A 72,089-nucleotide genomic window follows, 5' to 3' on the forward strand; every position below is an offset into this window, starting at 1 on the left:
CTCTCTTCTATCCATCACCAGCTAAGACAATTTCTGGCAGGCTTGCCTATGTCTGTATTGTCTCAATTGTGTTTTCCGCATGCCAGATAACTCTAGCTTTTGTCAAGTTGACAAAATCAACCAGCACACCAAGGGAGAAGCCGTTATAGACTGGGTCTCTGCTCTCTGCAAAACCCAAAACGAGACCAAAAAGAAAGCAAGAAGACAGGAAACTCAGGCTTTTGGATGACTTCTGTGAAATTTTACTGTGTGATTTGGGGCAGGTCACATAACATCTCTGTTCCTCAGACCCCACTTACTGAGGGGAATAAACCTCTTGTGTCTACTCAGAGAGCTGACAAAAGGGACATGTTAGATAAGGAAAGACAGAAAACAAAGTATTAGGAATGGCAAGGGCTTTTCTTTGGGTCTCTCTCTCTCTTTCTCTCTCTCTCTCTCTCTCTCTCTCTCTCTCTCTCTCTCTCTCTCTCTGAAATGGTTTAACTTATATCCAGATAAAAGTGATACATGAATTCTCTAAGCCTATGAAGAGATGTCTGTGGCCTGATACTCTGGTTTTTGTGGGTACTTGGGGATTAAATTTCTCCTGCTTTTATGATTGATCTGACCTTGGGGAACTACTTATTATTCACACTTAGCTCTGGTTGCAAAGCATAGAAAGTAAAGGGGAGGTTACGCAAATTGTTGTATGATGTATTTTTTGACACTGAGACTCTTCCCAGGTATTGAAAGAGATTGCATGTGTGGGTAAATATAGTTATCTCTTCAACTCCAGTGACACACAAATGTTCTGTCAATCTTCTGTCTCAAAAAATTGGAAATAGACAAAGGATTTCCTTCTGTGTTTTTCCCTCTTCAACATTCAAGGGACCTCTGTTGCCTTGTCTTGAGTGCTCAGTTTGGGGACACTTGTGCAGCATCAGACTCTCCCTGGTCAGCTAAACCTGAAAGACAGGGGTCTCACATAATCTAACTCCATGTGTAATAACCCAGATTACATCACTGTTTCTACTCTTTCATAGAACCTGCCCATTTCAGATTCTACCAGATCTTGGCAAATTTTCCCTTTGACATCTGTTTGTGTAGATAAGAAAACATACACTCAAAAAGGCCCCTCTTTTCTAGCCCAGGCTGGGAATGGAGAATGTCACTCATTACAACACAGGCAATGTACCAGTGGGTACACCACTGAACAAACCATCCTCTTTAGCAACATTAACTGCCTATAAATCCTCAGGGTGGGCTGTGACTTCCCTGTTATACACATGTAATCAACATTAATTGAACTCATTGAGTAAACCAAACCAAACAAACAAATAAACAAACAAACAACCCATGAAAGTGGACAAGAGGCTAGTTGAAAAAAGGAAGGGGATCAGAGTAGGAGAGGGAGGCAAACAGGAAGGCTAATGGGGGAATGTGATCAAAATGCATTGTGTACATACATGAAAATGTCACATGAAACCCACTATTATGTATTATTAATACAGGTTAATAATGTCTTGTAAAGTTATTGTTTCAAGCCAGAGTCCTCCAACCAGGCTCTAAAGAGCACAGGCAGAAGAATCTTACTATGGATGGCTGAGAGAAGTCATAGAAAAACTGAAAAACCATTACAAATCCAGTAACAAAGATACTATGTTTAATAAATGGTTTGTGTGCTCCATACACACTCTATGAGACACAGGGGATGGAATGTAGACTGTCTTCCACTTAGGATCACTAGACATGGTTTTTAAAGCCTTTCAGTTGTGCAAAAAAAAAATTACATATTCAGCCAAAACTCCACTGTCAATTTTGAGTCTGGCTTTTTCCCAACTATATGCAGTCTGGTTGTCTCTTGGGACCCTAAAAAAGAAAATATGATACAGCTACCAGACAGTCACTCTAGCAAGTGTAAAAGAAAGGATGCTTTAGGTGCCTTGCCATAAAGGTCAACAGATCAAGTGCATCTGAGTCAATTATGACTTGAAATTTCACTACATAATGGGATGTAAATCACAATTTATTCTATTAGAGATTTCAGCTCTCAGGGGTATTAACAGCCTTAAGACCACAGAGAAAGTGTCCCCTGGCAGAGAGGGCCTGCAACACTCCTGGATTGCCTCTCTTCAAGCTTGGCCATGTAAACTCTAGACATTTGTATAGGCATTGTATCAATTATACAAAGTATGTCTGGTATCTTTCCAGTTCCATGGCAAAATTCTTGACAAAGACAACATGAAGAAGGGAAAGTTTGTTTTGGCTCCAGCAGAACAGTTCATCATGGCAGGGAATGCATGGTGGCAGGAACAGTGGGCAGTTTGTTACCCTCAGTTGGCAGATCTCAGCAAAGAAGCAGAAGGGATTTTAAACAAAATCATCAAGGAAAACTATAAGAAAGGGATAAAGGAAGCTTAAAAGACAGAACCAACTCGGTTAAAAGCAGCTGGAGACACTAGGGGAAGGCTTTAAAGAACTGAGTCAGGAAAAATAAAATTGGAAGAGAACACATTTATTACAGAGAGAGTGATATATACAAATCAGGGGATCCAAAACACAGTGTTCACCTTTGTGTGTTTGCATGGAGGCAAGATCAATGTTTGGCACCTTCTTTACTCCCCACTGTAGTTTTTGAGACGTGGTCTCTTCCGGAACCTGGAACTCACCAATGAACTAGACTATCTGACTATGATATATCACCTCACTCTCGCTCACAGTGTTAGGATTACAGGAAGTGACTATTGCTCTGTTTTTCTGTGGATGTGGGTGGGAGGATCAACCCTGGGTCCTCATGCTTAAAGAGCAAGCACCAGTAGAACTACCTTCCCATCACAGATGCAGGATTGCATTTTAACCCCTTTTCAATGATCATACACTCTCTATTGCCTGACATGGAAAGAAAAAAATGGTGTCCCTTTTATCCCTTGTTCAGTATGAAAAGTTAGCAGATTCTGGCACTGTCAGCCTAGCCTAACTGTATAATCTTTCCTATCTTGAATTTCTATCCAATGAGCTCAGCCACATTGATGGATATTGTCTAAATGCATGACCTTTTTTTAAATGTAGTTTTTCTCTTTCTATCATTTCTTATCATTTGGTAGGTATGCTTCTTTTACAAAGATAATAACTTTCCCAAAGCAATTATTTTTGCTGCTGTGAAATGTAATCTATATAGGAAAAAAACAAATGATCCCTCCCATTTGTAATAGACCCTGTCTGAACCTAGGAGACATGACAACCATTTTTTCTTCCTGATGATGTGAGCTCATTCAGGAAGCGTGGCAGGAGGCTTGCTCTAACAGGCCATGTCTTTTCTAAAGAGATTATTAGGATTGCATACTTCGTAACAACCCTCCTTGAATTCACCTCAAACTGCTTTAAGGAAACTCTTTGCCAATGCTTCATCTAAAGAAAGCCTAGAGATTATCTTTGCCAAACAGTCTGGATGGGAACTAAAAGGGAGAACAGTGTGATGTCCCCTTTCATATGGTTGATTAGTTTTAATTGCCTTGAGGGCAGCAAACACTGGAAACATCTTTGGCTATGCTTGGCAGATTTTCACCTGTGCTGGCATTTTTCTATATCTCCTGACATATCTTCTATAATTATTAAAAAAGACGATAATCTTTAAATTTTATCAGGACTAGGAAATGGCTCAGTCTATTAAGGTGCTTGCCCTGTACGCATGAGGACTTGAGTTTGAATGTTCAACACCCATATAAAATGCTAGGTGCTTTATTGCATGTCTGAAACCACAGTTATGAAAAAGCAGAGTCTGCCTAGCTAAGAGTTCTAGTTTTAGAGATCCCCTCCACAAAAGAACAAGGAAGAGGGTGACTGAGGAAAAGGCCCAAAATCAGCCTTGGAATTCTAAATACATATGCCCATACATGACCCTATAAACACACACACACACACACACACACACACACACACACACACACACACACACACACACAGAAAAAAAACACATAAAAATCTTAAACCCTGAGACCATAGAAAAGTACACAATTTCTTCTACCACATTCAGGACTGTCACTACGCTTATCCAGATCTGAGAAGAGATGATATATTCATAGACTCTTTCCACAGATATAAACTTCAAATAATTAACAACTGTCTTTAATTCATCTTACTTACAAAAATACAATGTTCAAAGTGTGCGCATGCAAACTGCATAGTGCAGAAAATTATTTCATAAAAGTTTATTTACGCTAATACCTCACAGGAAAATAGCATCTCCCATTGAGAGACCCTCTACCATTTTCTCTTTCCTTTAACCAAAGGCATGAGTTATTTTGAAAAACAAAACAATATATATTTATTTAAAGTTTTTACTCAGGTTTCAGTTAATTCAAAAGTTAAACGTTGTTTTCAAAAGTCTTAACTAGGGAAATGGCATAGTATTGTACATTGTCTTTCTTTCCCTGTGTGACCTGGTATTTTATATCATCGGTAAAAAGCTGCATTTGGGGATGTGACAGTTCCCTAGATTTAACACTGTTTCCAGGACAACAGCAATTAAACAAAGCTTGCTTCTTCAATATAACACTAGAAATCTTGTGGGTCAATAGATGTTCACTAAAGAGAGTCCTGGTTTCCTAATTATAGGGTCTGATGGTTAATGTCAACTGTCAACTTGTCAGAATATAGAGATAGGCCTCTGGGAAAGCTTGTTGGGGATTAGCTTGCATTACTGGAAGTGAGAACACCTATTTTTACACATGGTGTGGTGGTGATGGTGGTAGTGGTGGTGGTGGTGATGGGAATGGGGGTGGTGATATGTGCCACATGCACATGTGGAGATCAAAAGAGAGCTTTGTGGAGTAATTTTCTTCCTTCTGTCTTTATGTGGGCTTTGGGCATTGAATTTGGGCAACTGGGCTTGTAGCAAGTGTACTTTATCAGATAAATCACTCACTTGGCTAGAAGAATCATCTTAACTGTAAGTGGGATTATTCGCTATGCAGGGGATAGTCAACTGCTTAAAATGGAGAAAGCCAGATAATCACTAACATGTATTTTTCTGTTTCTCAACTGTAAATGTGGTATGACCAGCTGCTCCAAGCTCCTGCTATCTTGATTCCGCCACCATGATGGACTGTATCCTTCATCTGTGAGCCAGGATAGGCCTTTTTTCTCTCTTAGGCTGCTTTGGTCATGAGATTTTTGTCAGAACAGCTGAAAGGGAAATTAAGACATGGAGCAAAACTGGCCCATTTTCATTAGTGTCTTCAATCTAGTTAAAATTCTAACAAGGTTCCTGTTCTGTAAATCCATGGAGACTTTGCCTTAAGCCAATGCAGGTGTTTCAGGTTTTTGGCAACTGTAGGCCTGGATGGAGCATTTCTGCTTCAGCTTCACCTCCCTTTTCATCTGCTCTGGGACCCCATTCTTGTGGTTAGCAGTGCACACTGACTTCAAGAGTTAATCGGTGCACAATATAATTCATTTTCCCAGAAAAAAAGTGGATGGATGTCAGCATCCTTCTCAAATACCCCTTACATAAACCTCCAAGGATTAAAGACCATTTATAATGTGCGGCATTGCCTGAAACACAGTATTGAAAATATATCCAAGTTCTATATCGCAGTCAATTATTTCATAATAGTTCATGGGTGGTAAACTTGAAGTGCTAGTAACTCAAATAAAATTGTAATTTCCCATTGAAAGATTTTCATATTCCTTCATTTCCTGTAACCACATGCAGAATTTATTTAATACTCAACTCCCCACCTACACACACACACACACACACACACACACACACACACACTCCTAAGCTAAATATGTTCTATTGCTGCAAGCATCTGCCTTGGAGACTCCAGAAACCTTCAGGCTCTTCATTCTGCTCACTGCTCAGCCTTTGGGTACTAACTGTAGGGCCAAGAGAGAAGAGCAGCCACAGTGAATAGAAGAAAAAGGGTCTTACTCACAAGCTGTAACAGAACATTTTTTTAAGAACCTTTCTCTTTGTGGATGACATCAACGTTTGAATGTGAAATGTCCTCCAGGCTCACATGTTTGCACACTTGGTGCTCAGCTGCAGGTGCTGTTTGGGAAATTGTGGAACCTTAGGAGGTGGAGCCTCACTAAGAGGAGTGGAGTGCTGGGAGGAGGCATTAAGATTTTGTGACATCACTACACATCCTGTTCACTCTACACATCCAAGAGTGTGTCACGACCTGGACTCCTGCTCCTGTGCCATAATGCCTTCTCTTCTGCAGCCATCTCATCCCCACTATGATGTACCTTATTCAACTGTAAGTCAAAATAAGACCTTTCTCTCTTAAGTTGTTTTGCATCAGGTAACTGGTCCCAGCAATGAGAAAAGAAGCGATATACATTCCACACAAGTCTGGGACAATGGGCCTGACCCATACTAGATGTGTCTATGAGAGCAACATGACCCAAGCTCACACTCCAAATGTTGATCCATTAGAGGCAGTATCTCTAGTTCATAACAGTCTCCCAAACATTGCAGCACATATGCCAACTTAGAACATAGCAAGCCGGGGACGTCTCAACCTATTCTCACCATGTAAGAGATGAAATGAAGAGAGAGACATGGCCAAATGTAGGTTTGGATTGGACCTTGTGTATATACTGCAAGCCCTCTGGAGAGCTGAAAACTCTAGCTTTAAAAGTGCCGTGTATTTTAAATTCTAGCCTCTTCTACTCTCTCTGCCCTGTCTTCACTTCTATCCTGAAATGACGAATAAAAGATATAACCACTTTTAACTCCTGTTTTTTGTACAAAATGCCAAAATTTGAACAAAAGACTAATAAAAGTTATCTCTGTGTGATAACATTGTTTTATATGTTTATGTGTGTGCTTCTGTGTATATGTGTCTGTATGTGTAGCTGAGAACATGAGTGCAGGTATCCAGAGAGGCCAGAAGAGGGCATCAGAGGCCCTGGAAATAGAGGCATTTGTGAATTTTGTGATATTAATACTGAGAACTAAACTCAGAAACTCAGGTCCTCATGATTAAGCAACCAGTGCTCTTTCCAATTGTCAGTTGTCTCTGCAATTCCTTCATGATGAAGTTATGAACATTTATGGTCCATAAGGTATTTTAGGCAACCACTTTCAGTGTAAGGGGTCCTAATGATGCTCTTTTGTGGTACTTCATATTGTTTGAGAGGTGGCATCAGTGGATACTAGTAACAGGTTTATAGTAAAAGTAGCAAAAAAAACTAATTTAAGCTTTTTTTTTAAATTCAGCTACACAACTAAAGCTCTAGAAGTCATTCCTTAACATGAGTTCATGTGACATTATACCTGAGTATACACATTGAGATCTTCTCCACTGACAATGAATACTCATAAGGGACAATCCAGAACAGGTCAATTCTTCCTCATTCAAAGTGCTCACAACAAGCAGGGTTTCTAATTCGGTGATCATACTTTATATTTACATGTATATATAGAGACAGATCAGGTATAACCTAGATATCGCTAGACTAACTATGAGATACCTCTAAATTTTGTAACCACTACCTGTATGTTGTATACTCACTTGACCCACAAATCCAAAAGAGGCTTTCATAAAAAATTTTTAAAATAACTTTATATATGAAACAAAGTCTCAAAATATGGACTTCTCAGCCCACGTCCTGTTGTTCGCCCATGTCTTATTGTCCACCTGCCTTCTGTTGCCTGCTTGTGTCCTGTTCTCCTCCCGTATCCTGTTCATGCTCAGAACTTTCAGATTTCACAATATCTCATAGTTTACATCTCTAGGTTAGGGAGAATAGACCTATATATTATACACAATAACAATATTATTCTTTTTTTCACATGTATGGGTATGCATGCATATGTGTATGCTCATGTGTGTGGCACACATATATGTGCATGTATGGAGACACAAAATTGAAATTGAAGTCTTTCTCAACAGCCCTTCATCTTATATGTAGCAAGAGATCTTGATGAACCCACAGCTTGCTGCTTTGGCTAGTCTGGATGGCCATCTTGCTCTGGGACTCCTGTCTCTACCTCCCATCATTGGATTTACATGCCATGCCATCAGCTTCAGGTCCCATAGATACAACTATATCCTCATACTAGCAGGTCAAGTGCTTTATCTACTGGACAATATTCCCAGCTCAATATTGTTTATTTTATTTTGGAAATGTTAGAAATTAATAAAAAATAAAACAATTCTACATTTGCAACTTTCTAGACCAAATATAAGATAGCAGGAGGTCACATCTCCTTGACCTCCTAGTAATTCTGTTTCTAAGCCCAAAATGATAAAGCCTATGTATCAGAGAGCTACCTAAAGATGTTGAAATCAGGGGTGGGGGATGAAATGAGACAAAGAAGGAGGAAAACATTACACAAGGGCAAGTTATAGATTTAACCACAGCCTTAACGTAAAATAGTCCCAGTGCTTAGTCACATGGCCATGGTTCAGCAGGTAGAGGAACAACATTTATCCATCCATCAGCTCTTCCATGTGCACCAGTCAGACTGGTCCAAGCTCCTCTCTGATACTGATAAGAATATAGACAAAGAATATTTTCTTGGAAGTTCAGTCCATTGTATCCTACAGAAGACTTGGCTAAGCCAATGTAAGATTTATAAACTCAACCTAGTACATGAGCATCAATATAACAAAGGAAGGGTTATTGAAATGGCTCCACAGGCTAAGGCTTGTGCCAAGCCTAATGACTAGAGTTCAATCTCTAGAAGCTGAATGCTAGAAGAAGAAAGTTGACATTTGGGGATTGCTGTGGGACATCTACATGTACTGTGACACATGTGTGTATACATGCACACACACAAAATACATAAATAAATGTATATAAATAGAAACAGAAAGGGATGAGTGATTATTAATAGGGAAATAATAAAATATATTACAGTGTTCCCTTACTTTAAATAGATATAAAATGAATTACTTATGTAATACCTTATAAGTAAGATATTATAGAAGTATATTTATAAATATATCCATGACTTGTTGAACTAAAATTAACTGTAGTTATATATACTACTTCAAAATTTAAAAAAATCTCTACAAGGCTGAGTATATTATATGTATGTGACATGTATAGAAAAATGGTCGGTGAGACATACATCAAAATATTAGCTGTGGGCTAGAGAGATCACTCAATTGGTCAGAGCCCTTAAATAATTTTTCCAGAGGACTTGAGTTCAGTTTCAAGTACCCAGCACAGGGGTCTGACAACAGCCTATGACTCTAGATCCAAAGGATCCAACAATTCTGGCACCCTGGATGCCAGCACGCACACACACACACACACACACACACACACACACACACACACACACACACAGAGAGAGAGAGAGAGAGAGAGAGAGAGAGAGAGAATTTAGATAATAATAGATAATTTTCACATGTTAGCCGCTACATCTAAAGGGCATGGGAAAACTTCTGAAAGGGATTTTTGCATTATTTTCTAATCATTCCTGAATAATTAAATATTTTAAATCCATACATCATCGAAAAGGAGAAGAAAGTTGGATGCGATGGCTTGTGCCTGTAATCCCAGAATTTGAAAGGAAAGACAAGAATATTGGGAGTACGAAGTTATCCTTAGATATATATATAGTAAGTTTTTGCCCAACCTTACTTACTCAAGCGGGGCGGGGGGGAGGTGGATGGGGAGGGGAACACCCTTATAGAAGAAGGGGAGGGGGAAGGATTAGGGGACTTATGGACAGGAAACTGGGAAAGGAAATAACATTTGAAATGTAAATAAAGAAATATCTAATTGAATAAAAGAGTAAGAAAAGGAAGGAAGCTGGAGCACAGATCACCATCTTGATTGAACAGCCATCACCTGAGTCTGTTCTGGCCATCGCAACAGAGTCTTAGACTGAGCGACATCAACTGTAAAAATGTATTTCTCAGTGTTCTGGACATGGAAAGTCCAAGATAGAGAAGCACAATCAGGTCCAGTGTGTAGTGATCCACTTCTGAAATATTTTGTGAAGTATCCACCAGAAAGGTCTGCTTAGACATGGGTTCAAGTAGACAAAAAGTCTACATTAGCTGGTGAGAGACTATAGTGGGGGTTCACGACCCATGATGGAGTCCTGAGACTTTCCTGAGCTTTAAAGCACAGAAACCACATCCTGGGTTGGCACAGCTCAGTTTGTGAAAACCACCAGGAGAGCTACAGAAACCATAAGTCGGGTTAGTACATTTAGGGACTTTCTCCAGTAGATTTTAGTAGATTAGGTCATCGTTCCCATTTTGGCAGGTGCTGTTGCTTGCGTGCTGGATTCTAAGGCCTAAATGATACTTTCATCATAACGTCAGTCATGCTCAGATTTGGGGTCTGTTACAAATTCCTTGACTTTGATATGCCTTTATGTGATAGAAGGACTGAGAGGCCTCTCTGGGCTTTCCTTTATAAAGTCCCTAATCGCATTAATGAAGGTTCAACTCTTTTAACCTAGCCATCTTCTATATGGCCTACCATGTTTTAATATCACCACTCTGGGGTTAGAATTTTAGCATTCAAACAGGAAGGAAAGGTACATTTTCTGACAATAGCGAAGATCTCTGAATCCTAGTGGGAGGACATCACAAGTTGCCTACTAGATGACGTCTGTGAGGATATTTCCAGACAGACACGTTTAGCTGAGGGTTAGAGAAGACTCAGTCTGAATACAGGTGGAACTATCTCATAGTCTGGGGGCAGATAGTCTGGGAGCAGGGCCAGATTGAATGAAAAAGAGAAAGCAAGGTGAGCAGCAGCATTCATCTCTCTCTGCTCCCTGACTGTGGATGCCATGTGAGCAGCTGCTCTATAATCCCGCTGCCATGCCTCTGCTGCAATGACAGACCCCAAATAAGAGAATACTACAGGTAATAAACCTGGAGTGAGCTTTCACAGCTCAACCCTTTTCATTTACATTAAAGGCATAGAAACTCAATGACCAGACCTAGTTTGATCAGAAACTTCCTTATGAAGAAAACTCCATAGGGATAAACACACCACAGTGGGGATTTCCAAGCACGTACCTCTTGGATAAAGATTAGAATCCATGTGGTACACCCCTGGAAAATCTACTGGATAGGAGAGAGATGACGTACCAAGAAAGTACCCAAAGTGAGGGAATACCCAAACGTGGGTTAGCAAGACTACATCTCACTTACACAGTGGACTATCAGTGCTTTCCCAAGGGCTTCTGCTCTCCACTCAGTGATCACTTCGGTGATCAGAACAAGGAAATTATGACTGATCACCAGATTTGCTGGGAGCTGTGAGATGCTTCAGTAATGAATCCAGCTCCAGTCTGAGTGGGAACCTTATCACCTCACTCAACAGGATCTACTTTGATTGGTATTCTGAATTCTATCCACCCTCAAAGAAATACAACCGAGACATGGCCCCAACTCTGAGCTAAGTATTCTTAGAACTGATGCTACAGGCATTGTAACCAGTAAATATGTGGGAAAATGTTTGTCCTCATTAGCTACCAGTGAATTGCAAATCAAATTTACACTGAAATTCTATCTCACCTTAACAACAAAGACTCTCGTCAAGAAAATAAACAAGTACAACTTCAGACACGATAGATAGACAAAACAACATTCCTGTACACTGTTAGTAGAAACGCAAATTGGTGTAGCCACTGTGAAAATCAGAAAACAAATTCCCCAATGGGTAGATAGATAAACAAAATGTGATGGATATGCACACTGCAGTATTACTCATTTCTAAAGAATAACTTAATGATGTCATTTACAGGAAAATTGATGTAACTAGAGATCACAATGTTAAGTAAAATAAGCCAGACTCAGACAAACACTCAATGTGTTCTGTCATATTCATAACCAGAAGGGGAAGACATTATAGTAGAAGGGGGATATTGGTGACGAAAAAAGGGATATGGCAAGAAGAAGAGGACAAACTAGTAGTGGACAGTAATTATAAACAAAGTATGTTGTATTCACTATGTATGCCACAATGAATCATGTTATTTTACTCAATTAATATATGATTTAAAGAGTTTTAAGAAATAAAATTTTATAATGAACCAAGACTGTAATGAATTATTAGATCATGTGAGAAGATATCACAGAACATGATAGGAGGAAGCCATAGGAAAGGTTAGAGGCAGCTAGAGATGTGAGCTTTGCTATTAGAGAATCTAAAAGCAAACAAGCCATATCATGTGCCTAATAATTTGGTCATATAAAGTACATATGCGCATTTTGAATTATATGATATCACCTGCACCACTGGGAAGTCAATTTTCTCACTCAAAGAAGTCCGCAGCTGTCATCCTCAGTCATTTAATGCAGACTGGCATCCTTATTAATGGCTTAATCCTGTGTTCTAAGAATGAGTCAAACTTTTTTAATTGTCTCCTTGTGGTCGGACATTAAAACTTCTTTCTTTGCCAATATCACAAACCAGTATATAATTATCACTGAGTAATATGTGTGCTTCCACTTTGTGTGTTTTTACTTACTTTAAGACTATTCCCCCAAACCCCTTGGGAGAGAGAGCTCACTGCCCGGACAGGTGGGACTTCTGAGACTGCAGAGACCACCAATACTGCCCACCCCTGCCCACATCCCTGGCCCAAGAGGAAACTGTATAGGGCCTCTGGGAACCAGAAAATAGGGGCACTTGAGCGGCAGGTCCCCTGCATTCCAGACACCGCCTGGACCTGAAGGGACCGGATCAACAGTTCTCTGCACCCAAATCCTGTGGGAGGGAGAGCTAAACCTTCAGAGAGGCAGACACGCCTGGGAAACCAGAAGAGACTACACTCTGCCCACATTTCTGACTCCAGAGGAAAACACCTAATGCCATCTGGGACCCTGGTGCACGGAGGCCCCAGGAAAAGGCAGCACAGGCCCTCCTGGTTGCCGCCCTCACGGAGAGCTCAACAGCAGCCCCCCACAAGCAGCTTGAGCCTCGGGACCACAGGTAAGACCAACTTTTCTGCTCCGAGTAACCTGACTGGTGGACTCAGGACACAGGCCCACAGGAACAGCTGAAGACCAATAGACAGGAAAGACTACACGCCCGAAAGCAGAACACTCTCCTCCCACAACTGGCTGAAAGAAAACAGGAAAACAGGTCTACAGCACTCCTGACACACAGGCCTATAGGACGTCTAGCCACTGTCAGAAATAGCAGAACAAGGCAACACCAGAAAATCAACAGATACAGAAAGATAGAAATAATCCCATGAGACCTATCAGACCACCACGGGCTAAAGCTGGTCTTCAATAACAATAAGGGAAGAATGCCCACATATATGTTGGGAGGGGTACATGCTGAGTACAGACGCTTTCATAGGCCAGAAAGTTTATTGGATGCCCTGGAACTGGACTTACCAGCCAATGTGAGCCACCCAGTGTGGATGCTAGAAACTGAACTCAGCCCCTTCACAAGATCAATCCGAACTCCTAACTACTGAGCCATTTCTCCAGCCCCCACCTTATTGTTTTATAAATAGCTAGAATTTTGAATGCATCTTAATGTATATTGTCCATTTGCACTTAACTTATTGAGAATTATCTACTCATGTGTTTTGTATGTGTTGTTCCCCTAGGGATATTAATCATTTCTCAATGCTTTATCATTTTATAAAACGTTTTAGAAATCTTAATCATCACCACACGCAGATGCTGGCCCCACTGTTCCTTTCTTTAAACTTGATTTCATGGCATCTTCTCCCCATGAAAGTTTAACATTTTTAAGCTGTCGTGTCTGTCATTCTTTTTTATATATGGCCTCTACTGTGAACTGAAGTTCCAAGAAGAAGGGAAAGGAGGGGAGGGGGAGAAGGGGGAGCAAGAGGAGGGAGGGGAGATGCATGTGTGTTGGAGATTTTACAAAGCCAAATGGCTGAATGAGGAGATGCTGGGACGCTAAGCATCTGTTTCATACCAGAGCTAAGTTATCGCAAGCTAATTTTAGTCATGTTGAAAGCCATCCATTACCAATGCCTGTGTCTGACTTAACATCCTGTGGCTATCACAACCTTAAAATGTATTCTTGGTGGACCGATAACTTTCATCAACTAAAGCTAAGAACGCCAATAGTATCTGAAACCCATAACAGAGTTTTCTCCACTTTGCTGTAACCCACTTACCAAGGACCCCACTGCTCTATTTGCTAAACAATTTGTAACCACTTCCAAAGAGCAACCTGGTTATTGGTGTAATCTAAATCTGTTTCTGGGCCAAGGTCACTTGTATTTGGCTCCATAATAAACTGCTTCTTATTCCCTTTGAGATGAGAACTCCACTTTTGTGTCAATACTTCCTAGGGAGTTATGTTGTAAAGTACCTTTCTCAGCCCCCAAATGACCACAACATTTCACACAGTAATTATATGAGTTAATTTTTATATTTATCTACTGATCTTTCTAGAATCATCTCAATACCTGTCTTAGTTTGGGTTTTACTGTTGTGAACAGACACCATGACCAAGACAACTCTTACAAGAACAACATTTATTTGGGGCTGACTTACAGGTTCAGAGGTTCAGTTCACTATCATCAAAGCAGGAGCATGGCAGCATTCAGGCAGGCATGATACAGGAGGAGCTTAGGGTTCTATTCTATATTTTGTTCTGGAGGCAAAGAGAAGACCGGCTTCTAGGCAGTTAGGATGAGGGTCTTAAAACCAACACATACAGTGACACACTTACTTCAACTAGGCCACACCTACTTCAACAAGGGTACACGTCCCAATGTGCCATTCCCTGGGACAAGCATATTCAACCCACCACATTCCACTCCCTGGCCTCCACAGGCTTGTTCGAACACATGAGTCTATAGGGGTCATACCTAGACTAGAATAGTGCAAAATACATTTAATCCAACTTCAAAGTCCTCATAGTCTATAGCAGTCTCAACAATGTTAAAAGTCCAAAGTTTAAATTCTCTTCTGATATGCAGTCTCTTAACTGTAATCCCAAATAAAATCAAAAATATTGGACAAAAGCAAAACAGAAAACCAGCTGGACAAACTCTATACTCCACATCCTCATGACTGATGTCAAAGTGCTCTTCACATCTCTAACCACTCCCTTCCTTCTTTACTGCTATTGGCAGATCTGGCATTTAGCAGCAACAAACTTTATTCTCTTGGGTTGGGTCTATTCCCTATTAGCAGCTTTTCTCAGAAGATATCCTCTAGGTTTGGCATCTCAAACATCGTGGGATCTTCAAGCCAACCTCAATATCACAGCTTCTTGCTAAGATCTTTTGGGATCTTCCAAAGGGGTCTGCCCTATGTAGCACTCTAGGCCCTGATTGACTCCACTCCACGGCTGCTGCTGTTCTTGGTACTGGTCTCCCCAATACACTGAGGTCTTCTGCTGCAAGTCGGCTTCACCAATAACCTCTCATAGGCTCTCTTCATGGTGCCAAGCCTCAACTTCTTTGCGTGACCTCTTTAGTCCTGGGCCATCAACTGCAACTGAGGCTGCACCTTCACCAATGGTCTTCCATGGCCTCTCATAGTGCCAAACTTCAGCTATTCTTCATGACCCCTTTATACCATTAAAGCCAGTAGCACCTGAGTGATTCTTACACATTACCAAGTCCAGCTGCAGCACAAGGTACAACCTTGGCTATCTCTGGAATACAGCCTCTTAGTGCTCTCAGAAACACTTCCAAGATTTCACCTCAGTAATGCTGTTCTCTTCTTAATCACTGTTGATTTCTTAGGTTCAGCTAACCATCATCAGTTGTCCCAGTAATCCCTTCTATTTTTGATGATAAAGCCAGAGCCACACGGCTAAAGGTCTGCTGCTTGCTGGAGCTGGAATACGGTTCCCTTGTTTTACAATATTATCACCAGCTTTCTGTTTTCCAACTCCTTCACTCCCTATGCTTGGCTGTCCCAGAAATTGCTCTGTAGATAGACCTTGAAATTAAGAGATCTGCACTGCTGTGTCTCCTGAATGCTAGGATCAAAGCATGTATCACCATGCCTGGACTTAAACATTTCTCTACTTAAAACTTGCTCTATACCAGGCTGGCCTTGAACTTATTTATCTGCTTGCCTCTGTCTCCTGGGATTAAAGATGTGTGTACTACCATGCTTGGACCTAATCTTAGCTGGGTAGGACCTTGCCCCAAAGTCACCACTCCCTTAATCTGTTAACCTCCTTGAACATAAGATTCAGATCCACTTCACTTCCTGGTGCCCCTTTATTACTTGAACCATACATTTTATATTTTCTTTTCTCAGCCTGATCCTTTTAATTAAAATGCTTTTCATAAGAGTGAACTTTAGTAACCACACAACAGAATTTATACCAGGCTATTTTGGGGCTTCCTTTGTCAGAGCAATTACTCTAAATCTCTTCACCTTAGCCTCAGGCAGACTCTTTGGACAATAGCAAAAAGTAGCCACCTTTTTTCATCAAAATACCACAAAATAGTCTCTAGGCCACATACTGAAATATTCTTCCACTGAAACCTCTTGGGCCAGGTCCACACAATTCAAATCACTCTCAGTAACAAAGTCTTCCATATTCCTACTACGACAGCCCATTAAGCCTCACTTACAGCATTCCACTGCTTTTCCAATCCAAAGTCCCCAAATCCACATTCTTCCAAATGAAATCATGGTCAGGCCTACATCAGCGATCCCCCCTGCCCCCAGTTCCTGTATCAACTTCTGTCTTAGTCTGGATTTTACTGCTGTAAACAGACACTATGACCAAGGCAACTCTTACAAGAACATTTAATTGGGGCTGACTTGCCCCAATCCATTGTCATCAAGGTGGGAACATGGCATCGTCCAGACAGGAATGGTGCAGGAGGAGCTGAGGGCTCTTTATCTTGTTCTGAAGGTAAACAGGAGAAGACTTTCTTCCATGTAGTTAGGATGAGGGACTTAAAGCCCATGCCCACTGTGACATACGTATTCCAACTAAGCCACACCTACCCCAACAAGAGCAACATCCTAGTAGTGCCCCTCCCTGGACCAAGAATATTCAATTCATCACAATATCATCACAGTTTCTTAGCCTCTAGATACCATAATGCTATAATTCAATAAGTCTATCATTTCTCCACTGAGAACATTGTATTCTTGCTATTCTTGGAAGATTTTCTAAATGCTGTTTGATTTTACCTCCTTGTTCACACTTCTCTCAGTTCACATGTGTTTTATAGCAATTTCATCCTAATTGAAACATTGCTATGTCAAAGGGATTTGCATTTTCTCCTTTGTGCCTCTATCAGGTAACTAAAATAGGATGAGAAGCTAATTTGTACCCTACTGTTACTGTCAAAGAAGGAAAGCATCCATTTTTATGTGTTTTATTCCAATTGGAAAGGAAGTAGGAGGCTCTGACGACTGGAGAAATAAATGGATTTTACAGATTCATAAGACCCACACCCATTTATACAAGCAATATACAGTTACTGGAAAGAAGAGTTTCCAAAAAGCTGAGGTGCCTATCAATCATGCAGGGAGCTCCAGAAATGCAGGGTCCATGAATCAATACCCATGTCTAAATGGGACTAAATGTGTCATTTAAGTCTCTGTGATGGACAACAACAAACTCCCAGTTCACTAGCTAGCAGAATAAGCCTTTGTTCTGTCATTGGTGTCCTATCTGAGTGAACAAACGTTTGTTCACTTCTACCCTGAGCAAGTCACACACTCGGCAGTATGTGCCAAATAAACATCACTATCGAATGAAAAATATCCAAGAAAAAAAATCTACGTAAGACTCAGAGATGTGAGAAAAACCCAGGAGAGTGAGAAATAGTTGGGTGGTATTGAAAATATCCAAGCAAAACCAGAGTTCTACAGCACTGACAAAACCATGGTGTATGACTTGCTTGCCCAAACCATGGTGTATGACTTGCTTGCCCAGTTAATTGGGGGAAAATTACAGAAGATGTTTGGAAACTAATCCATGCAGACAGTCTATGCATTTCTTTCACTCTTGGGTAATCAGGATTAAGACTGGGAAATCATGACAATCCCTCTACAGGTTTAGTGTTATACTTAGATTTTTTTCCATAGGCTTATACTAAGCTCTCCTTTTCAGAATATTCATATTTTGTTTCTCAAATACTTCATCTAGAGAAACTTTTCCTAAACCTGTTACATGAGATAACTTTTCTCTTACCTTCTTCAGAGTCTAAGTACCTGGCATCTATGAAATAGTTCTCAGAAATTTTGTAGATCCAGACATTCTATTTTTAGAAGGCAATTCTAGCCCACATGTTTTGTATTGAATGAGAAGCACAAGCCATTGGAAAAGGTACCAGCTGTCCCAGAAGTAGAAACACACATGAGAGGCATTTGGGGAGACAAGTGGAGGTTACTTCAGTCTTAAGGAAAAAGTAGATAGCAGAGCCCAGGAAAATGGGCTTTGGACTTGAAAAAAGTAAAAGAAAAGCACAGATATTTTTACCACTTTCTGTTCTATATTTCCTGTCAGTTCTGTGGTAAAACCCTCTGACTAAAAGCAACTTGAAGGAGAATGGGTTTATCTAGCTCATATTTTCAGGTTGCAACTCACTACTCAAGGAAGTTCAGATAGAGACTCAAGGCAAGAAGCTGAAAAAAAAAATCCATGGAAGAACTCTGCTTGCTAACTCACGCTCTACCTAATGCTTAGCCGGTCTTCCTATACAGGCCATGCCCACCTATCTAGGGATGGTCTAGTCCACAGCAAGCTGGGCCCTCCCACATCAATTAACAATAAGGACAATCCTCCACAGACATACTCAGGCTGAACTCATCTAGGAAATTCTTCAAAAGAGACTTTTCTTCTCACATGCCTCATGGCTATGACAAAGCACTAGATGCTAAATAATGATGGGGAAATATTAAATTTAGGTGTCTTCATTACTCTTCCATTGCTGTGGCAAAACACTATTACCTAGGCAACTTATAGAGATAGCATTTAATTGGGGACTCATGGTTCCAGAGGGATAGAGTTTATGATCATCAGCAGGCAGGCTACACTAGAAAAGTATCTGAGACCTTATATTATGATAATCCACAAGCATGAGGCAGAAAGAGGGGGAAGGGATGAGAATTAACTTGAAATGATATGGACCTTTTCTTTCCTCTAACACACCTCCTCCAACAAGGCCACATCTTTTAATCCTTCCCAAGACATTTCAACCAACTAGGGACCAACTGATCAAACTATAATCCTATAGGTCCATTTTCATCCAAACTACATCAGTGGGTGTGTCTGCATTTCATGTGAGTGCGGAAACTAATACTTACCCATGTTTGAGCTTCTGAGTATTTTAACTAATATAGAACATTCCTCTATGAACCTAGGAAAGGGCCCTGAACTACAATGTGAAGCTTTGAAATAATGCCCACAGTGGTGCCCTACACATGAACTAACTGATATCTTAGTTCATATCATTAAAAAGAAGCAAATGCTATGCATTCTGATGATCTCAAAAAATCTTCCCATCATCCTCATTTATTTCATAATTAGCCCCTCTGTATTAAATACAAATGCTTCCCACTTCTGAGTTGAGATGAGCAAGCAAAAGAAAACACTACAGTAGAATGTATGAAGAAGAGTAGACTGCATTGTATTCAAGTAGTGAAAACTATTTCTGCATTTCAAAGAGAAATTGCAAGCTATTTATTCATTCACTCATTCAGTTAAAAAAATGGAAACAATAAAGTACCAGGTGGCTTCTAGGAAATGGGCACAGAGTAGCAGATAAGTCAAGTCAGGTGCTTGCTTTATGGTAGCGAATAGCCTGTAGGGGACACATGGCAGAGAACATCAGAGAAGAGAGAATGGAAAGAATATAGGAAATAGATCATGGGAGGAAAGTATTGACACACTGGGTATGATTATGTCTGTGGCACTAATAATCCCATAGCATGTGTGATTACTGCATATGTCTGCACTTCAGGTCATAAACATTAATAAATGGAGAAGGGGTTCAAAAGACACGATCAAGGGAACTAATGGCACTTGAGGGCTACTAGAGAAGAGGAAGTCACTGTCTTCTGTGATGTAGCCACAACTGAGTTACCTAAGGTCCAATGAACAACTACACACCTATCTTCATGAGGGTTGCCTTGGGTAAACCCATAGTCACAAAGCAAAATCAAAGCAAACAGACAAGAAAGGAGCTGGAAACTTGATGGGAAGAAGGGGTATCACTGAGAATGGGAAGAGGCTAGAAAAGGGTTAAGAAGACAAGTGAAACCATAACATATTATTTATTAAAAATGAACCTAAAAGGTCAGCAAAATAATTGATCAAGAAGTACATCAAATATTTTAAAGTTCTATGAAGGGCTGTAGATTTAAAAAAAATAAACCCAGGATACCAAAAACTATCCTCATCAATAAAAGAACTTCTAGGAGAATCACCATCCCTGAATTCAAGCTGTATTACAGAGCAATAGTGATAAAAAAACTGTATGGTATTGGTATAGAAACAGGCAGGTAGATCAGTGGAATAGAATTTAAATCCGAAATGAACCCACACACCTATGAACATTTGATCTTTGACAAAGGCATTAAAACCATCCAATAAAAAAAATCCAAAAACAAATGGTGCTGGTTCAATTGGAGGTCAGAATGTAAAAGAATGCAAATTGATCCATTCTTATCACCCTGTACAAAGTTCAAGTCAAAGTGGATCAATGACTACCAAATAAAACCAGATACACTCAAACTAATAGAAGAAAAAGTGGGGAAGAGGCTTGAACGCATGGGCACTGGGGAAAATTTCCTGAACAGAAATACCAATGGCTTATGCTTTAAGATCAAGAATTGACAAATGAGACTTCATAAAATTGCACAGCTTCTGTAAGGCAAAGGACACTGTCATTAAGACAAAACATCAACCAACAGGTTGGAAAAAGATCTTTACCAAGCCTACATTTGATAGAGGGCTAATATTCAATATATACAAAGAACTCAAAAGTTAGACTCCAGAGAATCAAATAACCCTATTAAAAAATGGGGTACAGAGCTAAACAAAACATTCTCAGCTAAGGAATATCAAATGGCTGAAAAGCACCTAAAGAAATGTTCAACATCTTTTGTCACCAGGAAAATGCAAATCAAAATAACTCTGAGATTTCACCTCATACCAGTCAGAATGGCTAAGAGAAAAATCTCAGGTGACAACAGATGCTGTCAAGGATGTGGAGAAAGAAGAATACTCCTCCATTATGGGTGATATTGTAAGCTGATACAACCACTCCAGAAATCAGTCTGGAGGCTCCTCAGAAAATTGGACATAGTACTAACTGAGGACCCAGCTATACCATTCCTAGGCATATACCCAAAAGATGCTCCAAAATATAACAAGGACATATGCTCTACTCTGTTCATAGCAGCCTTATTTATAATATCCAGAAGCTAGGAAGAACCCAGATGTCCTTCAACAGAGGAATGGATGCAGAAAATGTGGTACATCTACACAACGGAGTACTACTCAGCTATTAAAATCAATCACTTTATGAAATTCATAGGCAAATGGATGGAACTAGAACATATCATCCTGAGTGTGGCAACCCAATTACAAAAATACCACACATGGTATGCACTCACTGATAAGTGGATATTAGCCCAAAAGCTCAGATTATTCAAGATACAATCCATAGACTACATGAAGCTCAAGAAGAGAATGACCAAAATGTGGATGCTTCAGTCCTTCTTAGAAGGGAGAGCAAAAATATTCATAGGACAAAATACAGAGACAAAATTTAGAGCAGAGACTGAAGAAAAGGCCATCCAGAGACTGCCCCATCTGGGGATCCAGCCCATATACAACCACCAAATCCAGACAATATTGCTGATTCCAAGAAACGCATGCTGACAGGAGCCTGATATAGTTGTTTCCTGAGAAGCTCTGCCAGAGCATGACAAAGAGGCGGATGTTTGCAGCCAACCATTGAACTAAGAACAGGGTCTACATTGGAGGAGTTTGAGAAAGGATTGAAGGAGCTGAAGGGGTTTGCAATCCCATAAGAATAACAATACCAACCAACCGGAGCTCTCAGGGACTAAACCACCATCCAAAGAGTACACTTGGACAGACCCATGGCTCCAGCTGCATATGTAGCAGAGGATGGCCTTGTTGGGCACCAATGGGAGGAGAAGCCCTTGATCTTGCCAAGGCTCAATCCCCCAGTGTTGGGCCATGTCAGGGTGGGAGGTGGGAAGGAGTGGGTGGTTGAGTGGGGGAACATGCTCATAGAAGAAGGGGGAAGTAGGGTGGGATGGTGGTTTATGGACGGGAAACCGGGAAAGGGGATAACATTTGAAATGTAAATAAAAATATCCAATAAAAATAAAATATAATAAAAAAATTTAAAAAGAGAAGATGAGCCTTAAAGTTAAACCACAGAAAAGCAGGAGCATTTCAGGGAGAGACAGGTTGTCTAGAATGGACCATGGCAGCCATGTTTCAAGACAGCCAGAAGGAGGAGGAATAGGATAGTCAGAAAGTAAGAGAGGCCTTACAAGATGAAAGGAGATACATTTGAAAATCATTGTTGTGCAACTGTGTAGAGAGCTGCGACTTGCCGCACCTCAAAGATGGTGCTGGTTTCTGCCTTCCACCCTCCCAACGGTGAGCACTCCTTGCAGTAAACAAGTCCTTATTTGGCTATGTCTGCCTGGCCTGCTAGCTTCCGCATAGTGACAGCCTATCTACATGACCCACGTGGCTTGCTAGGACTGGCCAGTGCTAGCTATTTAAGTGTGGTGCAGGGCATTCCCCGGGGAGAGAGAGAGTCAGAAGAGATAGAGGTCAGAAGATTGTATCAAGGTTCCTGAGTAAAACTGCTTGAAGAAGATCTCCTGTGGTCCTGTCTTCCTTGCTGGTCGAGGTTGGGCGTGGCACAACGGCTTTATTGTTGTAATGCTAAAATCAAGACATATGCTATATATCTTTATTGTTGTTGTTGTTGCTGCTGCTGCTGCTGCTGCTGCTGCTGCTGCTGCTGCTGCTGCTGCTGCTGTTAAAAATAAGAGCAGTGTTAGAATCTAGGAATCTCTTAGAAAAGAAACCAGGCATGATTTTTAAATATTTACAGTACCAACGGAGTGAATCACATTTTACTTTTACCTTGGAAATGGGCACACAGAAGTAGGTAAGTCAAGCACAAAGAATAAGTTAAACATAAAAACAACCAACAGATGCCTGCAAACAATTACTAGCCTTCAGTGTTTTGACTGGCGCTCTCGACTCTCCTTTGTTCTAACAGGAGTTTGTTTAGAAAGGCATGCATTTATTTTCTAAACCAAGAAGAAACCAACAGAATAAGAAGACAGGTTCTGGGGCTGGGGATTTAGCTCAGTGGTAGAGCGCTTACCTAGGAAGCGCAAGGCCCTGGGTTCGGTCCCCAGCTCCGAAAAAAAAGAACCAAAAAAAAAAAAAAAAAAAAAAAGAAGACAGGTTCTACACCCCCCATTGAGTGTTTTGATTATTGTCCTGAGAAATGATTTCAAAAGAACTACACCAAGATCGTTTCTTTGGTGACTAAGGAAGAAGACCATGGTGTCCAGGAATTTGTCATAGAAGATGGGTTCCCCAGAAGTGAACGAAATGATGGAGTAAACCAAATGCAGACTGATGGACAGGATTAGGTTCTGAACTCTGGGCCTTGCTCTGTAAAAGTCATTTGACGTGGCCCCTAAATCAGGGATTGATTGTCACTAGCTTAAAAGTCGCATGTCTGCTAGTGATGCACCTGGGCAGGGTCAGGGGTTTGCCACCAAGCCTGATGACTTGAGCTCAATTCCCACCCACCCTGTCCCACATGGTAGAGAGAGTTGATTCCTAAAAGTTACCTTTTGATCCTCACATGTGTACACACATATACACACAAAATCAATACAATGAAGAATTTAATAATAATTATCACTGTATATTATTTTGCAATATTGTAATAGCTGTATATTATTCTGAAAATCTTAATGGATCTTAGCAACAATGTATTTACTCAATAGTTAACTGCCCAACAAATCCTTTCATTTTTCCTAAGAGTGAAACCAACCATTTTGGATAATTAATTCCAAAGGTATTTCTCATTCCAAACATGTAAATTTGGCACTATGCACAAGTTCTTGGTTCTTGAGAGAAAAAAAATCAGTAAAACAGCACATCTTTTCTTTTTGAAGTGTTTCTCCCTACAAAAAGATGTAGGCATATCCATAATAAATTATGTTCTACTACCACTGATGCAGAAAATGCAAAAAGCACATGAAGTCTGCACCTCTGTTAGGTTTTCTTTTGAGAATGCTATGTGCTTTGGGGGAACTGACTGAAAGTTCTTTTCAAAGATAATGGCTTTTTTTTTAATTCATCTCAGTACAAAAATTCCCTAAGAATAAACATTCAGTTGAATACATGCACACACACAAACAGTAATTAATCAAACTAATGAAACCCCTTAGAAAGTGACACTGTGTAGTATGCTAATAAATTCCAGATCTGAGTTTGATATTATTTTTATTTACTTGAAGGAAAGTACAGCATATCCAAAGGAAAGCTGGAATGTTCCCATATTTCAGAACACTGAACACCGAAGTTGATTCCTGGTGACTTATCTATGGCCCCTGCTTTGTGCATGGATGCCCTTATGATGGGCAATAAAAGCATATCATCCCATTTTTAAAAAGAAGGAATGGGAAAAGGCACAAGCCAGGATCACTGGGTGGCAGTTAGAAAGCCAGACTTACACAGTCATGCATATATAAGCACATGGGGAGGTACAGAAATGGAAGCCTGTGGGTAAACTGTTTCCCTTGTAAACAGAAGGACCTCAGTTCCACCCCCCAGGAACCCATGTAAGAAACCCTGCAGCTGGTGGCACATACATGGAACCCTGGCTCTGGAAGAAAGAGACAGGGAGATGCTTGGAGCTCAGTGGTCAATGAGAGAACGTGAGTGGCTCAAGTTCAATGAGAGAACCTATCGCAAAAAATTAAGGGGAGACCAGGTTAACAAGAAACAATATCAGTCATCATTCCAACAGGCAGTGTTAACTGAATTCTATAGGTTCCACTTCAAACGAAGAGAGGACATGAAATGGGGAGCTGACAATTTGGGTTTGCCTCAGAGGAAGGGGAGAAAGGAGCTAGGGGAGGATATGATTAAAATACATTATTTGCATGTGAAATTGTTAATGAATAAATAAAAGACACCCTATTTAAAAACATAAGGAGCCAAGCAATTAAGGAAGATACCCAACAGCAACGTCTGACCTGTTTATACCACCTGCACAAGCAGTATGCGTACACACACACACACACACACACAAAGAGAGAGAGAGAGAGAGAGAGAGAGAGAGAGAGAGAGAGAGAGAGAGGCCAGCCTGATGGAACTTCACCCCACTCCACAGTGTTCTCTAAGAATGGAAATTCTTGACTGGCCTCCTGTTTAAAAAAAAATTACCCTAATAAATTTATGCCATGGCAAAACCATCTGAGCTCAGCTAAAACGGTTTTATGGATACAGTTAGAGGGCATTATTTTAGAATTATGCTGGAGGCAAATGACAGCAGAGAAGGCCGAGCATACAAGAAATTATGTCCCGGTCTCCTTGCAACCATAGCAGCCTCGGGTCTTTTTTCTTTTTTCTTTGCACGATCACAACCAGATACTAAATCCGTTTGCAACTACTTCATTAAGAAAAGAACAGAATCCCATCTTGTGTGTATATTTTTTTTCTTTTGAGTGTTCTACACCCCCCCCCCGAAAAGGCAGTAATATTGTAAAATATTTATTCCATTAGTTTTAGGTAATTGAAACACCAAGCACTCCACACTTAATCTCTGCCGGCAGGGAGAGCTGCCTGCTGTCGCTTTTTATTAAGTCTTTTTTTTTTTTTGGCTACTTTTTGCATAGTCAATAACAGCATCTCAACCCAAGAAAAGATATAAAGTAATATTTAAAATGCAGCCTATGATAAGGTGATGTTTGCGTTCAGGATAATATGAAAATGCCCCCTCTACAGGGGCAGAGATTTTTCTCCACGTTAACTAATTAAAAGGTTTATGAGTGACATTCGTTATTCTGACAGGCCTAGAGGTTTCTAAACATCCTTAACTTCTTAAGCACCATATCCCTAAGGGCCTGGCATCTGCCGGAATCTTCCGTATTTGATATTCACGTTTTCATGTCTAGCACAGGACTGAAGTCACGGCAGAAAGTCTATCCTGCACAACCCTGGGCACTGCCAGGGCCTCTGCTGACTTCCACACCATTTCCCCCCTAAGACAATGTTTGACCTGAGACTCACTGTATAGTCAAGGATGACCTTGAACTCTGACCTTCTATTTCCCAAGTTCTAAGACTGGAGATGTGCCACCATGCTCGGTTTGCATGGTACATGGAAAGGAATCCAGGACTTTTGGCATACTGGGTAAGTGTTCTACCAGCTGAGGCATGTCCCCATGCTTGGACTCATGGATTTACAGCACCACCCACAACCAAGACTGCTCAGTGCAATCTTCCCAGGGGACCCCAAACCAGTGACTTATCACCAAGATAACCAGGAAGCAAACAAATCTGTATTTAGTTGGACTAACTGGGGAAAGGAAGGTATTTCTGTCACCTGGGTCATGAGCAAGGATGCAGATCAAATGCCCTCCTTAGTATTTGATACTGCACATGGTGGGTGTTGATCCTCAGTAATAGACTGTATACCATGAATTAGAAGACTTAGTATTGTCATTATATTATTATTGTTGTGGTTTTATTTTGTGTTTGTGAGACAGACAGACAGACAGATTGCACATGTTAGTGATGATGTGCATACAGAATTCAGAGGAAAACTTTAGGGAGTCAGTTCTCACCTTCCACCTAATTTGAGGCACAGTCTCTCTTGTTCCTGTAGTGCTATATGTTCCAAGCTAAATGGTCATCATCTGCAGAGGTGTCTCCTGTGTCTGCCTCACATCTTGCTATGTGAACTCTGGGATTACAGGTATGCACTTTAGCATCTAGCTTTGTAGGGGGGCTCCAGGGATCTGAATCCCAGTCATCAGACCTGGGCAGCAAGTACTTTTATCCACGGAAGCATCTTCCCAGCCTAGACTTCATGTCTTTACATTATACATGACTTTTGATTGGTTGTGTGTGTATGTGTGTTGTATATGTACACACATATACCATTCATTCTCTGCTCCTTCATCACTGTGATGTTTGATGCAAATTTGACAGAATCTAGGCACATGTGAAAGGCAGGCTTCTGGTCAGATCTTAGAGGAAATTGTCTAGATTGGCCAAGGTGAAGCAGAAAATCTCCATCTAATATGAACAGCACCATCTCCTGCACTGAGATTTCTCCCTGCTTCCTGACTGTGGACATGATGTTACTAGCTGCTTCCAGCTCCTACCACCATGACCACCATTCATCACCATGATGTTCTGTACCCTTAAACCATGACCCAGAATGAATAACTCCATTCCCTGAGATACCAATACCAAGGATTTTGCCACAACAATGAGAAAAATAATCCATATTGCTCTTGCTCGCTTCCATATTCCCCCAAGTGACAGGTTGAGTGGTGAATGTAGAGACAGTAGAGGAACCTGCCTACCTGAGGCCCTTCCCATGTCTCAATCTCTTTGCAGTAAAACATGTATCTCTTTGCTCTGAGAGAAAAGGGCAACCCTCGTGGTCCAGGAAACTCTGCACCACTCTAGAAGTTGCTTTTAGACATACCCATCAGTCCTTCCACTCTCTGTTTCTGTCTTAGAAGACTGCCCACAAACAGAACCTGAGATAAATCTACTGTTAAGGAAGGGGAAGGGGAAGAGAGAGGGGCAACAGGATAGCTATTCCCATTGCTTCCTCCCAGGCAATCAATCACAGGATCAGTCTTTGCCCTGTATTTCAGGAGAAAATGAGATTCAGTTTCCAACTTCTGGGACACTGAACAAGGCTCTTTGAAAAATGAACAAGCAAGGAGTAAAGGCAGGTTGACTGTAAAGTTATGTGTGAAAATAAAAGATCTAGAAGGGTCTAAACTATTTTTGAAAGAGAGAACAAACTTCAGGAACTCCTACTACTTGGTTCCAGTATTTATTACAGACAAAGTTGTCACAAGAGCGTGCTATTGATGCTAAGTATGTGTACACATGCTAGTATGCTAAGGATGTGCATACAGACCAACATAACAGTCCACCAGAAAACAGCCTCCTATAAATATGATAGTTGACTTGGCTGCTGGTTGTTGTTATTGGTGTTGTTGTTGACGATGGTAGTGGTGGGGTTTTGTTTTACAAGGTCTCATGCATCACACACTAGTCTCCAGCTCAAGTAGTGGAGGAAGTCCTTGAAATGCTAATACTCTGCCTCCACCTCCCCAGTGCTGCGGTTGCAGGTATGCCCCCACCACAACTGTTTTACACAGTGCTAGGATTCAAGTTCATGACTTTCTGCTTGGTGACTAAGCACGATGCCAACAGAATTCCATCCTCAACCCTGGAAAATTGATTTAGTATAAAGCATGCCTGTAGGTTTATATATTTTAAAACCTACTTTTAATAAGGGTTCTTAAATGCCTTCACTTTTGTTTTAGCCAACATCCACCAGAGGTAGTGGTAAGTAAAGGTTAACAGGGCAAAGGAGAATGTGGACTTGTTTAGAAAAAGGTTTTTTTGGCACAAATTTAATATGTTCTGTCAGGTTATCATCAGTTTAGTTTACACAAATCAGCAGCAGCAGCAGCTAAATCCACTTACAAACACCATTTATAAATTAGCAATGGCAGTTTGATCAAGAAGAAAACACGAGGCTCTGACAATCTGTCCAAGTCCACAGAAGTGGCAATAGGCCACAGGAACACCACCAGAAGTTTTGTTGTTCTTGTTGTTGTGTTGCTGTCCTTGATGTTGTTTTCGTTGTTGTCCTTGATGCTCTTGTTGCTGTTGTTGCTATTGTTAATGAAGTCATGACAAATGATGACCAGCAAAGAATGGTAAGGTGAAGAAACACCACAAGGCATTGTCAGCAAAGAATGGCAAGGTGAACCAATACCATACAGTGTTTTACATTGTCTTTGTGTTATATTTATACAGTTTCCAAACATTACATGTTCTTTCAAACATCTGCTCTAGCAAAGGCTGCTTTAAGAAAAGCACCACATGCCTGTTCTCAGCAAAACATTTTCTCCGTATCTACTTCAGCAAAAATATCCTCTCATAAGACAGTTTTCAAGAAGCCCTTGGTCCTGCCAAGGTTGGACCCCCAGTGCAAGGGAATATCAGGGGAGTGGTAAAGGGGGTAGATGGGGATGGGAACATCCTTATAGAAGAAGGAGGGGATAGGGGACTTATGGACAGGAAACCAGAAAAGGGAATAGCATTTGAAATGTAAATAAAGAAATATCCAATTGAAAAGAAAAAGACAGTTTTCAGAAAAACATCACATGACACAACTGAGACTCCAAAGAAACCAGAAATTTCTACTTCATAAGCCAATAAAGAGAGATCATCTTTCCAAAAAATAGTATTATCACACATGGAACATCCAAATTAATGAAGAAAGATCTACAACAAAATAGAGAACCACTTCTTACCCTGAGTCAAACAAAGATTTATTAAATAGGATACACACCTACCACATGAAATAAGGCTAGCCCTGGAGAACTCAGAAAACACTAGAAATCAGATTTTCTTGTTTTTTTTTATTCCCCTGGAAAGCTAGTTATTATTTATCAACACACTGCCAATCTCTTGGCTTTTTATCATGCTACTTTTACTAGGAAAATGTTCAGTGGCCTTAGGCTTCCCACTTTGCTGGGTCTCTGTGGCTTAATGTGTCTTGGTTCACTGATGGGAGCTGTTTTGGGTGCAAAACATATCCATAAAGCAAGACTTCAATCCAGAAAGATCAGCAAAGGTCTTACCATAAATGTAAAAGAAAGTTGGTGTCAGAAAAAATACTAGTGTGGGATGCTGTATCATAACAAGCCACCACCTACCTTCTGAGTGATAACAAAGAGATATAGAGCCCTAGTCCAAAAGGTAAATCTTTGCTGACTGTACAGACATAGTTAGATATGGCTACTTAGCCCCTAACAAGCTTTATGATCTCAGTGTTCAGTGACTCTGACTTTCCCTGAATTCCTCTACAAATCTTTCTACACAGTCCATGTTTACAAGTAAAAGTCAAGACTGGAGAATATCTCCTAATATTCATCATTTACACTTCATGAGGTAAACAGTATGTGTTGCTTTTAAACATAATCAAGGGCTTCAGAGATGACACCATGGATTAAAGCCACTGCTGTGCAACCATGGAGATGTGTTCAGATCTCCAGAATCCATGCCAAAGCTAGACACACAGTAATAAGAATCTGCCATCCCAGAATTCAATGAGGAAATGGGCATTACAGACAGGATTATCTCTAAAGCTTGTGAAACTGTTAGCCTAGGATATTTATGCAGCAGAAAAACAAGAAGACCACCCTAAATATGGTGAAAGTTAAGAACTGGCAACTAAGGCTGACATCTGACCTCCAGTTGAATATCATGCACAAGTGCACCTGTAAACACATACACAAAGAAATTAAAGTAATTTCAACCTTCCCAGACTGCTGTCACTGAATTTCTAATTGTGTTGTGTAAGATACTTGTACTAAGAGAACAGTGGAAAAGTGTTGGGAACAGATAAAATCCTGAGTGTGTATTATTGACATGAACCGTCTTATGTCAAAACTACAATGCCTCAGACCCATGGGAATTGTAAGCCCTCCCCAGAATCAGATGTAGAGGACTGGCAAACTCTTCCCCTGGTCCAAGTACAAGTGGGTTGAATGATTGACCATTAGCTAAAATTGTTCTGTACAGAAACTATCAAAGGCATCTTTCTCCTTCAGGATGACTTCATACTGAGACTGCTCCCCTACAGAGGCCCCTACCAAGACTATCTAGCCTGTTTCCTCCTCCTTCAGATACACACAACAAATATACCTCCTCACTCAGCAGCCTCTAAACATTTCTGAGTTTCTGGTACATCATCAGAGTATATGACCCACCTGATCCCAGCTATTCTGGTACATATATCTGTGTGTCTGTCTTTTCTTTAGTCCTTTGTCACCCTAGATAAGTCCAAAGCTGTGTAGCTTATAGAAGGAAAGAACTTTTTGAATGAAAAAATTCTCTTGGAGGAGATCCTAAAATATAGTGGTTAAATCTACCACCTCAAGGAAGCAGAAATGCTTTAGACTCATTCTCTGAAATAGGATACGCTTCAAGCAGCTAGATCCTATGTCTCAAAACTTGGCAAAAAAATACCCAAATATACTTCCTACATAGAAATTTTCTTTCATTTGAGTTAGTTTATGGGACTAAGACACCAGAAAATCAATACAAACTAGCAGCTTCCTGATAAAGCCCAGATCTAGACTTCTTTCATCCATAAGACAATCCTAGAATTTAGTTTGCAATAAATGAATTGTTTTTTATTTTAAAATTATTTTTAAAATTATCAGCAAAAATTGTTTATAAATCCATCAGAAAGGATAGATCTTTCCATTCGCAGTTAACCTAGTCAAGATAATTGCTCACAGACGTGACCAGAGACTAACCTCATCTAAAGAATCTCTCGGGTATGGCTGGAGGATTGATGTCTCCTAGGGATTCCAGGTCCTGTCGAGCTGACAGTCAACATTAACCATCAACACTCAACAAACAGCTCATCGAGAGGAAAATGAAGCATGAGACAGGTTGCTTTCAGTCATGGCTTAGAAGAGCTGGTCAGCACTGGGACAGTGTAAAGAAATCACAACTCCCTTCCACCTATCAGGCAACACCCTCCACAAACACAATCAGTGAGTTCCTGCCATGAACTGAGAAACATGGAGCACTGTATTCCGAAGCAAAGCTTCACCTGGAATGATTACTTCTAAGATCAGGACTCCCTCTAATAAAAGTGACACCAGTTCTCATAACTTCGAGTGCCCAGGTAAATTTGGAGTCACAAAAGTGAGGATCACCTGACATTAGCATGAGAACAACTCACCTGAGGAACTGAGAGGATACTTACCACTTCTGAGAGAGCAAGGAGAGAACCACCATTCCATCCAAAACACCACCCCTCAGCTAAGCAAGAACAAAGTAAGTCATAAAGGAGAACTTTAATTCTTCTTGACTTTTAATTCACAAGGGCAAATACATTTGATCTCTGATGTTAATTCCTTTGCACTTGAACATCCAAAGCAATTTAATTTTTGGACAATTTCTCCCTAGGAATTAGATAATGAGAGGGTGCTTGTATCCAGTTTGGGGCATCTCTGTGTTCTTGACATTTTATTATTGAATGTATCTTAATGTTGTCATTTAATTTTATTGTAGTATCTCTGGTGGGCTATATCGGAAAATATGGCTAGACATAATCTGCAATGGGAAATAGAAGCAGGCATGAATGTTCATCCTTGGGCAGACAATGGTCTCTGAGTTAATTTTTATTAATGTACATTTCAACATCATCAGGGGAAAATTTTGTTCCTGGAGCTCCTAACAGATAACTCAAAGCACAGTGTTTAGGAGTGGGGCGATGCCTTTGAAGTCACATCCTCAGGAAAGATGGTCTATGACCCTGTTCTTCTCATTCCACAGGGATATAAACAACAAGACCTCATATCACTTTTTCTTTTCACCACCCTTTCATGTCTTTTGTAGCTGTGACAGAGCAGGTGACCACAGAGATGCTCCTTTTCTGCACCTGTAAGAACAGGTGATACCCCTCAGCCAAGCCCTCAACTGAGATGTTTAAGAGGAAAGAGTTAGAAATCCAACTAAACGCTGCTCCTCTCGCAGGATGGAGAGCCAACAGGTCACATGGCATTCACAGTCAGAAAAAGGAAGGAGAGGGTATGCCAGTGCCTAGATGACTTGCCCCTTCATATCGAGTCTAAGACTCCATCCAGGGAAGACTGCTACACATGGGGAGGTGGGTCTCTCCTCAGTGAACCTAATCTACATAATCCCTTATCATAGACATGCCCAGAGGATGATGTTCTAGATGGTTCTAGAGCTTATCAAGTTAATAATCAGCACTAAACATCACACACAGCAAACATCTCACAGAGAGTACCTGGATCCTCCACCAGTATAAATCGTTTTGACTGGATGATAAGAACTGAGATAGACAAATCTCACCCAAGACAGCATGGCTTCCAAGTGAAAGCAATTCTTTACTGCACATAATCACATGCATAAAGCTAGCTCCTATGTGTGGAGGGGTTCAGTTTGCTTTCTTAAAGAAAGGGCCTTTTTCTATTCTAGGCAAGCTGGATGACCTATGTTTAATCCCAGAACCCAAGGTAAAAGGAGATAAATGAGTCCTGAAAGTTGTCCTCTGATTTCTACATGCATGGTGTGGCATTCTCCCACATATACATCACCCGCACAATAACAGTAAATTGAATAAAATTTGAAAACAGATTGTTTAAAAAACAGAGAAAAAAGGCTTGAGGTATAAATGCTGACTGAAGCTCTGCTGCTGGGTCAAAGCTGTCAGAAGAGAGGACTGTGTGGGCTGACAAACAGCTGCAGTGTGCAAGAGGAGTCCCCAAGCAATTACTTTAACATTCCCACTAATACAATGAGTTACCATTTATCATAGAGTTATTGGAAAACCAAAATGATAAAACAATAACAGCAATCGGTGGCCTAAGGGCTGGAGAGATGGCACAGGGATTAAGAGCATTCAGCTCTTCTAGAAGCCCTGAGTTCAATTCCCAGTAACCACAGGGCAGCTCACACCCATCCATAATGTACCTCAGGTTCCAGGACATCTAACAGCCTCCTCTGGCTTCCTTAGGCACAAGGTACACATGTGTGCACAGACATAAATGCAGATAAAATCCCTATACATATTTTTTGAAATTAAGACCTGGGTATGGTGATTCATAGCATTAACCCCAGCATATGAATCAGAGACAGGCATATCTCAGAGTTTGGGTCCAGGTTGGTCTGCACACTGATTTCCAGTATAGCCAGAGCAGCATGGATAGACCCTGTCTCAAAAATAGAAAATTCATGGTTTGAGGCTTATACCATTATCAAGAACCATAGCTAATATTTTAGTATATATCTTTGCAATTTTATCTTTTTAGTTAAATTCATATAATTATATTCATAGAATTTTTTACCCAAGTAGAATTATAAATTTTCTTTTATTTGTCCTTTGGTGAGATGTACTGTCAAGTTTTACATAGCAATGAATGAGTGACTACATAATGCACTTTGAAATGGCTGTAAAGATCACATGATCTAAATGTATAAATAATGTCTCCCATCTGTCATCAATTTTGGCATGTAGCTATTGATGATTTTTCTCACTTACAAACAAAACCACAAAACATATACTTGTGCATATTCTACACATACTGATTTGGGGAGTTGATTAACTTTTCCTGAGATGAATGGTTTGCCATCTGCCTGGTGAAATTCAGAATTTTCTCAGTAATTATCTGTACACTAGCACTTCATTGAATATTTTGGAGACATAGTCTTATTTGAGTCTCATAAAGGCCTATAAAGCCCTGAGATACGATGCTCTCAGCTTTATAGGAAAGGATGTAGGCTTTCGATCCTTAACTGGTCACATAACTAGCAAGAGAAAGACATCGGTTTAGAAATTAAAACAACATGAAATAAAAGGCATGAAGTTTAGAAATTATATAGTAAGTTTATTGTTTGTAGGTGATACAGTGATATGTGAGTGGATGCCTAGACAAGTTGAATTTGGGTATTAGGAATGATGTTCAAAGAGGTCTCCAAGATTGCTTTACTAAACATAAAAATAGTCATTGATTATAGAACAAAATGGAAAATAAATTACTTGCTCTAGTTTCCTTTCTGTTCCTGACACACACACACACACACACACACACACACACACACACAAACACACACACAAGAGAGGGAGTGGCTTTCAAGTTAAGTTTTAACTAGTCTAACAATGATGAAAAGTTAAAGAATCCAGTAAGTGTTCAATCCACAAGGCTACAAGGCTGGATGTCTCAGCTGATCTTCAGTATGTGCCAGAATCCTCAAGCGGTAAGCTCTGCTACAAAGAAAAAAAAAGGAAGGAATGGACTTTCTAGCCAGGGTGAGGACAAGTATTCAAGAAGAAAGCATGTCCTAAATATAGGCTACTACCAGAGGATGTGGCCCAAATTTAAGGTAGATTTTTCCACACCAAAATATCTAAATTTATGTTTCCTGCCCAAATGATCCAACCCAGAAAAATCCCTCACAGGTGTACCCAGCTGCTTGTGTTTTAGTTAGTTCCAGAAATAGTCAAATTGGCAACCAAGAACAGTCGTCACAGTCTCCAGCAGCCTGCAGTAGCCCTGCCTCTCCAGTTTGTCTGCCTTTAACAGTGACTGTCTCTCTCTCTCTGACCAGCTCCATAAGTGGCATGCAGCTTTCCGTGACAGATGTCCTGTGACGCTTGCGTCCTCAGACTCCTGGGTTTTCCACTGCAGTTTCTATTTTACCCCCTCAGCTTCACACAGTGGCTTCTCAGAGCCTCTCTCCTGTAAACCTAACCCTGATACACATTGCCTGACCTCCTCAGTTTTTTTTTTTTAACATTAGTGAAAGCTTCCACTCCTAGATAGTTTGTGCCTGCAAAACTATCAGTGGAACAAGCTGTCAAGTTCTGCTGGAAGCTAGAGACACATTCCTTCTATCACAGTAGATGTCTCTGGTAAGTCCTGATGACTAACCTGAGGGAAATGTTCAGTGATGAACATTTTTTTTAATCAGGGAACCCATTCATCAACATTGTTAGTTCATGCTTTCTCCTTCAAATTACTATTTTACAAGGTAGAACCTTTTAAGGTAACTATCCTGTCACCTGTGTGAGAAGTATGAGCTTTCCATTCAATGTCATTAATCTCTGTAGCAGCTAAAGTTGCTTTCTACCTGAGAGCATTATCTGCAACCTTAAAGTCCCCTTTCCTCACCAGTCTGCAAACTGTTCACAGTTTTCTCCTCTCACTATATGCATGACTAAAACAAGCGAACCATAACCATGCCACAGCCTAGATTTAGCCCTGTCTTGAAATTTACTTCACCCAAAACCAGTCCACTTCTTTTTAATTCAGCCTCACTCAAGTTTTTACAGAATAGGCAGATGCAACCAGTTGATTTTGCAAGTAACACAAATAGGTCCTTACCCTATTTCCAATAGAGACCTGTTCCCCTATGGATCGCTGGAAGCCCAGCCCTTCACAGTCTACTTTCCTTGAGCATTATGGTCTAGAATGGCTTATTAACTTGTGTTTATGGACCCTAAGGCTTCTCTAGCATGTAGTGCAAAACTCCTTCAATACATTCCCTCTTCAAGCAGCTTCAAAAGCCCAAGATTAACACTTATCAGAACCAATTTTTGTAGTGTATGCATTTTTTATTACTGTGACAGAACAAAATTTTTTAAAAGGCAATTTAAAGAGAAAGAGGATGCATTTTGGCTCAGGTTATTTTAAAGGATATATTATTTCAATTGAGGGAAGGCACTGTGGTGAGAGTGTGGGGTCACTGGTCACACTCTGTCCACAGTCAGGAAGCAGTCTTCTCCTGACTTTCTCAGTTGCAGTCAGCTCATGATCCCAGTCTATAGGATAAGTCAACCCACATTCAAGGCAGACATTCCTCAGTTAAGCCACTCTGGAAATACTCTTGCAACTTCACCCAGAAGTGTGTTCATCTAAGTGACTATAAACCTAGTTAGGTTGACAATAGAGGTTAACTATCACAAAGAGTAAAGTGATCCTTTTATTTTTATTTTGTTAACTTGTATTTTTCAATTGATACAATACACTTTTGAAAACCATGAAAACAGTGTTTTCCTCTTTAACCTTTTAATGCCATGAGTTATAATAATAAATTTTAATGTACTACCCTGCTCATTTAACTAGAATAAATCCTACTTAGTCACGGTGAATTATTAGTTGAGTGTATTGCTGTATTTGAGTTTCTAGCATGTTATTAAGGTTTTGGTTTTATATATCAACAATATTCCAATTACTTACAAAAATTTCTGTTCCAGAATTTTCAAGTTGTGGCCAACAGTCTTACACTACCCATATAAAAACAAATAATTATTTCAAGCCACTTCCTTTAGTATGCTCTGTAAAGTTGAAAAGCATTCTTTATCTATTCCTTGAAAGACTATCAAAAGTATCTAGGCTGATAGTTTTCTTGGATCTAACTCTTCAGACAATCTTTTGATTTATTTTAAAGTTATTGATACATTCATGCTCCCTAACTCATTATAGACCAACTTTGGTAATTTGCCAAAATATGCACATATTCACAGTGTGCGTTACATATACATATATCTATATTTATATATGCTGTAATTATACTTTCAAGTTAATTTGCCTAGCCTTTTATGAACTATTTTTATATAATTGATTTAATTTGCATATGTTTGTCAGTACTAATTTATATGCCTTCTAATCTAATTAAATTACTTGATATTTTGTCTTTATTATTTGTCACAAAATAAGCTCTTGAAATTAAGTACAAATCTCACTCTGAATCATAGTTTAGGTTTTAATCCTCTTCAGATATAGATATAGATATATAGATGATATATAGATAGATGATATATAGATAGATGATATATAGATATATAGATATATAGATATATAGATATATTTACTGTTCCTTTTCCTTGACTTTACCTGGATCTCTTATGTGGTAATTTTTCCTCTTAAAGTAGTTTTTGCTTTTTAAAAGAAAAACATGTATGAGTATCATATTCCTGAGCCATGCATCCCTTTTTTATTGTTTTCAAATGATTGACACTTTGACTAGGGAGAGAATTGGGGCATCACCTTTCCCATCAAACTGCTGCAATCATTGTCTCATTATGTTCTGACATCTAACATTTCAAAGTGTTCTGAGATCCTCCAGGTTATCTTTTTCCTTTTAGACGTTTATTTTATTATTGGCAGATAAACTGTTGTCATTGTTTTAACACGAAGACACCTTGAGAATTCCTTCCTTATCCTTGACATTTAGCAGTCTCATTTTTCATTAAGCTCCTCATTCAGCCCTAAACTTTCCACACAGCCTATCCATCATTTTCCATGAGTTGGTCATTGGCACTTTTCTCCCTCCAAGGATGGAGACAAAAGCCATTTTCTGAGTACTAGCCAGGTGTTATTCTGTGACTACCCTGGGCCACCAGCCAGCTGGTCTGCCCCAAGCAAGAACATTACCCCCTGGCTGGCTTCCCTCCAAGCATTGAAGAAAACTGTGTTGTACTGAGCCATGGAGATACAGGGGACAAGGTGAGGTTTAATCTCAGTCCAGTCAGAATGGAGATAATGGTTTGAGGACAGATTTGCCAGAATGATACTGACAGTGTTACATGCATTGTTATTAACCACCACATATCAGTTCTTCTGAAGACTCAAATAAGAGTTTCAGTGTGGGCTAAGCATGGAGAATTTGACATGACTCCTAACAAACTTAACAACTTTGGTGATGAGAGGTAAAATATCCTGATAACAGGTGCTTTTCATAGATGTCTGCGAAACAAAGGTCTTCTTGAGGATTGGAGGCATCACATGGGAACACCACTGTTTTCAAGAGTTAGTTAGCTGCTGCTCACCATGGCCCTACCAAAATTCACTTCAAATATATGTATGAGGAAACACTTCCTAACTTACCTCCTAGAAATACTCCCACCCTTTTCTTATATGAGTAACCTCAAGAACTAATAATTTAGACAGTTGTTGAAAGAGTTGCATATGCTCTTAAGATTTTTGCATCACTATGAAGCATAATTGGACATGGGCTCTGAGAAGGAAAGGCCATGAGAAGTTATGGAAGGCTGAAAAACAAAAATAACCTTGACCAGTTCTGCACTGTGCTGCTACTTGGCATAGAGTCTCTCTGAACCTTTGTTTCAATTCTATCACACAGGTGGGAACTAGTGTTCATCGAAACTGCCACCAGGCACATAGTAACAGCAGATGTTGTCCTCTCTAAAAGCAGCCCACAGACAAATAGCAACAAAAGGAGTTATCCTCTCTTTAATATACTATGAGCATAATTTCTTTCTTAAGAAAAAGAGACTAAGACCTCAGATTTAAGAAGTTCATTTACACAGCTATTGGAGTTAAATTGAAAAATAAAACTGTAGGCTCGAAAATCAATTTCACAAATGCTGTCTTCTGAACACAATGTGCCCAATGCCCTCATGAACTCACCACAGCTCTACTTTACCTGGCCAAGGTCTTCCCAGGACCAGACCAGCCAAGCTGCCACCATAGATAGAGGAGACGCTCTCCTGGACCAAGCTCTTACTGAAGCATTAGTGTGTGTGTGTGTGTGTGTGTGTGTGTGTGTGTGTGTGTGTGTGTGTGTGTAATAGCTGCTGGTGGCCCCACAACCGGTACACATGTGAGCAATAATAATCAGACTTGGTGAGCTATAGATAGATAGATAGATAGATAGATAGATAGATAGATAGATAGATAGATAGATAGAGATAAATGATAAATAGAAAGAAGGAAAGAAAAAAGAAAGAAAGAGAGAGAGATAGACAGACAGACAACAATAGGACAGTTCCTATTTTCATGGTGGAAAAGAATAACATTCTCAATAAGAAAAATTATTTACAAAATATCACCTTCATAAGTTCAATGTTGTCAGTACATTAATTCAATGTCATAAATACACATCTCCTGCAGTCCAAGCTGGTCTCAAACTTGCTAGGTAGTTTGAAATATCTATTCTCCTGCCTCTACCTCCAAACTGCTGGGATTATATTCATGTGCTGCTATAGCCAATTTCATTCATTCAACTTATTCAGAAGTCCTTAAAACGTTGACATTTAAGAATTTCAAGATCCCAGCTAGCATCATCTAAGCACGCACCCACATATGAGTGCTTCTACATTTAATAAAGAAAGGCATGGGACTCACAGGTGTGACACTCTGCAGCTTTTCCTTTCAGCAACTGATGGTCTTTGTGCACTGTTCTGGCAGGACCCCCACACTTCACTTAGTTACCATCAAGCACAGACATGATAATTCTTGCTTTAAATAGAGGTTTCTTGCTTTCTGAAGTCCCTATCCTGACAGTATTTCTCCGTAAAACACCCAGTTTTGTTCTTTTAGCCTTTGAGTGTAGTCAGCCTCTTTGGATAGAGAGCAAATCTATGGCTTTTCCAAAACTCTAGGCTTGGGGCTTGAGCAGAAGCCATAAATGAACTACTTTTGTCTTCTTTATTTTTACTTATCTGTTTTATTTTTGAAGATCAAGTCCTTCTCAACCGGGCCAGAGAGACAGGTCTATTGGTAAATTCCTTTCCCTGTGCAAGCATGAGGACCTGGGTTTAATTATGGAAAACCCACACTTTAAAAAAATACATTGAAAAGCCCTACTACTTGTCTGCCAGGATAAGGCATGGGTGAGGGAGAGATTCCCCCACCCCTTACCACCCAGGCAGGCAGGAGAGCTGGCCCCAAGGTCACGAAAGTCACAATATTTCTCTGTCCCTCACTAGCTGCAACACTCAGAAGAGTGGACTCTGCACCTTGCCTCGGAGGCAAGGTAGATCTGGCCCAGGTTGCAGGGTTTGCAGCTGAGCCAAACTTGAGGTATGAGAACAAGAGAGCTGTCTGAGCCTCTCACAAGCTGCAGCACTAAGGAGAGTGGGTGCTGCACCTCACCTGGGTAGCACAGTAGAACTAGCCTTGGTGGCATGTCACAGGTGAGCCAGCCCTGAGGGCATGAGAGCAGGATAGCTGGCTCTACTCCTTGTTAGTTGTGGCATTGAATGGGCCAGCTTGAGCAGGGCAGGAGAGTTCACCCTGGTGGATGGAGCATGAGAAAGCTGGCAGGGTAACCAGCTCAGATACCTCTCAGGCCCAGATCCGGGACTTTGAGTTGGCCTGTCCCAACATCTACCCTATTGATGAACTACTGGAGTGTGTGAAGAGGCCAGTCCTACAGATCCAAAACTACAGGATCTCCATGACGCATGGCAACAACAAAATATCTTAGAGGTCCCAGTACTGATAGTATAGCAGAAGCCAGAAATCTTAAACCAGACCAACAACTCATTGCAGTGAATATTTGCAGGCAAAGAAGTGTGGTGACACACTACGGCTTCCACACAAGATGTGTTGTTTCTTTTTCTCTTTTGAGGTAGAGGTTGCAAGGGTGGAGGCTGGGTACAGAGGAATGATAGGGAGATGAGTGGGATTGGGTGCAGGATGTGAAATTCACAAAGACCCAATAAAAAGTTAAAAGAAAAGTCAAGAGCCATGTGCTATGTGATCCCATCACTGACAAGGCAGAGATGAGTAGATCCTGGCCAGCTAGTCTAGCCAAAGTAGACTTATCCAGTCATAAGCAAGAGATGGGTTCCCATAAAAGTAAGATTGGAGGTAACTAAAGAAGACATAGATATCATTCTCTGGCCTCCAGACAAAAGGTCATATAAACACACACACACACACACACACACACACACACACACACACACACACACACACAAACATTCATTCACCTTTTCTGTTTCTAAATGACTGTCTGTCTTCTTTCTATACAGTTCTTATAACTGTTATCACCCCAGAGTTTGAGTATCCATGTCTATAGACCATTCTCACCAGAAGCAATTTAAAAGACTGGTTTCCAATACTTCCTTTTCATTTCCAAGGTAGCATACTCCATTTTGGTAGAAAATTAAAGAACCAAATCATCTTTGCATTTTGGTCACTGGAGCTGCTTAGAAAGGATAGTAATTAGAAATCTCATTTCAATGTGGTAAATACTAGCAACGGACTTTTAAAAAGTAAGCTGGGAGGGATGTTCATGGATAACTTTGGTAAAGAGCTGGTAGCAATTAAGTAGCCATGCTATTGGGAGTGGACAATAATGATGAGCATTTGCTCCTCTTGAAGAAGACTGGAATTTGGTTCCTACATCCAAATCAGGAAGCTCATAACTTCCTGAAACTCCAGCTCCCAGGAATCTGCTAGCCACTTTCTCTTTGTTAGCACCTGCGACCATGTGTACTTGCTGACGCCCGACAGACACACTCATAATTAAGAGGACAAATTATAAAGGTCTCAGCTTTATAGAAATGACTTTGGTTTGGTTGTCAACTTGGCCTTCACTTCCTTTCATCAGTTGGTGTCTCAAAGCATTTTGGGGTTTGGGTTCAGGGTGGTTTCTGAAGCCAGGGAAAGATGGCCATAGAATAGAAAAGGGGTGAATGCACTCACTAGCAAAGAGCAAAGGCAGTCCATGGGAAAGCCTTGCTGTTTCTCTCAACTGTCTTTATATTTTGTCAGTCTGGTGTGCTACTCCCAAGAAAGGTCTTCTCCCCTCAATTAATCCTGAAAATAACCTTTATAGCTTTGCCCCAAAGCATGTCTTCTAGTCAATTCCAGTTCCAATAAAATTGACAACCGAGATTAACCCTCACATACCAATAAGAAAAGGGCTTATTGACTCACACAACAACACATTAGTCTCTATACGCCTCCTAGTATCTGTTGCTCAATACGCAGACACCATGTTGGGACATGGGATTTTCCCTGTAAAGTGTAGCAAGGAGTAGCCAATTTACACATGTAAAATGATTTTCCTTTCTGGAGCTTATATTCTAGTGGAGGAGTTACAGTAAGCAAATTATCATACAATCTAATACAAATCTGCAATTCTGAAAGGTGTGGCCATTAAAAATGAAGATAATAATTTAAAACTTATCCAAAAGGGAGGGGGAGATTCTTCATAATCTAATGTTAAGTGGGAAGAATCTATAAATGCAAACGTAGAAAAAGAAACCATCAATGCTGTGGACATTTTGCAAGGAGAAATGACTGGAAGGAAGCAGGCAGCTCTTTAACAGTGACTGTCATCTTGTGGTAATTCTCCAGGTCATTGTTGTGTATGTGCCTCTGTACACAGAAAGCATCTTCTAAGACAGAAAAGAGGGAGATGGTTTGTCCCATAAAGGACTCCCTGTGTCATCATGGGACCCATGCTCCATCCGCAGCACACACATGGAATTGTGTGGTGACATATGAAGACTGGTATTGGCTCTCCCGTGCCTTGCTTGTTAGCTATCCTAGCCAAATCTGTGATGTCCAGACCGGTGAGAGACCCTGTCTCATTAAATAAAGAGGGTTGTGAAGGCAATGTGGCTCATCCTGGAAAGGCGCCCACAAACAAACCTGAGAACTTTGGTAGAAGGAGAGAACCAACTCCTGCAAGCTGCCCGCTGGCCCCAGCATCCATCTCCTCCTCACAAATAAGTGAATATGATTTTTAATGATAGTAATTATATATTTAATTATATTTCTGTATAAATTGTGTGTGTGTGTGTGTGTGTGTGTGTGTGTGTGTGTGTACTTTTCCTATCATCAGATATGACTACACACAGTTTCTCCCACAATAACTAACCCTCTATCAGCAGTACTGGTCTCTCTCACTTCCTGTCATCAAATCAGTGCTTATGGAGAATAATGTGTGAATTTCTCTGGGGAAGTATGCCCGCGTTTATTCATCCCACGGATAAAACAAAGACATAAATTTATATTGTTATTCACAGGAGCATGAGTGGGGGTGGGGCCGTGAATGATGGGTTACTTACAGGAGCGTGAACAAAAGGTTAGTCACAATAGTATGAATGAGGAGTACCTTGATTATTTTCTACTGCTGTGACAAACACCGTGAGCAAAAGCAATCTGAGGAAGAAAAGGTGTGTTTGGCTAAGCTGAACTGACTACAATTGATCATGGAGGAATGATATGGTAGGAGCTCAGGGCAGGAAGCTGGAGGCAGAAACGAATGAAGAGTCGTGGAAGAACACGGCTTTTTGCCCCCATAGCTCGCTTAGCCTGATTTTGCCACACCCAGCTATTTCACAACCTGGCACCCTTGCCAAGGAGTGGCATCACCCACAGTGGGCAGGGAACCTCCCACATCAATAATTAATGGAGAAAATGCCACCTCAGACTTGCCTACAGGCCAATTTGATAAGGGAAATTTTAGAATTGAGGTTCCCTTGTCTCAGATGACTGTAGATTATGTCAAGTTAACAAAACCCAAACCGGTACAAGGAGTCATTTCAGAAGAATAAATGAGTGGTGATTTACAGGAGTAGGGGTAGGAGCAACTCACAGGAAGGTGGATAATTTGTGAGTAACTACACTAAAGAATGTGGGCTTTTTCCTAGTAATCATAAATTATCTATATTTCGGGGAAGGGGGAAGGTCTAGTGAGCCCTCACTCTCCCTACATTCTAAGAAATTAAGGACCCGATCTTCATGGGTCTTTTGAGAGAGTTTTCAACTCTTCTGTGAGTTGAAGAAGGCAATGATCATGTCATGTCCAGAGGGCTTGCAGACACTGCTTCCCATCTGTGAGTTTAGAGTCGTCCCCATTAGAAAGAGTTGGTACCAGATGTCAGTGCCACTTGAAACATTCAGAGACAGTCAGACAGACAGACCGACAGAGTTGGTGATTGTGGTGGGGGTGGGGGTGGAGGAGGAGGAGAAGAGTTGACCCAGGTCTATCTGACTCCCAGAAACATGCTATGTTCATAACTAAACTTCTATGTAAAATTTCTAAAATAGGACCCAAAGTTACTATCATCTCTTGGCATATCTTCTGTAAGCCCTACCTCTCAGGTTTGAGAACCCATGATTAGGACGGCACATCTCTCCGCGACAATGTTGCATTATATGACCATGAGTTTTTCAGGAATAATTAGTCTTTAAACTTGAGTTAATCCAAAGGTGATTACTCTGTGATTACTTGGATGGAGTAGAATCATTTCTAAAGTCAGACAGATAGCCAGCTAGCCACTGTGGGAGTTGGCAGTGTATAGCTGTAAGGAATTGAATTCTCCCAACAAGCAGTGAATCTGGAAGAACTAGGCTAAGATGGGATTGAGCAGCATCAGTAAATATTGCCAGTCGGTTGAGATGCTGAGCAGAGGATCAAGCTAATCCATGTTCAGAATCTCACATGTGATAATAATATGGGCTATTTTCAGTTGGCCCCTTTGTACGGCATGGAGTCAGAGAAAGCCACGACAGACACATCACTCTTTCTCTGCCACTGGTCTGAGCTTATCTTTTAGTCAAATAGTGATCCAAGTTTCTAGCAGTACCACCTAGTTAAGGCAAGTGTATGGTAAGAACTGAAATCCTCACTCTTGAAAGAGAACACAGAAGCATCAAGGCAAGTTGTTAGTGGCAAGAACTAAATCATCATTCAGAGATTCCAGGCATGCGCCACCATGCCCAGCTCCTGATAGATTGAGTGATATAAAATTCTTATCAGCGAGCTGTCGATGCTGACCAAAACTTTCAAGTTCAAAGGAAATATATATAAGCAGCACATTATCTAATATCATACAAGAAATCCAGTGCCAGGTCATAACAGAGGAATAAAGATGGATTTCCTTCACTGAGTCTTGGCATGAGGCAACTCATGGTAGAGAGATAAGGAGGCTGTTCCGTTCCAAATGGCAGCCGCTTCAAATGAGAAGGCTTTTATACTCTCAGGGGTTTGATTATCCAGGCAGATAAGAGCAAGAGGGAAGGGGAAATCAAAGAGAAATAAGACTCCAGAGATTGCCGGAGAAACCAGGTTATTTGGGGAAAGCGGTCATTCTATCAGTTGTTTTAAATCCTCAAAGCCAGGATTTCCAAGCCGGTGTTATTTGGATCCTTTACAACAAGAGGGAAATTTAAGAACAGAAGTACCAGACTAAACCCTTTTTGAAAAGATCTGAATTGACTCCAGTGACAGAGAGTGAATTAATGTGTTTACAGATTGTTTTGTGGGGAATCATGCACACCAACGGGAAGAGGTACAGCTAGTCCACCTACTGATGTACCTGAGTTATAGGTAAGGAATCAGCAGCAGGATCATTGAGAGGGTAACCTTAAGAACTAAAGAATTGGAAGACATACAGACATAGATATAGGTAAACTCGGATTAGGTACAGAAATAGAGATGGGACTTGATAAATATGTGAATATATTATATGTATATACTTATATAAATATGCATGTATATATGCAAGTGTGTATATATGTGTAGACATTATACACATATACATATATATACATATGTATATATACATATATATACATACATACACACACACACACACACACACACACACACATATATATTTCAGGTTGTGTCCACTTTCAGTGCCTTTCCACTTCAGGAGTTTTTACCAACAATTAATACATATACAGCTGATGATAAAATAAATGCGATGAAGAAGACAGTTGTTTCTTTTTAACTAAGTAACATTAGCATATTCCACTGAACCTTATGCACCATAGTCACACATGCATGTGCACATGTGCATACACATATGTGAATATCATGTGAATATCCAGAAGGCAAAGAGGAAACATATATGGTGAGAGAGAGAGAGAGAGAGAGAGAGAGAGAGAGAGAGAGAGAGAGAGAGAGAGAAATACTGATAATTGGGAAGATGCTGTTACTCTGGGATTTCTTGCTGGTATGTGACTCAAATCCAGGCATTTATAGACGGGCCTTATGTCGTGTCACACCATGATTGAAATTGACAGCTGCCGGATGAACCTACCTTTTTAGAAAAACTGTTCTTCATTGCCTGGTTGGCAAAATAAACCTCAAGAGTAACTGAAGCCATTCTTCATTTCATTTTCCAGCACACGCCGTGTTCATAGCTGGCCCAATCTATAAATGTAAGTCATCCAGCCTCTAACTCAAGGGAAGAAAGTGGGGAAGCCAAGGGATTCGGCAGGTTCAATTCATCACCCAGGAAATAAACAGGGCTGTGCTACCAGCGTGGTGGGATGATAGCAGCTGGGTTATAACTAAGTGCCCAGCCAGAGTTGTTGAGTGGGACTCAACCAATAAAGCTTGACCTTGGAGAACAAAGGGAATTGGAAGACAGATGACCCAGCCCACAGAGATGAGTTTTCTCCTCTGTAAAATGTAAGCAGGTGGTACAGTTCCCCATATTTCTCTGGTTCATCACGTACAGAGCACATTAACAGATGCATTCTCCTGTGATCCTCGACATCTCGTTAGGCAGACAGGCTTGTCGGCCCAGCCCAGAGGACTTCAAGACTATGCAACTGGAGTCTGTCGCTCTGTCATTGTACAGGAGCCCCGCACTCACATTCACTTCCTGAATCCAAGCTTCTTTTCAATGCTTCCCCTCTCTGTAGTGAAGTTTTGTTATGAAAGCTCACAGTGCTGAAGGGCAAATGTCCTTGAAAAAGAAGTATGAGAGCAAGAACATAGCAGCATAGGAAGCACGACCTCGAGCTTCTAAACACTGATGCTTTTTAACTCCTGTTTCTAACCAGCTGAGACCAATCAGCATAGCTCTCGGTGTCACCTGCCTGCCTGGAGGGGGTCCTGTGGTTCCCGTTATCTCCAGAATGCTTTCCCTGGGTATATATGCAGCACTAGGTCAGGGGGCTCCCAAGAAAATCAAACTTTGGTCTTTATTGTCACACCTAGCTTTGAGACAAAAGCTTCCTCACTAATGACACAGTTCATCCACTCAAGGGAATGTCACTAGTTCAATGCATCTACAGAAAGAAAAGATTTGTCCAGTAAAGTACTTGTTTCGCAAGTATTGAGGATTCATGATTTTAAAAAAGTCTGGTTTTTATGACTTGGAGACAGAATGATCCTTGAGTCTGAGTGGCCAGACATTCTCACTGACTTAATGAGGTGCAGGTCAGTGAAAGACCCTGTCTCAACAGACAACGTGAAAGCAGGTGTGGGATACCATACCTTTAACCCTAGCACTTGGGAGGCTGAGACAGAGGCATCTCTGTACATTCAAGGCCATTCTGCTCCATATAGTGAGATCCAGGTCAGCCATAGAAACAGTGAGGCCCAGTTCCAAAGAAAAACAAAACAAGGGAGAACCTGTCTAAGGAAAAACAGCCAAGGTTGTTTTCTGGCCTACACACACACACACACACACACACACACACACACACACACACACACACACACAGCATCACTTCTGAAGACACTAAAGAACATGAAGATAACACAGCAAAGTTCAACAAAGAAGCTTCTATATACTTATACACTGTAGCCCAATGTTCCCTTACAGAAGGAAGATACCCACTTGCTCTTTTTATCTCCACTAAGTGGTGTCACATGAGCTGAGACCATGAGGGTCAAGAGAGCTGCATAATCACTCCAGTACCCTTGCCAAAAGGGTCCTGCTTGGCTTAATGTTCTACTCTTCTCATCAAGAACTTTCATATTCTCTCTCTCTCTCTCTCTCTCTCTCTCTCTCTCTCTCTCTCTCCCTCCCTCCCTCCCTCCCTCCCTCCCTCCCTCACCCCACCCTGTATGTGTGTGAGAGTGAGTGTGTGTGCATGATCACTCGAGCATGTGTGCTTGCCTGCCTTACAGGCCTGAGGTCACTGTCCAGTGTGTTCCATAATCGCTGTTCATCTTCCTTCTTGAGGTAAAGTCTCTCATTGAACCTAGAACTCTCTAATTTAGCTAGACTAGCTGACTAGTGAGCCCCAAGGAGTCTCCTGCCTCCACCTCCCCAGTGCTAGAACTACAGATGCACTACTATGTCTGGTACTGTTTTTCACATGCCTGCTGAGAGGAAAATCAGATCTTCATGTTCCCACTACAATTATCTTCCTGGTCCGTCCATCTTCATCCTTACCCTCTCATATCTGCATTTTCATTTTAAGATGAGTCCTACGGCTCAGGTAGCCCCATTACCCAATAATCACTTCCTGGACTGAGATAAGCCAGGGCAATTCTGGAATCTACTTGTAAAAAAACAAAAAAGAAAGGAAAGACAAAGGCCAATTCTTACCAACATTTGGGTAACTGCAAACATTGTATGAACACACTAGGTTATGCTACCTGTGGCTTGAGGCTTTGACATCATGCTTATATAGAATAAACCGCACAGAGTAGGCCCTCAAAACTGGACTTTTAAATTATTTTCACTATTATTTGTAAGCAGCTGGGCAGGGTTTGGGCTATCAAAGAAAAACATGCAGAATGTGTGTCCTTAGTAATTCTCCATGATAAACATGGAAAAAAAATCAGTGGCTACAATTTCTATAGTTTCAGTCACTCCAAAGCATAACATGTTTGTATGTCTGACCTCTGCATTTGTGACATCATTGTAACTTAAAATAAGGTTAATGAGATAAAATGGTTTTAAACCTAAAAAGCATTGCAATGAGTTATGTCATCATATCCAACTTAAGTCATGTTTTATTGCTTTTTATTGTCCTGATTAATGCACAATTTAGAAAGTTTTATTCTATATAACTATTTTTTGTAATACTCTTACAGTCTTCAACAAATTCTGTCTCATAGTGACCATCAGTCCTTGTCCAGAATAAAAATCTGGAAATTTTTTTAAAAAAGCACATTTTTCTGAAACAAGTTACTTTTTTTATTTGTTTGGTGAACACTCTGGAAGCCTCTCAGGGTTCATGTTCAAGACGGCTCCTTTCATGCCATGCCCATCTCTCTGCCAAGAGCTAGGCTTGAGGAGCTATTAGCGGTACCATGGCTTCTCACTGTTCTCTTCTTGGTTTGCTGAGTGGTTTCTGTGGTTACTGGAGCCACATTTCTTGAGTCAATAAAAAGGATATCTCAGAACCCCTGAAGGAAGGAAGGAAAATAGCCAAGTAAAATAATGCTAAGAAGACAGAAGGACTTAGCGAGCCATTGTGTTAAGGAGGCTATGATGTGGAACTCTTCTCTAATCCCAGAAGAACCCTCAGTAACATGTCTAGACCTCACAGATGGTTACTGGACACAGCAGAGATATACCAAAGATACATGAGGAGCCGAGATGAACCAATGCCTGCGGTGTTTATTGTGTCTCCATGGAAACATAGGAAAGGCTATGGCATTGGCTATTTTTTTTTACAAAAATGTAATCAAATAGGAGTATAAGCATGTTCTATTTAGAACAAGAAGAGTGTTTGTAGTGTCTTTTCTTCCTATGGTATTTTTGTATAATTTTTTCTGTACATCAGACAAAATGGGAGTCAATAGAAAAGTTTGACAACCAGGAAAAATCAAAATGATAACTAGCATTGAGGACCACTGTCCTCTGGGTATGACATGGCCATAGAACTCATGACCTCTGTGCATCTGTGATTTCCTGTAGGAAATTGCACAGAATTAACATTCTGTCCTAGACAGAAGAAGGAGTTCCCATGGCTCCATCTTGTCCCTAAGGCTCTAGAGATGATTGACACTTGCTAGATGAGAGATGGATTTTGTCTTTGGTTGTGTTGCCACCAAAATTTCCCAGGCCCAGTAGGCTATCTTAGTTAATCTCATTGTTTTACCAAGCTAGACCTGAGTGGGATCCTTTGTCTCTGTGGCTGGTGTTTCTCAGAAGAAAAGCTCACACAACTAGACGACATGATGTCAGTTAGGACTTGTCCATAGTAGCCAGGCTCAACTACTCATTAAACAAAATCAACACTGAAGAAGAGAAGGCTGACAACTACATCTCCGTTCCGAGACTTCTTCGCAGAGGAATGCGAATGATCTTGGACTCTGGGAAGGGTGAAACAACTTACCAGGTTTGGAGGGCATGCAGTAGAGGCTGGCACCATTCCCAGACATCAGCAGCAGGTGAGACAGTAGTGTCTGTACCCCACTGTCCTCTTTATGTCTTTATGCTTCTCTTGGTGACAGAAGCTATGGCCATCATAGAAGTAGGTCACAGCCAACACAATGGCTTGTAGATTGCTGCTACCAGAGCTGTTTTGAGAGATTGTCTAAGAATCTAGTTTCCTGAAGAACATTCTACTCTGCCCAAGCATTTTACTTGCATTTTCTCTCACAGAATCTGGACGGATATGGTGTCACAGTGGCCTAACCACATCAACAACCGCATTAACCAAACAGCCAATGGCTTTCCTTGCAGTCTCAAAATTTTTCTACAGAAGGAAGAAAAGTGACTTTGTCTCACTGCCTTTAATTTAGAGTCTATTAATATTTAGAAAACTCACAATAGGTGGTGGCACCACTTATTTAATTTATGAAAAACTTTACCACCATGAGGTATGCAGTTTTGCATGTTAAATCACGTTATCACCATCAATAACAGAAGCCATTGAAAGAATCAAGCCAAATAGAGCTTCCTTACAAAGCATCCTAAATGAGCTTGGGACAGAGACCATGAGGTCAGCTGCAGACTTTCTTTTTTATTGGTTCTTTTATTTATTTACATTTCAAATGTTGTCCCCCTTCATGGTTTCCCCTCCACAAACCTCCAATCCCATCCTCCTCCCCCTGCCACTATAAGGGTGCTCCTCCATACACCCATACACCCACTCCTGCATTACCACCCTAGTAGCCCTCTAGGATGGGGACATCGAGCCTCCACAGAACCAAGGGTCTCCCTTCCCACTGATGCCAAATAAGGCAATCCTCTACTACTTGTGCAGCTGGAGCCATGGGTCCCTCTGTGACTCTTTTATTGGTGGTTTAGTGCCTGGGTGTTCTTGGGGGGGGCAGTTAGTTGATAGTGTTGTTCTTCCTATTGGGTTGCAATCCCCTTCAGCTCTTTCAGTCCTTTCAAATGTTCTTCCACTGGGGTCCCCATGCTCAGTCATATGGTGGGCTGTGAGCATCCGCATCTGTATTGGTCAGGCACTGGCAGAGCCTCTCAGGGAACAGCCATATCAGACTCCTGTCAGCAAGCTCTCCTAGGCATAAGCCATAGTGTCTGGGTTTGGAGGAATTCTAAGAAAAGCAGAGTAACTAAGTTTTTCTACCCAGCCTTAAGCAAGGAATAACTTGGGAGTGTCACTTTTTCTATTCCTCTTCTCCCACCTTTTATCCTTTTTCCCTCCACCTTGTTCAACTGCCCAAAGTTCTAAAACACTTAGCACCCAAGGTGAAGTCATTCCCACTCTGGGGACATATTTCTCTGACCCACTTGCAAGCAGGTGTTACTGTATAATCCTCATGCACATTCAGTTCCCCATCCTTCTTGATTTTTTATTTCTCTTTCTTTTCTCTTTTTCTTTTATTGTGCATATAGAAACACTAGATTTCCATCTATCTAGCTATAAGCTGAGATGTTAAATGCTGACTAGTACGGAGAGAGGTGAGGGATGGGGAAGACAGAGGGTTTAGGAGAGTAAGAGAGACTACTACTTCATCTTCAACCTTTAAGATTTGATATTTAATAGACTTTCAATAAATATTTAAGGGAGAAATAAGTTGTTACCAACACATATTGTTCTAACAAAAATCTGTGAATCTGGGCTGAGGAAGATGGCTCACTTAGTAATGTGATTCCCTTGAAGGCATGAAGACATGAATTTCATGCCCAGACTCCACATGTAAAGGGCTAGACAGAGTGAATGTGCTTTTAGTCAAAGAACTAGGGAAGTAGAGATGGGATAGGAGTTCTCTGGGGCTCCTTAACCTACAACAAGTCACAAGCCAGAAAGAGATTCTGTCACAGAAATCAAGATAGATGGTACCTGAGGAACAATAACTGGCTTTGTTCTCAGGCCTCCACAAATTCATGTTACATGCACAACACATGTACCCCTCTGTATATAAACATTCATACATACAAGTTCATAACTCCTAAAGACAGTACAGAATTATTTCAGCATTAATTTCCCTGCCCGCTTGCATCCTGGAATGTCTATGCATCTAGTGTTTTCCAGCAGAACATAGACAGAAACAATTGGGGTCTTTTTTCGAGGTGGAATTTTCAAAGAAAATCCATTATCCTTCCAATGGCTGATCATAAAGAAAGCACAGCCATAGACAAAAGAAGCCTATGTACCCAAGTTACCATATGGAGGTGGAGGTGGGGAAACCCTATACTAGATGACTTTACGTAAGTGACAGAAATGCATGCTATTACCCACATGAAGGTATGATGCATGTGACTGTTTGTAACATCTAGGAACTATAAAGAAAACAAATACCAAGTCAAAATGTTCATTAACTTGTACATGGGCAAACATGCATGCCACATGTGTACACAAGAGTAGTATTCAGCCATTAGGAGAAAGAATATTCTGGTGATATACACAAGAACGTGAACAAATCTTCAAAAGCATTATGCTAAATTAAATAGAGAAAACAAGAAAAAACTATAAAAACCATGCCCTGAATGGTCCCATTAGTACCCTGGGAAAGGCAAAACCACAGGGACAGAGATCTAAGGAATAGCCATTAAGTTCTAAGGGTGGGAAAAAGAAGCTAGCAAAGGCTGGCCACCATGGAACTTTGGGGGTAACAGACATGTTCAACAAGTTTATTGTTGAGGTGAGTTCTTAGCTGATAATTATCTTCAAGGCTCATTGGATTGTTAACTTGAAGATTTGAAATTGAGCTGGTGAGATGGAGGAGGGGAGGATGGCTCAGTCAGGAAAATTCTTGCTTTTCAAGCATGTGGACCTGAGTTCAACCCATAAAGTCACATTTTTAAAGCAAAAGCAAACAAGGTGGTACATGTCTGACATTCCAGCACTGGAGAATCTGAGGCAAGCTGATCCCTAAGACTCATTGGCCAGCCAACCTACAAGGTGAGATGTAGGTCACTGAGGGACCCTGTCTCAGAAGAAACAAGGCAAGCATTGTTAACTAAGATTGACATCTGGTCTCTGCATGCATATGCACACACACACACACACATACACACACATGCATATGCACATATATATTCAGATGAAAAGAGTGTATTATTTACAATGTACACTTTATTTCTCAAAGAAGACTGATTTTTTTCCTTATTAAAATTCATTTTTTAGATAAAAAGGTTTTCAAAAATAGGTAAATAAAATAGTTCCCTCTTTTTAGAGGTTGTGGTCCTCCACAGGTTGACTGTGCTCTGGTAAATGTCTTCATATGCATACATACATGGGTAGAACTGATTGTTTTTTGTTTTCTTAAGGACATGAAGTTGTCAGGGAATGTGCATAAACGGCTGTGAATACAGGAGGAGTTGGAAGGAATGAAGGATGAATATGATCATACGTGTACACATAAATATAATTCCCAAAGAAGTGAAAAAATACAAAACTATTTTATTTATTACCGATTATTTATTTATTATTTATTTATCTACATCCCAAATGCTGTCCCCCTTCCCAATCCCCCTCACAGAGTCCCTCCTCCAGTCCCCTATACCCTTTCCCTCTGAGAGGGTGGGGCCCATTGGGTATCCCCTGACCCTGGTGCATCAAGTCCTGGAGGATTAGGCACATCCTTTCCCACTGAGGCAGGACAAGGCAGCCCTCTGCGACATTTGTGTTCAGTCCAGTCCATAAGAAATTTTAATATTTTAAAGTATTGATGGAATTTCATTTTCTTGCTTAAAACATAAAGATTGCATTAATTCTCTGAGAATTCCACACAATGTGTTTTGATTACATTCACTGCTGTCCTTAACTCCTCCAAGATCTCTCCACCTCTCTACCCAACCCCGACCAACCTTATGTCCTGTTTAAGTTTAATAACCCATCAAATCCATTTTGTGCTATGTACTTTTTGGTGTGGGCCTAGCCACTGGAGTGTGGTGGGACTACCAGGGGTCAGAGCATTATAGAACAATGACTGTCCACTTCCCCAAGCCATCAGCTGGCCAACCGACCCTCAGCTAGGGGTGGGGACCCAGGAACCTCATTCCCACTCCTTGTTAGGACACTGTGCAGACAGCCACAATGGCTATGAGCTAGTGAGTGGGGAGGTCCTGTCAGGTACAGAAGATATTGTTTAGCTGTGGTCCTTCTCGACCTCTGGCTCTTAGCATCTTCCCAGTCCTCCTTCCATGGCATCCCTGAGCTTTAGTAGGGAGTATGACAGAGTCATCCCATTTGTGGCTGAATAATGTTCAGTCACTTACTCCCTACACTTTAACCATTTCTGGATTTCTTCATTAGCCAACATCCATTGCACAGAGAAGTTTCTCTGGTGCAGTCTGAGGGCTGCACTAAACCATGGGTAGAATGTTGGGAAAAAATTTTTTAATTATGTTTATGAAATAGAGGGATATTTGTTTCTCTCTATAAAAACATTTAACTTGAATTACCTAACACAGGGGATTGTGCTCATCCCAGAAGCTAGAAGCACTAAAAAACTTTGCACTAGGGGTAAGACATGTCCCTGAAGGATGCTGGCTGAGGCATCCTGGAAATGCCCCCCAAACAACCCAGTCTTTTGCCGTTGCTCTTAGTTATCTACCTGAACTCGATGATAAGATCCTCCCACTGCAGACACTAGATGCATTGCTCAAAGGACATGGAGAAATCAATCTGTCCCTGAACAGGCAGCATCCTCCCTCATGCTAGCTAGCTCTTATAGTACCCATGAATGTTTTGCAAGCTGCTGTGGTAGTGGTGGTGGCATCAGCGTTGGCGGCTGTGGTAGGCTAGCAGTAGTTTTACCTAGCTATGAGTAACATGGCAGGAGATGTTTATGGGTGCAGTGGTGATGATGATGTTATGTGAGTCACTGACTTCGTTCTTATTGACTAGACCTTGGGCCCACCCCCACAGGAGGAAGTACACTCCTAGTACTGCAAATCTGGCCAAAAACCAATGATCAGAATGATCACAATGCCCAGGGGGACCTTATTTCTATTATCTTACTAAATGGACATAGTAACAACCTGGTCTTTAAATTTTTAAAGTATTGTATGAAAACATTGGAATATAAATAGTAGTGTCATTCCAGCTAATACATGAGGAGGGAAGGCACTCGCTTGCACCAGAGGCAGTTTTTACATGCTCTGAGAGGCCCTGCATGGTGTCAAGCTTATAATAAGTGTTCAGGGGGAAAACTGTGTTGAAGTAAGTTTAATTCCTCTCTCACTATTTTTTATATTCTGTAGTTTGCCTACGATCATTTATATATTCATTCATCCATTTCCCCCTATCACCGCACACCATAAAACAGAGGCTGCCAGGCTCGAAACTCCGTGAACACGTTTTTCAAATACTTCCCATGCAAGCAATCAGCCGTCGGTCTGTTTTATTCATAAGGCAATTTTTCTTTCTAGCTGCTGGAGCCACTTAAACATTTAATATCCATAAAACTGCTTTAATTTTTTAAGGACACAAATGGGGATTCCATCCCACTGAATAGGGAATCATTGGATGTCATGGCAACAGGCCTCATGGATGGCCCAGCCTTCACTTGAGAAAGGTAGCTCTCCCACAAATGGTCTGATTGGCTTGGTCCTGACTCTAACTCTCACGTGCAGAATCTTAGACTTCCAGTAATCAGAGTTTGCCCTTCCTCTCCACTTCACAGTGGTCCTTTTCCATTTTGTGAGGAGTTAATGCTCCTCACGTGTCACTAGACCTATTTCCCAGAAAATAGCACAGAAAAAATGAAAGTACATCGGAAAGAAATAATTTAGGAAGAAAAAGAAGTATATTCTGGTAGGGGGTAGAAACAAAATAAACACTGCCTTTCTCCACCACTATTTTTTTTCCTTTGAGGAAAGATCTCTCGCTCAACCTGGAGCTTGATGGTTGGGCTGAGCTCCCTCACCAGAGAGCTGCAGCCAAGGATTCTCCTATTTCAGACCCTCTGGGGTGGAAGGCAGGTGCACACTGCAGTGCCATAGGTCCTCATGCTTGTCCAATAAGCAACTTATAGCCTGAACCAAGTCCTGGCCTCCAGAAAGTAGATTCTTGTTAGTTTCTGAATTGCATTCCCCCAAGAAGATACTAACTTGGAATGTTAGTTTGGGGAAAAGGTGGTTTGAAATCAGTTGAAATTTACACTTGGATCCCCTTACCCTTTCTAATTGTTTCCTTGGCACATTGTGTGATTCAATCTCTCAGAACCTCAATGTTCTCATTCATAATAAGACGATAAGATACACCTATTGTCAACAAGGAATTACATACACCATCTATGATCCCTCCCAAGAGCTTTTGTGCTGGTAAGACTGACTTGAGTATAAAATGCAGTAGGTTGGTCTTGCATCTCAGATCTAAGAACTTTCTAGAAGTAAGACAACTATCAATTTTGAGATAATTTTCAGTATTGTAAGGTGATACATAAACAAAAACTGAGACATTGTACTCATAATGTCAGGAGCTCTGTCAATGTACTTTATAATGGTAGCCATTGATGTGAGTAGGTGACTGAAGTCACCGAATGTTGAATAAAACATGAATTCTGGTATTTGCCTTCAGGAAATACTACCTGGAGCTTGAAAATAGTTCCATGGATAAAACCATGCAAGTATGAGGATGTGAGTTTAAGGCTCCAGAATTCACCTAAAAGCTGAGTGCAGTGGTGCACACATCTGTAACCCCAACACTCCGGCTTTGAGACGGAAAGTGGAAACAGAAGGATCCCCAGAAACTGGCAGGCCAGTAACCCGGTATACACAATGGTGAACAAGGGCTCCTGTCCCAAAGTGGAAGGTGAGGACAGACATCAGAGACTGTCCTCTGACCTCAATGTTCCCTGTGGTACATGTGCACTCACACCTACTCATATGAATGAACGTGTGTACATATCAAACACATGCACACATTTTAAAAGTAGGTTATCCTAAATGACTCTTCTAGTCGTGAAAGGCAATCATTTATAGTCCCTGAAAGTGAACAGGGGCTTAAGTGGCCATCTGGTTTAATTTTGTCCCTACTGGCTCTGATTTCATCCTAGCAGGAGGTCACTTAAGCCTGTGACAGATTGTCACCCATCATCTTGATGAAATAGATGTAAATGCCGTCCCATGGTATGCCTGTGTCTCCTCATATAGACCACTAATAATCCCCTACCTAAAAGACAGGGCAGCTCCTACTCGCTGAAATGTCAAAAATGACATACCAAGATTACAGTCCTCAGAATGGAGTCCAGCACCAGAGAAAGAACAATCTGTATTCTGGGGTCCACTGAGGCCTTCTGCACAATGCCTTGACATTATCAGAGGCTTCTAGATGTAAAATCTGTCTCTGAGGACACATTTTTACTCTGGTCACACAATTAATGAGTGAGACTATTAAAGCTAGTCTATGGTTGTTAGCATTTAAAAAGAGAGCTCCTTGGGAAAATGGGCTAAGAAAGAAGAGATTAAGACAGAGGTATCAGGACTGGCTGAGCAGGTAAAAGCACATGCTACTCTTGCAGAGGACCCGAGTTCTAATCCTAGCCATCATATTGGGGAGCTTTAACTTCGGCTCCAGGAAACAGAGCGCCCTCTTCTGGTCTCCATGGGCACTTGCACATCGTCACATACACACATCATTAAAAACAAAATCTTTAAAAACTAAATGCCCTGAGTTAAGTGATTGGGTGCTTCATAGCTCTGGATAGATGATAGGCAGATAATGGGAGTGGATGACGGATTAATCTATAAGGTGGGCCAATGGCAGAGATAGGAGAGCTGTATTCTGTTGGATGGGTGACCTTCCAGGAGACTTTGCCCAGCTCAGAGGAGCAGAATGGCTCTGTGGATTAATTAACTACTCAGTCACTGTTCGGATGAGAGGAATATAATTTGTGGTTTTGGAAAAGTTTTTAGTGTTAAGTAAATAAAAGGTGCCCTCCTCACCTTCCCCCATAATGAAATTTCTTCCTTAAGTCCTGATGACAGAGAGGTTAATGGAAAGCTGGGGGGAAATTGCTAAACTTTGACAATTGAATGATAGCAGGGGAGTTTGTATAGCTTAGGTGGTGAAATGGGAGGGGAGGACAAACAGAAGCAATGAGTACCAGGGAGAGCAGGGCAGTCTATGCAATTCTATAAACAACTCCATCCGTACACAGCAAAACTCCACAGTTAACTCCTATCAAACTGAGTGTCTGTTTTAGGCCTAGGCTTTGGGCCTCTGGTGTCCCTTTACCTACTTTATGATCTGGTATTCTTATATCTTACAGCCTTCTGTCTCAATACAAGAGTCCCTTCATATTGGGACATTAGAAGCAGAGAGAGAGGACAAACCATAGCTGTATACCATTAGAAAACTATTCAAACCAAGATTCCCTGAAGTCATCAAACTAAGATGTTCGCTCCTGGATTCAGCTGCATTTTCACCCAGGATCCTGAGATCTACGTTCTACTGGGAATGCTAGAAATTAAATCATTCCATGATAATATGAGAAATTCAAAGGAATAGGCTGGGAAGATTGCTTAGTAGGTAGTGTTTCCTTGTAATCATGAGTTCCTCAGTTAAATTTCCAGAAACACGTTCAGAAAGCTGAGCATGACAACATGCACTTGTAATCCCACACCAAGGAAGCAGAAATGGGGGTCCCTGAGGCTAGAAAGTGAGGCCATCTAGATTACTGAGTAATTCCCAGGTCAATAAGAAGCCATATCTTTAAAAGACAGACAGACAGAGAGACAGACAGACAGAAAGAAAGGAAAAAAGGAAGGGGAAAAATCAATCTATTATCTATTCTAATTTCATTTCTGTTGGTGTGATAAAACACACTGACAAAAGAAATTTTGGAAAGAAGGGTTTATTTGGTTTACAATGCCAGGATCCATTATTGGGAGGAAGTGAAGACAGAAACTTGAACAGTTAGTCACATCAACAAGGAAAAGAGCAAAGACAAGCACCCGCATGGTGCCTGCCTACATCTCCTGTTCAGCTAGTTTTCCTCAGTCTTAAGACAGTTCAGAGCATAACCTCTGACATCGTGCCCACAGAGGGCCAACTCAATTTCTTGGCTCATGGTCATCTGGAACTCTAGTTCTAGGAAATTCAACACCCTCTTCTGGCCTCCAAAAGTGCTCATGTAGTACTCGGATATACATACAGAGAGAATCCCCATACACATTAAGTAAGTAAATAAATAAATCAGGTTCTAAAAAAATTAACCATCACAATGTTTCTTTAGGAACAATATCTGAGGTTTTCTTCTGCCCAACACCCCCATATATATGTATGTATGTGTGTGTGTGTGTGTGTATACACAACCCACCATATATATGTATATGTATATATATATACAACCCCCATATATTTGTATATATACACACAAACAAGTACACATGTGCATAAATACACACACACACACAAACACAAATACACCTAACACAAATACACTTATGCAATTAAATGCAATGTCCTGCAAACAGAGAAAGAAAGGCTTGTTGGAAAGAAACATTTCAGTAGGAGGGGAAAGGGCATAAGAGACAATAATAGGGGAGAAAATGATCAAAGCATGCTGTATATGCATGAAATCACAAAAGAAAAAAGAATGAAATGAAGATTGTGTTTGAAAAAAATAACAGGAATACAGCTCCTTCCTGGATCTCAACAGAAGAAGGTGGTTTTCTCAGCTTGGAAACCTGTGGGGAATGTGTGAAGCACTGCTTTGGTTTCTGGAAAGGTTCAGTGACTTGAACGATTCAGACATCCATGTATCTAGATGTTACTCAGAGAGTCAGATGGTTGCCCTGATATCTGCACCTTTCCCGACAGCAAGGTGGTACCCTGAGTCCCCAGTGAATTGCTACTGTTCTGGTGCAAACATGGTCTCTGTGCAGCTAACACTCAGAACTATAGAACCCACAGAAGCAAGCTTCCAGCTTACCTGGTAACTTTCTAGCATAAACTACTCCAGACATAATAGCTCTAATACTATCGGCACATAAACAAATCTCTGGGCAGGGAAGTGGGGAATTGTCTAAATTCAGTTACTTGCACTGAGAAGATCCATCCTAGATGTGAGTAGTGCTATCCATGGTTTGGTCTGTTGTGTCATGGAGCTCTGAAAGACCAATGAGCAGCTTATCCAATGCAATCACACCAGGGTTTTTATTCGAGCTAGCTCAGGTTTACCTCACTGCTGCCCCACAGAATGGTTCTGGTGGAGGAAAAGCCCTGAACATTCATTGGGAGAGGTTTTGAAGAAAGTAGCAAGTGAGGGGTGAGTGTTTCCAGCCTAGAAAGCCCCTAGGTAAGCTACTCTGGCCTTTAACATAATTGCCTGGTGCTGGGGGTCAAATCTTAGACTTAATTTCTGATTTCTTCCTAATTTGGTGTTTGTTAGGCAGAAAGGAGGCTTGTTGGGGAGTTACCTGGAAATGTTGGATTTGTTGGAGGAGATTAAAACATGCAGGTTTTGTTGGGGTTAGCCTAGAAGCTAGAATTAGGCTCGGATTTTGTTGGGGGAGGGTAACTTGGAACCTAATGCTAGATACTAGCCTTCAGTCTAAACTTAGGTCAGGTTCTCTAAGATGGAGTCTATTCCCAAAAATTTGATCTCTCAGGGTTACTTCATTGCATTCATCCCTCTGCTTCCCAGCTGTGGACGCAATGTGACCAGATGCCTCTAGCTCAGGCTACCATGACTTCTTTGCCATGATGGACTGTGCCCACATGCTCTGAGAGGAAACAAAACCTTCCTTGCTAAGTAGCCTTTGTTGGGAATTTTGTTACAGCATTGGGAAAGGTGGCTGATACCAAACTCCCTTGGGAATGAAGCTCCTGTGGGAAATTCTTTCACATGGACTGAGGGAAGCCAACGCCACTCTTCTTGCCGTTCTCCTTGACAGTCTGAACAACTTCTTCTGATATGATATGTCCACTAAATGGAGGATATAGAGTATTAGCTCTGTCATCCTTTCTTACCACATTATTCATCTACTTTACCTATGCCCTGTGCCAACTGTCCCCAGTCACATTGGACCATGCCTTACCTCACCTCTATTACACCTTCCATGAAACCTCCCTTTGGAAAACCTCAACACCGATAGCTGCATTTTCACGAAATGTGAGAAAGGCTCAATCTTTGCGTCCAGAGGCCCACTCTGAGCTCCAAAAACACACTGGGTAGCTTCTCAGAAGACCCATAAGGTGGAAAGTTCATGATGCTGATTAGCTGCAGTGGAAAGGCTCAAGGCCAAAGGTAAAAGATGCTACAGGACATCCTACAGCCTTCCAGTTCTTCTCTTTATGGAGTCATAAAGAATGTGTTTACTTCTTCTAGTATCAGACTGTGACAATCCATGTGGAATCTTGTGTAATAGAGAAGTCACCAGAGAGGCAAAGCCTCAGAGCTTGTACTGGAGGATGGCTTTTACAGTAGTACATGGCTTCTAAAAGAAGGAATGTTCAACAGAAACTTGTTGCCTTAGAAGCAGATGAGATAGAATAAGCCAATGTCTTGAGAAAGGTGAAAACTCTCCTCAAATCCATGCTTCTAGATAGTGGGCAAGGGGAAAACCTACAAGTAAGTCTTTCCAAAGATAGTGGTTCTGCTGCTTCATCAATCTTTCCAGAACACATTACTACCACCAGACCCCATTCTAAGAATGTCTTACAAGGAACTGGAGGGCTGGTGGCTAAGAGCACTTACTGTTGCAGCAGATGACCCAGGTTCAGTTTCTACCACCCACATCCTAAAGCTCACAACCTGAGCTCCAGAGGACCTGACACCCTCTCCTGGTCTCCACTGATACCTGCGCTCAGTTGCACATACCTCCCCATAGACCTAGTGTACATAAGTAAAATTTAATAAATCCCCAAATTTTCAAGAAAATATCCTACACAGATTGATGCCTTTGACATTTGCTTTATTCAAGGCACAACTCCAAAGCTGGCTATCCTGGAGGAAAAATAAGACAAAAGCCTGTCCTTCACAGAGGGAAAGAATCTAGTGCAGGAAGTAAATGTCAAAGACATGAACAAGCATAAAAGAGACAGTACCTGAAGCAAACTCAGTGAGACGAGAGAACAGAGATGGCAGATCTTATGAGAGACTGTGGTGGAGGAAAGCAGAACCTGGGTGAAAAACAGGGTGAGTCACATAACCATCAGCAGGAGAAGCTTCCTAGGAAGGAGAGGTGCGTGATGTGTGAGGAGATACATCAAGGAAGATCAGGTGATGCAAGTAAAGACATCCAAAGTCTTGGTTCCAAGTCACGTCACATGGTCAAGTTTATGTTTCAGAAAGTGAAGAGCACGTCTCCGTCCTCAAAATACCCTCTATGGAGGTGAACTGTGGCATCAGTTAGTAAGAGTAACAAGCAAAGCCGAACAGCTAACGTCAGCTCAAAACTCATAAAATTTCAGAAATTAATACTTTTGTGATGTTTTGCTGCCTCAGGTTTATTAATTTTGATATAAGTGTCAATTTGACACAACATAGAATTCCCTGGGAAAAATAAGAGATTGTCCAAACCAAGGTTGGCCTATGGGCAAATGTCTATAAGGAGTTGTCTTGAGCTCTTTAAGTGAGGCAGGAAGACCCAGCCTGAAAGTGGGCAACACTGTCCCCTAGTTTAGGGCTCTAAATTCTCTAAGAGTAGAGACACCAGCTGAGCCCCAATCTCTTGTGCATTCCTCTATCTCTGGTCTTGACTCCACATAAACTGACAAGTGGTTTGAACTTCCTGATTCCTTTGTATACCTGCTGTGAGAGATTATAACCTGGAACTATGAGATGAAATAAATGTTCACTCCTAAATTACTTTTTGTCAGGGTGTTTAATGACAGAACTGGAAATGTAATTAGACAGAGTTTAGCATCTGCCTCCAGCCTTGACCATGGTTCTGTGGAATACAACAGCCTAGATGTAGATGAATATAGATATGGACAATTGAGCTCTATACACAGGGTGAGACATTATATCAGAGAAAAGACAGGTGCTTGCTTCATCCAATGGTATTGGAAAAGTCAGATGACCATGTGTAAAAAAACAAACCAACTCTAATCCAGCCCCCTCACCATATACAAAATCCTCAGGAGTACAGTATGACAAATACATTCCAGGATATCTGCAAGGTTGGCTCCAAACTTTAAACATAGCACTGTGGGCTGCTGTTTTCCATGCATGCTTAACATAAGATCCATGTTTGCATGAAAGTCATTCTGAATTGATACATAGTATGACTTTTTTGTATCATATTCTCGGGAAGACAGAACTCCAGAGATGTTGAGCAGACCTGATTAGCAGAGATCATGGGTCTGGTGAGGACAGGACTCTATAGATGAAGATGCTCCTGGGATCACAAAATGACTCTGTGTGTGACAATACAAGTCTCAAGAGGGCATCTGGAAATGTAACTAGGCAAGAAGAGACATAGGGTTGTCACAACAGCCAGGATTAGTAGGAATTACTGTTGCCAACTACTAGGCTTCAAATAGTCTCATATAATGAAGAATCCCCCACCTCATTCATGTTATAAATAAAACATTCTCTTAGAAACCCTGTTTAGAACCCTGAGATTTCACCTCACACCAGTGAGAATGGCTAAGATCAAAAACTCAGGTGACAGCAGATGCTGGCGAGGATGTGGAGAAAGAGGAACACTCCTCCATTGTTGGTGGGATTGCAGACTGGTAAAACCATTCTGGAAATCAGTCTGGAGGTTCCTCAGAAAATTGGACATTGAACTGCCTGAGGATCCAGCTATACCTCTCTTGGGCATATACCCAAAAGATGCCTCAACATATAAAAGAGACACGTGCTCCACTATGTTCATCGCAGCCTTATTTATAATAGCCAGAAACTGGAAAGAACCCAGATGCCCCTCAACAGAGGAATGGATACAGAAAATGTGGTACATCTACACAATGGAATATTACTCAGCTATCAAAAACAACGAGTTTATGAAATTCGTAGGCAAATGGTTGGAACTGGAAAATATCATCCTGAGTGAGCTAACCCAATCACAGAAAGACATACATGGTATGCACTCATTGATAAGTGGCTATTAGCCCAAATGCTTGAATTACCCTAGATCCCTCGAACAAACGAAACTCAAAACGGATGATCAAAATGTGAATGCTTCACTCCTTCTTTAAATGAGGAAAAAGAATACCCTTGGCAGGGAAGGGAGAGGCAAAGATTAAAACAGAGACTGAAGGAACACCCATTCAGAGCCTGCCCCACATGTGGCCCATACATATACAGCCACCCAATTAGACAAGATGGATGAAGCAAAGAAGTGCAGACCGACAGGAGCCGGATGTAGATCTCTCCTGAGAGACACAGCCAGAATACAGCAAATACAGAGGCGAATGCCAGCAGCAAACCACTGAACTGAGAATAGGTCCCCTATTGAAGGAATCAGAGAAAGAACTGGAAGAGCTTGAAGGGGCTCGAGACCCCAAAAGTACAACAATGCCAAGCAATCAGAGCTTCCAGGGACTAAGCCACTACCTAAAGACTATACATGGACTGACCCTGGACTCTGACCCCATAGGTAGCAATGAATATCCTAGTAAGAGCACCAGTGGAAGGGGAAGCCCTGGGTCCTGCTAAGACTGAACCCCCAGTGAACTAGTCTATGGGGGGAGGGCGGCAATGGGGGGAGGGTTGGGAGGGGAACACCCATGAGGAAGGGGAGGGGGGAGGGGGATGTTTGCCCGGAAACCGGGAAAGGGAATAACACTCGAAATGTATATAAGAAATACTCAAGTTAATAAAAAAAAAAAAGAAAAGAAAAGAAAAAAAAAGAAACCCTGTTTAGGTACATGAAATCATGAAAGAACTCAATAGCATTATAAATTCAAATATGGTAAAACAAATTGCTAAGTTTTGTTCAATTTTCCATTTCATGAACATGAACTCTAGCCAGAAATGATAAGGCATACTTATTAAGTCTTAGAAAGCTAAGACAGGAGGATTGTCACAAATTCAATATCTGGTTGGGTTAGGCTGGGTGAGATTTAACAGAGCATACACCAAGAATAATGAAACAAAGAAAGAAGGAAGGAAGGAGGAAGGATGGGAGGAAGAAGGGAGAGGAAGGGAAGAAGAAAGGAAAGAGGAAGGAAGGAGAAAGAAAGGGAGAAAGAGAGGAGGGGAGAAAGAGAGAGAGAGAGAAAGGGAGGGAGAGAGGGAGAGAGAAAAAGAGAGAAGGAGGGAGGGACAGAGGTAAGACTAGGAGAAAAAGGAAATTCTACAACTACAAAACTCTGTGTGTGTGTGTGTGTGTGTGTGTGTGTGTGTGTGTGTGTCTGGATCTGGGTCTGTGTGTCTGTGTATCTGTGTTTGCATGTGCAATTGTGATTGTGAATGCATTTATACAAACTAAAAGAAGCAACAATTCTGAATTAGGAAAACTGGAGCTAATTTTAGTCTGTCACAGGCCCATTGTATGACCCTGAAAAGCCAGTCCCCTTTTCTCAGGTCATACCATTTCCTGGTCCATGGATGAAATGTTCATTCAAGTTAATTTCCAAGGTGCCATGAAGTTCAATGTTTCCATGACTCTAAGACCCATAAAAGACTCATTATTCTCTCTGTACTTTAATAAGCAAATGTGACCACTGCCAGCAGATTAAAGGAAGGAGCTAAAGATTGATGGGGTCACCTCATGATTTTCCAATAAAGGCTGAAGCAGTTATAACAACAGCAATGACGAAGGGACACAGGCAGGCTGTGATGAAGGTGGGTGACAAAGTTGCTGCATGCTTCTTCTGGTGGCGTTTGCAGATAACTCCAGAGCAGAGCCACAAAAATGCTGACTCATGGCTGTTTTGCTGGGTAAACTGTCCTGAAACTGAGCAGCAGTGAAATTGGTCATGAAGGAAGTTTGAGTGCAACCATTAATTTGTATGCGTGGTGGACCGGAGCGAGGAATAGTAAGGGGGGAAAAAACTTTGTCTTTATCCTCACAGGAGCATTGTTAATCACGAAGAAACCCATAAACCACTTCTAAAGATGCAACGAATACTACAAAACCTAAAGATTCATAGCTACCTAAGCGAGAGATGAATTCGCAAAGGAAAGAGCTTCATGAGCCCTTAAAGGATGAGTGCAGTGTCACTTGGAAGGGAGCTGAGGATAAGGCTAGTAAATAGTCCATAGTACAAGAGACAGAACCCACTAAGTCACAATTAAGCAAACCAGGAGGTTTACTTTGTTTTTGCAGGAATGGTTATTAAGAAATATTGGGTTGGTGAGGTGGCTCAGTCTGTAAAATGCTTAACTTGCCAGCAAGAGGACCTGAGTTCCAACCTGAGAACCCATCTAAAAGGCAAGAACATTGTGACATATGCTTCTAACCCTGCTGCTGAGGAGGTGACGGATGGTAGATAGCGGGGGCTCCATAACCAACCTAACCAACCAATCTAGACAACTTGAAGCAATCCAGGCCAATGATAGACTCTGTTTCAAAAATATGATAGAGAGAGGTTAATAAAGCTACCAAAATCAGCCTCTGACTCCTCTGCACATTTGTATGCACACCCCTGCACACATGCACACATGCACATAAGAAAGTACAGAAACAAAAAAAAGTACCCCATGGAACACCTGCCTGTGGTTTGAGAAGCACAGTGCTCCATGGCAGTGGAGGCCACAGTTATGGGTGCACAGAATGGATTGAGTGTTCTCTCTCCACCCAACAATCTGTTCATTCTTGCGGCAAATGTCTAAACACATACAGCCTGGCATGATCAGACATACTGAGCTCATCAAGACAGTAGTCCTACCCTGGGGAACTTTGTTGGAGAACCTAGAAAGTAATACTCAAGAAAGGAACATCCCCTGGGATAGTCTGAGATACACTGTTACACACTTGTAGACTCAGGAAAACCCCACAGTTCATAGCAGAACACCTCAATGCTGGCACTTAGAGATATTTCTCCTAACACCACACAGGTTAAACCGAAGCAAATGCCTACATGGGGGCTCATAGAAAGACCACACCACTTGACTTTTATCCATCACACACACATCACATCATGTCGTATGCACATATATATTGTGTACATGCACACATAGTCGCCTTCTCTGGGTTTGTAAGTTGTAGAGTTGGCTTTCTCTGTGTGATTTTGGTTTTGTTTTGCGTTTGGCTTGATTTTTTTTTATTGTTTCAGTTTTTAGAGACTTACTCATTTAATTTTAAGTGTATAGATATTTTGCCTGCATGCTTGTATGCACATCATGTGCATTCTTGGTACCCCAAAATCTCAGAAGAGTGAATTGGGTCCCATTAGACTGAAATTATGAATGGTTATGAGCCACCATATGAGTGCTGGGACCTGAACCTCAGTCCTCTGCAAAAGCAGCAAGTGCTTTTAACCGACCGCATAGTATTTCTCCAGCCCCTTGTTTTCATTTTATTTTGTTGTTGTGAGACAGGGTCTCACTGTGTCATCCTGACTGGCTGGGAATTCCTTATGTAGACCAGGCTGGCTTTAAACTCACAAAATCTACCTGCCTCAGCCTACTGAATACTGGGATTTAAAGCATACACCACCATAACGGACCTTCTTTGTCTAATTTACATGCATGATACTTTTGCTTAAGACTCAGAGAGTTACTAAGAATAGACATCAAGCAAGCACCCAATTTTTAGTAAATCCAAGGGAGATTTGAAATCTTAAACACGGAAAATCAGAGAATCAGCATATAGTCAAAGTTGATTGAGCTGGAGAGATAGTTTCATCAGGAAAGTGCTTGCCATACAAGCATGAAGGCCTGAGTTTAGAGCCCTAGTATCTACTAAAAGCCAGGCATGACAACATACATATATAATCCCAGATCTGGAAAAGCAGACATAAGCAGATCTCTAAGCTTGCTGGCCAAGGCAGTCTGGCCAAATAGCTGAGCATGGGTTCAGTGAGAAGCACTATTTCATAAAGTGAAGACACCAAGAACAAACCAACCTCCTCCTCCTTCTCTCCCTCCTCCTCTCCCTCCTCCTCCTCTCCCTCCTCCTCCTCTCCCTCTTCCTCCTCCACCCCCTCCTCCTCTTCCTGCTCCTTCTCCTCCATACATATGCACACATGCAATTGAACCTACATGCACTCATGTACTCATGAACACAGAAACACAAACATACCAGGGCCATAACATAACAATAACTAAAATCTACAAAGCATAAGTAATCAATTGGTCAAGTTTTACTAAAAGCTGTGAGGATGATTTCTGTCTGTGATGCTGGATGAGAGCAATCTTTTCTGCTAGGGTTCTTCGTGTCCTATAAATGGTCTGAGTCAGCTGGAAATGCTTAAAATTGTGCCTGTCATCCAGATGTTCAAGCACCGTGCTGTCAGACAAGCAGATCTGCAGGCTCGATGTGGCAACAGCCGTGGCTTCTTCACTTGTGACAGCCAAGTTTATATTTGGTTCCAGACAGAAGCAAATGTGTTTATGCTGGTGGTTACACTTTAAAATTAATTTTCCCCTCTAATTTTTCCAACTCGAGTTTCACATTTAAAAATTTATTCATCCCCTGATCTCCATAAATCAGATCCATGAAGCAATAAACAAAGTTCAGATGATGAAGCACTGGCGCTTTAATTAAAACCACCTTTCCCGGTGCGTGGCAAGTTCACCCTGGTGGAACTAGTGCTTTTCTAAATGAACTTTCCCAATTTAGGAAAGGACCCTTCTGGGGCACAAGAGCACGGCTGGTTCTTTGTAATGTCTTAATTTTTTTCAGGGAGTCAAGGTATTATTGAGGGACGACCGTATATCAAACGTTTTCTTGATTTCCTTTGTCCCATCACCCCCCCTTCCTGTGCCATAAGACATTGAAAATATCAACAACGGTAAGTTATTATCATCAACTCTTTGAAATGATGTGAGCTATCAAATCCAAAGCAAAGGTGGAATTGTCTTTTTCATCTTGGGTGCTATTATGAAGAGTCTATCAAAGTGCAGCCTCCACTTCCACCCCCTCTGGCCAACATAACCTAACGGAATAACACCTGATAGACAGGACGCAATTCATGACTATCCAATAGTGGTGTGATAGAAAAGGATTTTGTGGGGCTGGAGAGATGGCTCAGTGGTTAAGAGCACTGGCCTGGCAGAGATTCTGAGTTCAGTCCCTAGCACCCACGTCAGGTGACTTAGAACTCTCTGTGACTCCTACCATGCTCTCCCTGCCTCCTCAGACACTGCACTGGTGTTCACAAGCCCTCACAGGCACATATATGTTTAAGCCCAGTTGGCTTAGATCATACTTTTATCTTTCCATAAAAGGCTATAGCAAATACATGTACAGCATCATCTTTAAAGTAAATTACAAGATGTGAACGAGGTTCTTAGTAGAACAACATTAATAATGTAGAGGTAATTTGTGGTTGTGTTTGTGCATTGGAATATATGTGCTCACAGGTGGGAGGGGTGTATGTGTTCTGACATGTCTGTGGAAGCCAAGACCAGCATCAAACATCCTTCCACAGCCATTCCCCATCATGTTTATGAGGCAGAATCTCTCCCCATTCCTTTTGGTGTTCCAATTCAACTAGGCTTTCTAGCCAGTGAGCCTCAGGGATCTCTCTGCCTCCACCTCCCCAGTACAAAGATTAGAGCAAGCACACTCTGAGGACTGAACTCAAATGCAGAGTTTTGCATGGCAAGCACTTTACTCACAGTCATTCCTCTTCAGCCCTAAAAGGTAATTTAAGGAGGGAAACGCTAGATGGGTAAATCAGCAAACGAAATTAAGTGCAGGGTCTAATTAAGCAGAAAACATTCAAACGAGCAGATCCTAAAACTAATGGCCACATCTTGGCCCAGTAAAAAGAAGTGACACCACACACACACACACACACACACACACACACACACACACACACACACACCTTCCTCTGGGAATAAGATGAAGAAGTCATCAGAAAAAATAGGCTCAGAAATATTTGTCCTGTCGTCTGACTGAAGAACCTGTCTCAGGAATAATGTCAGAGAGGAATAAAACCATTTTTCTTAGAGTCATTTGAAAACAAGTATTTCCTAAACTAATTTCTATGAAATATTAATTCTGGGCGGTATTGAATGGTTTCAAAAGTCTCCTGTAAAATAGAAATAAGAAGTATTTTACATTACACGTGACCCAGAGCTTCTGCCAAACTTCACCGCCACCAAGGGACACTGTGGACCTCAAGCATGGGAGAAGAGTGAACATAAATCCTGATTTAAACAGCTGCAGTTTCTTGCTCCCACCAAGAGGCAATACGTTTTCATTTCTTTGTGACATCTTATCCCCAACCATTAAGCTCTCACTGCTCTAAAACAGACCATTTCCCTACATGCAGTTGATTGCTCTGTACCTGTTACATACCAAGGAGCAGAGGGCATTCAGAAGTCCACTCTTACCCTGGCCCATCACAGAGACAGAGCCCCAACACCTGCTAGAGAAGTTGTACAGAGACACCTTCAGTCCAATAGAGAAGGTGTCATGGGTGGATGAGTGAGTAGGACACCTAAACCCCAATGAACACCCAAGTCCCTTGGAGTCAGTGGTCTCTCCAGCTGTATTGGTGCTTCTGTACCCTAGAGGTCTGGAATTCTTGCCAATAAACTTCACCTTCAAGCTTGTCTAAGATGTTCTCATACCATTTAATTCTTTACCTGACTGAGGAAAAAAAGGACCCACCTGCTAGCTGGTATAAGAGGCTAAGGGGTAATTTCAGGATTACCCCTAAGGGGTAATATATGGATTTTACATAAGGTATAGTGACTTATTCACCTGCTTCCTGAGATGAATAGTTAAAACCATGGGAAAGTGTTCTCTGTCCAAATTCTCTGAACACTCACAGGATGAGCTGGAGCTGGGCTGCTGCTCACTCTAGGACAAATTGGTCTTGGTATAAGCAAGTCAGGAAAGACCAAAAACATCCAGGGGGATATATGTATGCTACTGTTGATAAAATTACCCTGTGTTGTTGGTTTTATGCAAAATGTTATTGGGGTGGTGTGTGTGTGTGTGTGTGTGTGTGTGTGTGTGTGTGTGTGTGTGTGTTTGTGTGTGTTTACAGAGTCAAATATCAACGCCAGGTATATTCCTCAATCCCCCTTCATATTGTTACTGCTGCTGTTGTTATTGTTATTTTTGTTGCTGTTGTTGTCATTGTTGCTGTTGTTGTTACTACTGTTGTTCCTATTGTTGATGCTATTGCTACTGTTGTTTTTATTGTTGGTGCTGCTACTGTTGTTCTTATTGTTGATGTTGTTGCTGTTACTCTTGTTCCTGCTGCAGCTGTTCTTGTTGCTGCTGTTATTGTTGTTGCTGATATTGTTGCCACTATTGTTGCTGTTGTTGTTGCTGTTGTTCTTCTTGCTGCTGTTATTCTTATTGTTGATGCTGTTGCTGCGACAGCTGTTGCTACTGTTTTTGTTGTTGTTGCTGCTGCTGCTGTGTTTGTTGCTGCTGCCATGGTTATTGCTGTTGTTTTTGTTCTCCTTGCTGTTGTTCTTAGG

The sequence above is a fragment of the Rattus norvegicus genome, chromosome 13 (assembly GCF_036323735.1).
Source record: "Rattus norvegicus strain BN/NHsdMcwi chromosome 13, GRCr8, whole genome shotgun sequence".
In the NCBI taxonomy this organism is placed as follows: Eukaryota; Metazoa; Chordata; class Mammalia; order Rodentia; family Muridae; genus Rattus; species Rattus norvegicus.